The following is a 72,089-nucleotide window of genomic DNA, read 5'->3' as shown; positions in this document are numbered from 1 at the left end:
AACACCGAAATGAAGAAACATAACAAAAAACCATATTGAAGCTTAAAAAGTGATATATTGAAAAAGAAAAAAAAAAAAAAGATGTACAAACGATAGAGTATCACTTCCTACTGATTTCTTCCCAATAACCTCAGCCCACGTACTCTTAGTTTCTGATGGTTTCTCTACCTTCTCTTGCCTTCCAGCAGTTGTGTCATGAGTTTCAGCAATTGGCGTCACTTGTTGCTCACTCTGTTATGTATCAGATTCTATTGTTGCGCTGCCTCTTTCCTCGCGTGGGTAACTCGGCCCCTCTTTCCCCGAGAAGCTTTTGAGGGCCTCATCCAGTGCCATATCCATGTTTTTCACTCTGCATAATCACTGGCCTGTTGGGCAATTTGGTGTTTTGAGGGATCTGAACTAAATAATCACATGACCTTTTTCTGTTGAAAATTCCAAACGGCCCAGTCATGTAGTTTGGTTGTGACTACCACGACCGAACCTTGCCGTTTTATGTTGTTTCAAACGGCATTATCGTATCAAATGAAAACTTTTCTTTTCGAACGGCTACCGTGAGCAGAAATAACACATACCAAACGGCCTACATGCAGAAATCGCTTGAAGCATATACATACTGGAATTGAGTTTGCATGAAACTTTTGGCACGTTGGTCTTTTCTGTTATATATATGGGCTGTTCCCATGATTCCTTGAAAAATGAGAGAACAAGCAAGGGAAGAAGAGAAAGTTACTCCACCCATTCCAGTCTTTCTGAAAGAGTACTACATTAATTGGATATCTTACCCTTTGTGTCCTCTCTTTACATTCTACTATTCGTTCAGTCTGCCCAACACAAAATAGAAGGTGACCGTAGCGGATACCATAATAAAAGAGACTTCGCTTTGTCATCTGTGAAACATCACCGGAAATCACAATGGAAGAAAACACGTTCCTGCTTCCAAAATTCAGCAACACAAGGAGGAAGAAAGTGAAGACTGATGCAGCAACAACAACAGATGAAATTACAAACAATTCTTGTATCAAAAAGATGGAGGTACCTATGGAAATTTGTCCAAGTTTTGAACTTTGACTATATTCTCTGGAATTTACTGCCGCCGTACTGGAAGAGAAAAAGGCAAAAGAATAACTGCCTTTGCATAAAGAAAACCTATGTTAATGATGAATCCATGGACTTTGTTGATCGCTTTCTGCTTTTTCGTCTTCTGGTATTCACAAACTTCATCTGGGTTTCAACTATTGCTTTGCTTCAGGTTGACTTGATACATTGGTTGCGTCTTGCATTTAAGTGGATGTGTTTGTTTACTCACTCACTTGAGAAAAGGAAAGAAAAACCTACGAGTGGTCCACTATGGATAAAGAAAATAATGTAATGGATTTTTCTTTTTGATGCTTATATTTGGTTATTTTGGAAAAGGAAAAGAAAACCTAAAAATGGAATCTATAATATTTGTGAAGCCAAAACTTAAGAAATGAAAGTAATAGAAAACTATATATTTTTTATTAAATTTTATTTCCCTTTTCTTTTTCCATGACAGTTTGTTATGCAAATGTTAAGAAAAAGAAAAGAAACTAGTCCTTTTCCATTCCTCTCAAATCCGAGGGTTGAGCCACATACTCGAAAACTCCTTCCTTGCCGTAGTTTAGTTTTCACAAGGGAAAAGCAATTTTCTTTTCCATAGCAAACAAACACACTAAATTTATGGAAAATGTGGACCACACTAGACTTTTCCTTTCCTTTCTATCCTCAAGTGTATGTAAGCAAACACATTAAGGAGGTATTTTTTGATCTTCGTCATGGAAAAATGTCTTACAAGTTACCTAACTTTCTATTTACTTCAAAGATTGAAGTATTTAAGTTATATTCAATGGGAGATAATTGTTTCCAGCTTCCAGATGTGATTTGTTCAACTGGCCATCTTAAAACAATATAGGGTGTGTTTGATAAATTTTAGCTAATGGAAGGGAAATGAAATAAAATGGGTAGTCCATTATAGAATGGAATGGAGATAAAATAATTCTAAAATGGTGTGTGTTTGGTAAACTGGGGAAAAAAAAGTAAAAACTGGGAAAAAAAATAATAATGTTTGTTTGTAAAAGTTATGGAAATGAATAAGTGTATTGTTGGGCGTGCTATTAGGAAGCCCCTAGCTATTCATTTCCTTTATTTTCCTCAAAATTTACAGGGATTAACTAAGGATACAAAATCTTTTCTATTTCCATGATTTTGTTTCCCTATGGAAAAGCTCATTTTCTTTCCATGGTTAAACAAACACCTTAAAAACTATGGAAAAAGTATACCACTCTTATTTTCCTTTCCTTTCCATAGTGTTTTCATATTGTTTAAAGCTGAGCTTCCTAAAGGTGATTCTAACGGTGAACTTGTCTTGAACCATCCTGTTTTGGAAAATTTGATCTTAAAAAGATGTGGCTATCAAAATATCAAGATTCAATGTTATCCAACATGGATTCTTTACTATTGAGCGTTTTATCACTTTTAAGTTTTTTTTTTTGTTTTTCTGATCACCAAGTAGCTGTCCTATACTGCTTATGGCCAATTCTCGAAAGTTTTCCAAATTCCAATTATGCCAAAACAAGGTTGTGCTGAATTAATTGGCAATTCGAAACCTCGTAAAGTAAATAAATGCAAGTAGCATTTACCATACAAAGTATATATGTAGCCCATCCGACAAAACAAAGTTTTTGCTTGCCGGAAGAGGAAAATAGCAATGTTCACTGCATTTCCGACCCTTTTGTTTTCCACATTGAACATTTTATGAGTTGAATCTGATTGTCTTAATTAGTGCTCAACTGTTTTTATTTACAGGCTTCACCAGACTCTAAGCTTATGTGGGATCAGCTGCTCAATCCATTTTCAAAATTGAGATGTTTCAAACTACGAAGTGTTCCCTGTATTGGATCCCTTGCAATTTTGAAGGGTGCTCCTTGTGTAGAAATTCTCGACTTGGAAGTAATTCAGGTATCAAACACTTTATTCAAACTGTCTTATCATATGTTCATCAATATTTAAAGAGTTTTTCATAAATGTATCTGTTGCTATGTCTTAGACTAGTTTAAGTTCTAATTTTTTTCGTTTTCACGTGATTAGGGAAGTAACACAGATGAGAAGGAAAAGGACTGGGAAGAAGCGTTGTCACTGCAACACAGTTTCAATCGCCTCAGATGTATTAATGCCCACTATGACAGCAGCCATGACGAGAATGTCCTAAAATTTTATGCGCGCGTTTTTGTTAAGGAATACGGTAGTTTTGGAGAACATTATAGTCACTTTGTTGTTATGAATATAACACTGCGGAAATAACGTTATCTATTACAATAGATTAATCCTATACAAGAATCGATCCTTATTACTAGACAAGACTTCAACACCTTCCAAAATAATCCCAACACTTTTCAATATCAAATAACAAGTATCTAAAGTAAAACAACTAATGTAAAAGAAGAACAAACCACAAGACGAGATATATCGTGGTTCGGCAATTTACCTACGTCCACACTGCGAGTTCTAAACTTTACTAAATATCCGGAGTAACAGATTACAAGTCTCTCAATTCACTCACAAAGAATGAACACTCAACTCAAAAAGAATTGCTCTCTTATAATCTCTCTCTTTCTTGGTTTTGGAAAAAGTTAGGTTTCTACAGGAAAAACCTATATTTAAACTATTTCAGAAAACTTTTGAAAAAGGACAAATTCGTGCTGAAATAAAGTTGAGCGCGGGTCGCGCCCTCGACCAGGCAAAGTTGAGCGTGAGTCGCACTGAAGAGCCTATAAGTCACCAAAGTCATGAGTGCGGGTCGCGCCTTGCCCAAGTGTAAATGAAGTGCAGGCCGCGCCCTTCACACCAGAATGAGAAAACATTTTTTTTCTCTACAATTCTCCACCTCGGTGAGATTTTAACACATAAAATCGAGCCGAACACATCCAGCAAGAACACATCCATCCAGAAACTCGCAGTCGATCTACCCCTAAGGGCCATGCCCACAAAGGGCTCTATCAAGCATGTAGGATTTGGAGCAAGTCCAAACAGTGTTGGAACTTAACTCTGGTGACAACCTTAGTCAGCATATCAGCATGATTGTCATGAGTGTTCATTTTCTCAAGTGCTACATCACCATCCTCAATGACATCCCGTATAAAGTGATAATGGACATCAATATGCTTGGTCCGAGCATGATGAACCTGGTTTTTTGCCAAATGAATATCACTCTGACTAGCACAATGCAAAACAACATTGTTCTGCTCAATACCCATATCATCCAGAAGACCTCGAAGTCATAATGCCTTTTTCACTGCCTTTGCCTCTGCCACTGCCATATACTCTGCCCCAATAGTAGATAGAACAACTGTAGCCTATAACATAGACCTCCAACTAACCCGTGCACCATGCATCATAAACACATAACCAGTAGTCGGTCGTCAGTCGTCGTCTATCTAGATCACCTACATAATCTGAATCCACATATCCACTGACATAACAAGTGCCTCCACCATAAACTAATCCCACATCCAAAGTACCCTTCAAGTACCTTAATACCTATTTTACTGCCTCCCAATACTGCTTCCCAGGATTAGCCATATACCGCTACAACAACTAATCGCCTGAAATGTCCGGCGCAGTGCACTATAGCATAGATCAAACTGTCCACTACATTAGCATAAGAAACATGTGTCATATGCTTTTGTTCCTCCGCCGAACTAAGAGAGAATTTAGCTGAAAGCCTAAAATGCCCAGCCAAAGGCGTAGAAACCGACTTTGCATTCTCCATACCAAAACGCGAAAGTACTTTCTGAATGTATTATTTCTTCTGAGATACAACTATCCGTCGATTCTGCCTATCTCTGTCAATCTCCATGCCCAGTATCTTCTTGGCTCCACCTAAGTCTTTCATCTCAAATTAACTCAGAGCTAAGTTGAGATTTCAACTTGTATATCTCCACTATGCTTTTGGAAGCAATAAGCATGTCATCCACATAAAGCAGGAGATAGATGAAGTCATTACCACGAAGCCTACGAAAGTAAACACAATAATCATACTTACTTCGGGTATATTCATGTTGCATCATGAACGTGTTAAAACGCTTGTACCATTGCCTGGGCGATTGCTTTAACCCGTACAGTGACCGATTCAATTTGCATACATGATCTTCTTTCTCAGCAACGACAAACCCTTCAGGTTGTCTCATATAGATCTCTTCATCCAAGTCCCAATGCAAGAAAGCAATTTTCACATCAAGTTGCTCTAACTCCAAGTCGAAGTGAGCAACTAAACTCAATAACACACAAATTGACGTATGTTTGACCACCGGGGAAAATACCTCATTGTAGTCGACTCCTTCCTTCTGTGAAAAACCTTTTACTACCACTCTTGCCTTGTACCCAGTACTGTCGGACTCAGGAAGGACCTCTTTCTTTCTGAACACTCACTTACTGCCGATAGTCTTTTTGCCCTTTGACAATAAAACTAGGTCACATGTGTGATTTTTATCAAGAGATTCCATCTCTGACCAACCAATCTCTGTAATGAGCATCTCTAACAGCTTCTTTGAATCTATCTGGCTCATCATCTTCAATATTCAGTGTATATGCCACTAAATCCACCTAACCATAGTGTTTCACCGGCTTTTCGTGCCCATACTTGTGCACTTCTTTAACTTGTCTCTTAGACCTAGGGTCAGCCACTACAAGTTGCGGATGCTCTTGTTTTTCTTCCTGTTGCTGTGTGGTTCCATGATTTGGTACATCATCATGATCTAACCGGTCATCTGCTGCATCAGACAACTCAAGCTCAGTAGCTTGAACTTCTATAGACTCACCATTCTGCCCAGCTACTTCCAGCTTACGAAAAGATAACACGAAAGTCTCATCAAAAGTAGCATCTCTGCTGACCAGGAACTTGTGGTATTCTAGACACCACAATCTATATCCCTTTACCCCATTTGCGAAGCCTAAGAATATGGTCTTCTTAGCTCTAGGATCTAGCTTGCTTTCCCTCACATGGTAGTAAGTTGTCGATCCAAACAATCGCAAAATACTATAATCAGCTGGGTTACCTGACCACACCTCATAAGGTGTCCTGCAATCTATAGCTGGTACTAGTGACCTATTATACAGGTAACACGCCATGGACACTGCATCTGCCCAATACTCTTTGCCTAGACCGGCATTAGATAACAAACATCTCACTCTTTCAAGCAAGGTTCTATTTATCCTCTCTGCCATTCCATTCTGCTATGGCATGCCCCTGACTGTCCAGTGTCTGGAAATTCCCTGTTGCACACAAAACTCTTGGAAAGGTCCATAGGTATACTCAATATCATTGTCAGACCGTAATGTCTTTACCTTCCTATCTGTGCGATTTTCAACCCTTGTCTTCCACTTCTTAAATGTCTCAAACACTTCATCTTTCGATTTCATCATATACACCCACACATAGCGAGTATGATCATCAATGAATGAGACATAATAACGGTTACCTCCCTTTGAAGCCACCCTGGAGGGTCCCTAAACATCCGTATGCACATAGTCAAGGATGTTTGTTGTCGTGTGCTTGCTTGACTTGAACTTGACTCTGCACTGCTTCCCATAGACGCAATGCTCACAGAACCCCATACTTGGCTTCTTCAAATTCTTCAAAAACCCTCGCTTGCACAACTCAAACAAACCCTTTTCACTCATATGCCCTAAACGCATATGTCATATCTTAGTGCACTCAGAATTATTACTACATGCACCCACTGCTACATCGTCTATCACCGTACTACCTATCAGAGTATACAAGGTTCCATGTGTAGGAACCGTTATTTCAGAATGAATATTTCTACAACCCATGAAAACCATGCGCAGCGGAATTAATGGTCTCGCGATTTTGGATTGGAAAACATACCTGTAAATCCAGTATGATAACTCTGAGAATCCAATAGCTATGAATCTGAATCAACCTCTTGATCTTCTGTTGTATTCCTATCTTTAGATTGGACGTTGTGTGGGCAACGATCTACCAACCTCTCCTTTCTCACTTGGCCTCTATCACTCACAAAATTGGATCCGATTTCTAGATCTATTTTTCTTGAGTAAAACCTTGAATTTTCTTGTGTAGAAGTCGGCCAGAAAAAGAGGTTTCCTTTATATATGCTACAATAGGGACCATGAGGAGAAATTAGGGTTGGGCCTCCTAACGGGCTTGGGATTCCCATGTTCGCCCAGAACACACGGCCCAAGTCCGTCAACAAATGACTTATTCCACTAAAGACCATTGTTGCACTACCGCCCTAATCCCAAATTACGTGTCAGCGTTTATGGGCTTCATATTATATGCTCGTTGATCTCCCCGTGTTTAAGATATCGAATGTCCGTTGATTAAGTCAAGTTACTGACAACTACATTAATCAACTTCTTATGTCCTTGAGTAGTACCACTCAAGGCCCAAAATATCGATATCGATCAATATATCGGTGTACCCAAAAACCGATATATATCGGATATATCAGATATATCCATTATTTTGGTGACTATTCCAAACTATTTAAAATATCGGATATATCGGACATATAATATCGGAAATATCGGAAATATATCGGAAATATATTGGAAATATCGGATTTATATTAAAAAATAGTCAAAAAGTCAACCGATATATATCGTAAATATCGGATATATCGATTATATCGGCGATATAAAGTTTTATATCGAAAATTCCGATATATATCGGAAAAAAAAGAATTCTATATTCGGTGGATATATGTCGGAAATATCGATATCGGTGTACCAATATACCGATATATCGGATATATCGGCGATATTTTGGTCCATGGTACCACTCAACCTCATTGTCATGTCGGAATAAATCCACCTGTAGGGTTTACATGACAATCTTTTTGAACTCCTCAAGGGGACATCATCAACCCGACTTCCTGCGGGTCACAGATTCCTTCTATAATCAACAGCACACCTTACATACAATATCATTACCTAATCCATCGAGTTTGTTGATTCACAAATAAATCTCACTCATTGATTATTTAAAGCAATGTACAATGCACATAAGTGTCTGTTATTATATCCGGATTAAGAAGACAAGCATCCATAATAACAGAGACGTTTGTTCTCTTATATAGTCAGTATAAATTAAAGAGAAACAACCTCACTTGGTCTTGTTCAATACACACAAAATGTACTAGTGTAATCATATAGTCAAGACAGACTAATACCAGATTATACTACAACCGTACCAATAGTTTGTCCAAATTCATGTAGGTTGTGAACGATTACTTATATTTTATAAGGTACAGATGATATAATCTTCTATTTGTCCACACCATATCATCTATAACATAAAATATTAGACATATGCATATAACTAATAACATATATAATATGCATAACATTTGCCCATATGATTCTCATTCAAAATATAAAGAATTAGAGTTATTACAAAAGTAATATTTTAAGTATATAACTCTATCACCATGTTTTTTACCCTTCATAACAACTAAAGAGTCATTAACAATATTTAGGACTCCACCTTCGCCCACAAACTTGTGGCCTTTGGAATCCAAGGTACTAAGAGAAATAAGACTTTTCTTTAACTCAGGAACATGTCTCACATCGGTTAAAGTCCTCAGTACACCATCATACATCTTGACCCGTATAGTTCCAATTCCTACCGTCTTATAAGCAACGTCATTACCCATCAAAACGAAACCACCATCAATGCTCTCATAAGAAGTAAACCACTTTCTATTCAGACACATATGATAGGAACATCCGGAATCAAAAATCCACATTTCGGTTATATAGTCTCTTGTGGGCACACAGAGACTGAACTCATCCCCCCTTTCAGAACTTGAAGCATAACTTGCCTTAATTTTTGCCTTACCTTTCTTCTGACCATCTCTCTTGTTCTCTTTCTTCGGGTGAGGACAATTACTTGCGTAATGTCCCTTTTCATTGTAATTGTAGCAATGTACATGTTTTAAAGACTTCTTTGACTTGGACCTAGAATTCTCATTGCTTGTAGAATTTTGTTCATACGAATTTTCTCTTGCCGCTAGCCCCTGTCCTGCATCAATGCTATTCTCAACTCGTGTCTTCTTCATCAACTCATAAGAAAGAAACGCAGTTTGAACTTCGTCGAGATCTACATCTTCTCTGTTCATAAAGTTAGTCATTAGATGCTCATAACTTTCTGGCAAAGAGAATATTAAACATGCTACTTGATCTTCATCATCCATCTTCATGCCAACATTCAAATAATCTGCTAGGCGCTGACGGAACTCACTAACGTGCTCTTGCATCGTTGAACCATCCACCATCATGTACCGATAAAGACGCTTCTTAAGGTACATCTTGTTAGTCATGCTCTTGGTCATATATATAGACTCTAACTTGAGCCAAATACCGACAACGGTATCTTCTCCCATCACACTATACATAACCTCATTAGCAAGACACAACCGGATTGATGAACAAGCCTGTAGATCGAAATCTTCCCAATCATCATCACTCATACTCGCCGCCTTAGATTTAATTCCATTTAAAGCCTTGTGCAAACCTTGTTAGATAAGGATGTTCCCTACTTGGATTCTCCAAATCCCAAAATTATTCTTCCCATTAAACTTCTCTACTTCAAACTTAGCAGTTGACATCTTGGGAGCCATTTTTTCAACTTACACACAATAACCAAAAAAAAACTTTAACTCAGGAATTTAATCGAACACTTTGTCTACACAAATTTCTAGGTCTTAAATCTACGCTCTGATACCAATTGATGTGAATATAACACTGCGAAAATAACATTACCCACTACAATAGATCAATCCTACACAAAGATCGATCTTTATTACTAGAGAAGACTTCATCACCCTCCAAAGTAATCTCAACACTTCTCAATATCAAATAACAAGTATCTAAAGTAAAACAATTAATGTAAAAAAAGGATAAACCACAAGACGAGATATATATCGGTGGTTCTAAGAATTTGCCTACATTCATATTTGAGTTTCCAAGCTTTACTAGATGTCTGGAGTAACAGATTACAAGTCTCTCAATTCACTCACAAAGAATGAACACTCAACTTACAAAAAATTGCTCACTTATAATCTCTATCTTTTTTTGTTTTTGGAAAAATTAGATTTCTACAGAAAAAACATATATTTCTACTATTTCAGAAAACTTCCGAAAAAAGGCAAATTCGTGCTGAAAAAATGTGGAGCACGAGTCGCGCCCTCGACCAGGCAAAGTTGAGCGCTGAAGAGCCTGTAAGTCACCAAAGTCATGAGCGCAGATCGCGCCTTTCACACCAGAATGAGAAAACATCTTTTTTCTCTACACCTATAAATGGACAAGAAAGTATAGGAGGAACGATTTGTAAGAATTTTGTAAGAAGATAGATTCTCTAGCTAAAACCTCTTCAAGCGCCAAAATACATTTCCTTCCAATTTCGGTGACGACTTCAACACTTTTCTACTCATCCGGGGGTCTTCATTTCTTTATTTTTAGTCTCGTTACATTTTTTTATGTGTCGGAATGGCCCTGCAGTGTTCCTCTGATTCTGATAGAACTGAATTTTCGTTCAGGAACTGTTTAATGTTTTTTTTTTCCTTTTAAATAAGTTAATCCCAACCACTTTCATTAGCAAAATCAAAGCTCCCTGAGATTGTCATCTTTAAAGGGAGAGAACAAATTACACAAAGTTCATACAAATATACCCAAAAGAGAGTACTGAAATTCTACAAGCAAGCTAGCCCCGATGGGAGACCGAAAGGAATAACAAAGGGCCACCTCCCAACTCCTACAGTCCTACATGCCTACATCAGCAAACCAACGAGTAACCATACTGATTTCAAGCCCAAAAGCTAATAACTGTAAACTCACACTTTAAATTCCCTAGTTGATTGAACAAAGAAGTCTAGATTGAAAGGGCTCATATCCCATCTTCACTCTTTATTTCATTTCATAAAGAGTGCCAAAGTAGATTTCCCTTTGGTGAACTTGGTATTCAAAACCCGTGTGACAATAAGTCCAATAACCCCAGTTTCCCATCACTTGAACGATTTTACGCAATGAACTAAGAAATACCTGAATTTCTCAAAATTGTGGCCGAAGCGTTTGAGAGCCGAAAAAGATCAGTTGTTCAGTTGGAAACTTGGAATCGACACTTGGATGGGCTTAAATCTTCATGTCATGGGTTGGACTCTTATTGGAAAGTGAAACCCAACCGGTCAAAGGTTTTCCCATCGAGGGAAAATGGGACGACATCGGATGCCCGCTTCTTGCAGGGTATTCCTTCTCTTTTTATCCGATTGTCCCTTTTTGTCAGGTACCCTGAGCTGGAGTCAGATTAGCGAAATATTTTGGTTCTGATTTGAAGTGTGAAATTCCATTGTGGTTGATGGCTGCTCTTCCTGCATGTGGTACTCTTGTCCAAGTACCAATGAAGATATTTTATGTTGTCGATGAACCTTATGGTTTTCTCTTGGAATTGTTATGCATATGTCGAAAGTGTAATTGTTTTAACACCAATAAGATGACGCACATACATGCATAATAATCTTCTTGAAATTGATGAAATGTTTGTAATATCCATCATGTACAGAGTGGCCTTTCAAGTAACATCAAACTTCATCGATAACAAATTTCTCATGTATGTGCTATAGATTTGTAGTGGCCAGACTCTCTGCTTTTTGAACAGCAATTTTTAGTTCTTGTTGTATGTTTGCCCTTGTTGGTGACAATACAATGTCTTTCCAAACTGAACCGATGTCGCATGAAGGTTCTTCATTCTTATAAACTTCGTATATGGAGTCTGCATCTTCATTCAACATTCTTACTGTTGTTAAACAGTTGAACTCTTCTGGATCAACGAGAATATTATTTGCCCCATCTTTCCATCCTATCAACTTCACCCAAACTAATCATGTCAGTCCTTAATGTACATTGATAAAATATGTTTTATTGTTATATAAAAATTCAATTAAAAAGATGTCAATTGTGACTTAGAAATTTACCTTTGGGGGACCAGCCGTGGCATTGGTGCAATATAATCTGGCATTATCAACTAGTTGACAGTATTTAGGAAATGCATTTGCAAATCTCTTGTGAGATGTCAATTGTGACTTCACCCTCACAGCTCTACCCATCAATATTGCTCTCCTATAATTTCCAAAACCATTTTTGTACATTAAAGTTATATTGCAAAGGTATGGCGTATAGGGTTCAAATTAATCAATACTAACTTGTCAACCTTACCTGATGCCTCTAACTACTGCTAGATAAGGGTCGCATACTACTCCCACCAACTCTATTCTGTATGGTTTTCTCTTTGTTTGCTCTTCATCTTGTTTGTCTTCCTCTTCTTCTTCTTCTACTTGTTCCCAATAATTCTCAATTATGTTCCCATCATCGGCAACCTTATAGCCAACACCCATGCGATAGCGATGGCGGTGGACATTCCTGGCCATGGCAATGGTTTGTTGAACAAATGGCTCCCATGACAATGTGCCATCCATGATCACATCTCGTCCTTCATTGAGTGCTGTTACTAGGAGGGAAGAAGCTGCGTCAGTAGATGACTGGTGAACCTGTTATTAAGTAAAAATTTTATAATATTGTTAGCCATTTTGATCGAAAAACGACTAGCTATTACTTAGAGAGTTGAGACAAACAAGTTCATATAGTGCTTAGGGTTTTCATTAGATTTAGGTTTTTGTTTTGTTTTGTTTTGTTTTTTTTTGTTAGGATTTTACTTAGTAGTTTGGCTTAGGTAGGTAGAGATGCTTTGGTGACACTGTATATATCCTCTTCTTTACTCTGAGTGTTTGATTAGCTTTTCATTTTCTCATTGGCGTCTCCGACAGGACAAGTGATGATTACCTTCCCCTTCAACAACCTTGTACGTACTGGGTTTCATATCCTCTTTTGCACTATGCGAATCTTATACAATAGGCTAGACGACGCATTGATTAAGTTCATGCCTTTCTGTTAGTTTGCGGGATGGATCAAGGTTGAGCACTAAGCAGAAATTGAGCCAGCACGGCATGAGCAAGAAGCTGAAGTTTGAAGATAAGTGGAGCGGTCCTGCGGAACAATCGCTCAATACCAGGAGGATAGAAAACTCAACACCTTGCATTATTGTAGTTATTCATGACCAGGCCAGTTCTAGGTACACATTTTGTACTAATTTGGAAATATTATCATGGACCATTTCCATTTCAGTTTTTGCTTATTCATCACTTTCATGTCTTTTCCTTTTAAAAGTAGGTAAGAAAGAGACCGAGAAGACTGACCAATTCAGCAGTGTGGAGCATGTCATGATGACCACGAGAACTAAGAGCTCTATAAATGACATCCGTCTCTTTGAATGCATCAGCCTCTACTACAACCGCGTTGGCTGCTGCTTCTGACCAAAATGATCTGCATCCATGTATTTATATCAAATATGATTAGTCAAAGTAATTGAAACTACCTTAATTTTGTTTTCGTTTATGTCATGCAAGTTTTTCTATTGTCACAAACCCTCGAGATAATAAAAGATCTAATGTCTATTTTCCTGTTCGTTCATGTCATATCCTTGTCATCCGGAAGCCACAAGTTTTTATGTTGGCCTGCCTTGATCGACCAAGTACACCGTGTCTAATGTCTATCTATGACGAGCGGACTAATGCCTCTCTATGACTAGGAGCGGACTATACGTATTGCTCCTACTATGGTCTACAATTATGCGAACCGTACATCGGTTTTATTCAAAATTTTAAACCGGCTCTCTCTAATATTTTTAAAAAATAATATAAAAACATTAAGAAGAGTTAATTATAATTTTTTAAATTATTTTAAATAATATAAAAGTTAATTCTAATTTTAATGAGGTGAGAGAGTTTTTTAGTAAATTACTTAAAACGGAAGGAATTGATTATAATAATTGAGGGAGGTGTTTCTAAATTATAAAATATGAGAGATTAGAAATAGCCTATTCGATTGAAAAGTATAGTTCCTAATAACCCAACTATGATATAGTGTAGAGATGAGACTATGAGGCACACAGTGTGTTCTGCCAAAGAGGACTACTACATTGTATTATTATTATTATTATTGTTTGTGGTTAAGGCTCTAATGGCAACAGCACTTATATTATCCAAAGTTTGTATCTCCAAGCTATTTTATAATTGCTAAAATCAGATAGAATCCATCAAAACATTTTTCATCCATTAAGTTGTTTCAATTCCACTATTGTTACCTATCTCTAAACAGTATAAAAAAATCTGGGTGGGTGCGAACAACACTAGATTCTGTTTCTGTCATGGTGGCAGAAGTGTAATTTTATATATATATATATATATATATATATATATATATATATATTTTTTTTTTTTTTTTTTTTTTTTTTTTTTTTTTTTTTGAGTTTTTAAAGACAGAAATGTAATTTTGCAAATCTAAAATTTGTTTTTATTTGTCAAACGTGTCACGTCAATGACCCCTATATTGGTAGAAAACTACATTTTGTATAAAACTACAGTGCCATGGTAGAAAACTACAATGGCACCCTATGTTGGTGGTCTGGTATCAAGAAAATCAGTTTTAACTTTTAAGTGTAGCCAGGGCTGCCAGGCACAGTTGAATTTCTGATGAAGATTCTTAAGAACTGTATATACTTTGAATTTAATCAACTGTTTCGTTTTCCAACTTGATTAGGTATCTATAAACTTGTCAAACTACATTTTGTATTCATGCTAAAATCCAAATAAAGATATTGCAAGTTAATAATCATACTAGATCCAATCCGTTTGGTCATACTAGATCCAATCCGTTTGGTCTTCTAGAAGTTGTGAATCTTTAACTTTACCGAGAAGGTGACCACAAAATTTTATATCATTTGTAGGCTTCCTAACATCGTTAAGCACTACTTTATATAGACATGATGGCCCAGTGACTAGATTCATGATGGCCTCAATTATTAGTTTCTTCACAGTATAGTTTTCCAATGAAATCTTAAGCTCACCCTTCACTTTAAAACGTTTTAGAGCAAGTTACTGGCCTAGAGATTCACTCTCAAGCATTTAGTAACATATTCTTTTACGAGCCTCGAACCCTACTTGGAATTATTATTACTATTGTTGATGATCAGAACTAAAAATAATACGAGTAAAATTGCCAAATTGGGTAGTGTTAAACTGTTAATCAACATGCGACCTTACGCGTTAAAGACAGTTTGAACTTTGAAGGGCATGGAAAAAGGAGAAATGGAGTCAATGGGGAAACATAGATGGAAAATAGATGAGGAGTTAATGATCTTACTCTTTCAGTAAATCTTTAAGTACGGTACTTTTTCCAGCGCCCATTCCACCACCCATAAGGAGGAGGACAGGACTTCTTTCGCTATGTGCTGCAGGCACCATCACATTTGTGCATTCATCATTCGATAGATTCTTGATAGCTTTCATCTCCTCTACTAGTGTCGAAAATACTCTAGTCACCTTCAAGTTCTTTGTTATCCTATCAAACCTTTGTTTCCTAAAAACATGAAGCAAAACCACAAATCTTCTCAGTGAATGAACCGAAAAACCTACAACCTCAAATACATATATGTATGTAACAATATATATATACACAGGTCATTACTCTTTAAGTGGGGTTTACTAATTATTGTAAGTCATGAACATCATGATAAGTTAGCTCAATCAAATTTCCAAAGTCAAATATTAAAAACCCACCAAGCAACAATCCAAATTGTTAACGTGATCTCATCCCGTAATTTAACAAATCCATTGAATGTCATTTCCAGTAACAACTAAAAAATCTCAAAAGTTAATTGAATATTATATTGTTTATCAATAAGATGTAAAATTGCCCCAGAAATTTCAACAAACTCTGTATCTGAAAATAAATTCTCGACTAGATTTTTCATGTCGAGTGATGGGTGCATCGATTCCATCGAAGATGGTTGTTAGTTTCTCGAGATATGTAAGCATCCTACGGTCCCTATGAGGATAGCCCTAGTTTTGTTTTAAAGTGGGGATGGCTGTCTCTATTCTCATTATTCATGTACTACACATCAAGTGGGAATAAATGATAAGAAAGGAAAAATAAAATAAAGTCGCCCACCTAGTTGCTGCCATCACTATGTCTTTAAGCTTTCTCTTTGGCTCCGAATCAACGCTACTTAAAACCTGAAATAATTAAATACATGGAATCATTCATATATGTGCTCATGACTCACTATCATCTTTCCATTATTCTCTATCTTTACTACTAGCCTTAGCACGTTGGTAAGGTTTAAGGTCTCTCTCTTTTTTTTCTCTGATGACCCAACAAAAAGTTTATGCAGAACCGATGCACATTTCAAATGGCTGACTCAACCACGCCACTTATAACAAAAAAAACAAAAACATAACACAAAAATAGACTCATATGGACACAAAATTATGCAAATGTTAGAACCGCTATACAGTTTAAATGGTAACTCAACCACGCCACTTATAAGTAGTAGAGATGGTTGCCACCAAACTTAAATTAATAATAATAGGTGGTTATCTCAATTCTTGTGGTGTGGAGAAGGAGAAGGGTGAGGAGAGGAGAGGAAGTGAAGTTTGATACGCTTTTAGAACTTCATTACCTGACTGATCATGGGACTGGCATGGCTCCAATGGAATGCAAAATAACCAAGTATACATCTATCAAACTCCTCTACAAGCTTAACATATAGGGAATCCACATCTGGAACATTGGACAAGAGCTCATAAATGTTATCTTCATACCCTTTTGATTTCCTTAGATAGTCTTCAGCTAATTTGCATATTTGAGAACCACTTTCACCATTCTCCCCAAGACCTATTTGCCTACCTAAAAGAATCCAAAACTGTTAGTGCACATATCACCATATGTCCATATGGACATGTTAATATGAATAACAAGTTCTAACTTTGGATAACAATTATTGCAAACTTGGATTCAAAGTGTAAAGAAAAGCCAAATCATGAGATGAATGAGAATTATATTGGATCATATATAACACTTACCTACATAATGGGAGAACCTTTCAAACTTATCCATGCTCCCCGAGGAACTCCTGTGTAACACAGGAACAATCTTTTTGTCTTTAACCGGATGTCGTCGATGGAGATAATGCATGGTAGCAATAGAAATGAATCCGGTTGACAATAAAAATATGGAGATCTGTAGGAAAATTGGTAATAAGGTAGTGTCATTTGAGGAGAGTATAGAGGGGGAGAGTGAATTCTTAAGTAGGATTAATGAAGGTGAGAAGAAGAATGTCAAAGCCAAAGGTGAGGTCAATAAAAGGAGGGAGACCATTCTTGTTGATGTTGTGAACTTGACTTTGTTCATGTCTGAGAGAAATGAGTGGGAAACTAACAGAAAGATAGGAGAATAAATAGACAGAATAAGGTTTGGAATAGGGGAGACTTGCGTTTCTTCCTTGAATTTGTCATGGCTCGTGTATTTTATACCAAATGTCTATCTGCCAAAATAATATTGCTTTATCTATTCTGGGCCAACTTCTACACACACATTTTTTTTTGTTTGCAAAAGCAGGGTTTTTGAGAGGTCCCTTACCCCTATATTATTGATAATAAAATTAAAATAAAGTGTGATCTAGTTCCAGTTACATTCTCTCACATATTCCTTTCCTGCAGCATCTTCAAATATTATTTTTTTAACATCCTCTGCAAAGGAACTAGGAATCAACTCAATACAACTGACTGCAGGTATATTAGCAGCTAGTGCATCTGCTAGTCTATTGGTCTCTCTAAATACATGTACAATGGAAAAAACTTCGAAATCAGCTTCCAATCTTCTAATGTTAGCCATCAAAAAATGCGCTTCCCATGGATAGACTTTTTTCTGAACAAAAGCTACCACACATTTAGAATCTGTTTGGGCCCTTATTCGCCAGATGTTGTGGGCCTTGGCTAGTCTGAGCCCTTGTTCCAAGCCTTGCAATTCTATGAGGTCGATACTGTCATAGTCCGACTTCCCTTGCGCAGCAGCTACAACTAAACCATCTTCATTTCTAATAGCAGCAGCCCACCCCGCCTCATTATTTTGCTTCGTCCCATCAGTATTCAAGTTTTGAATACCAATTGGCGCTCTCTGCCATTTACACTTAACATTCTTTCTTCTGTTTTCTTCCACTCCCATGTTCCACAGCTCCATAAATCTCTGCATCTCAGGCCCTCTGTCCATCTTCAAATGTAGCGATATTAACTTGGTTCGCACATCTTTTGCAACCATCTTAACTACAGTAGCAGCTATCTAATATTTGTTATTGAAGATTCTCCCATTCCTCTCCTTCCAGAGCCAATAATAAAACCCAATGAAGAGGAGTCGCAGTGCATCTTGGTATCCTCCCTTACCTCTGCTCTCTGTAGCAACCCATGTAACCTCCTCTTGCGCCTTGGCGCCCTTTGTTCGATGCATAGCCACCATGCCTCAGCAACTCTGCCCACACATACTGGCCATAACAACACTCATAGAAGAGATGGCTCTCTGTTTCAGATTCTCGCCAGCACAGAACGCACAAATCATCTCGCACCACTTTCCTTTCCTTCATTTTCGTGAGTGTTTTCATCCCTTCCTTCAGCGCCATCCACGCAATAAATGAATGTCTCGGAATACGGTTAGTAAACCAAATGATATTATGCCAATTCACTGGGATTTTGATGTTGCGGACACTCTCATATGTCTCTCTCTGTGTGTACTCCCCTGTATGTGACGGTGCCCAAATCAACTTGTCTCTCCCCCGATATCCGCACCTCACACAACCTCGTCGATATAATGCCCGAGATGAGTCCCGATGTGATTTGGTACTCTCCATTGGCCATTTTCAATCGTAGACGAATCGCTGACTCCATGTTACAATCGGACCTATACCGCAGCGCTTGTGGGAACAAATCGGTTAGTCTTCCAAATTGGTGCCGGGGTCCAAATTTTAACCTAGTATCAGTTCCATTGCCTATCAGGTGCAATGCTAAGTTCCCCGCATCCTTTTGCAGCTTCAGTATGTTTCTCCAGCTCCAAGAACAGTCATGTGGTATCTTGATTTGCCAGAAGTTCCTTCCCCTTATAAGATTCCTCTGCACCCATTTAACCCACAAGTTGTCTTTGCCGTTCACAATGTTCCAAATGTGCTTCATGTTCGCAGCCTGATTTGCTTTGGCCATATCGCGTATCGCCAACCCTCCTTCATCATATGGATAGCATATCTCCTCCCATCCTATCAGGGCATGTGACAATGAGCAATCAGTTCCATTCCATAGGAAGTTCCGGCAAATTCTGTTTAGCTCCTCAATTGTTTTCTGCGGAATGATAAAGGATGAGAACCAGTACACACTCAAGCTGTTCAGAACTGACTTAATGAGTTGAACTCTTCCGACATACGAGAGAAAGCATCCTTTCCAGCTTTGTACCCTATCTGTCAACCTGCTAATCAACGGAGCACAGTCTCTGGAATATAGTCTTGTTGTAATAAGTGGTAGTCCTAGATATTTGACAGGCAGAATGCCTTCTTGAACCTGTAGTCTTTCTTGTACTTCTGCAACAACACTAGATTCCATTCCAGTACAGAATAGCTGGCTTTTGTTCATGTTAACCTCCAACCCTGTACACTTCTTGAATATTAATAAATTCTCTTTCAAGCATATTGCAGTACCAATATCTCCATACATAAATGCAATTAAATCATCCATAAAAGCTAAATGAGTTATAATAGGGTCCTTGCATTTATAATGGAGTTTGAAGTTACCATTTCTCACCTAATCCATCATAATCTCTCGAAAATAAATCCATCACAAGCACGAACAGATATGGCGACATGGGGTCTCCTTGCCTAATCCCTCTTCTCCCGTTAAAGTATCCATATGGCGCCCCATTGATCATAATAGAATAAGCCGGTGTCTGAACACATGATTTCACCCAATCAATAAATTTTCCCCTTACTCCTATTCTTTGCGGTTGCAAACACTACTGACCTCCCATCTCACTAAATCATAAGCCTTTCTCAAATCTATCTTTACAGCACATCTAGCCGGGGGGTTATCTCTTTGGTAGTTATGCAGGAGTTCATGTGACAGCAGAATATTGTCTTGTATACTTCTCCCCGGAATAAAAGCCGACTGATTAGGTGCTACCATCATAGATATAAAACTCTTCATCCTAGCAGTTATTACTTTAGTAATGCATTTATACATGACACTACAACATGCTATAGGTCTATAGTCCCCCAAAGACGTGGGATTAGTTATCTTTGGGATTAAAGTAATACAGGTAGCATTGACTTCACCAAGCATCATACCTGACCTGAAGAAGTTTTGTAATTTGCTTTTGTAAAATCATCTCCAATTATTCTCCATGTACTCTTGAAAAACAATGATGAGAACCCATCCTTTCCCCGCCTTTGTTGTCACTCTATTTTTAGATAATGCTTCCACTATCTCATCCCTAGTCACCTCCACCTCTAACGCTTCTTTCTTTCTCGGCCGAAATGTGTTTTTTGGTGGCAGCCCATCAAACACCGCAAAAATCGATCTCCTCCATCCATCGTGGACTATAGAGTTCTTTGTAAAACTCTACACATTTCTCTCCGATCACATTCACATCCTCTATAATGGCCCCATCTGAATTAATTAGACATGTTATCTTATTAACACTCCTTCTTGCCTGTACCGATTTAAAGAAGTATGTAGTGTTGCTATCCCCTAACGAGATAGATTGATCTCGATTTACGCCTGTAACACTCCTCCTCCTCCGCCTTTAGCCGCTTGGACATGGCTAGTTATGGCACTTCTCTCCTTCCTTATCGGTTCTCTCGTTGGCGGTGCTCTCTCAGTTAGTTCGTACCCACTCCACTCGACTTCTTTCTTTGTTTCCTCAACTCTCTCTCACACATCCCCTATTTTGGCCTTATTCCACTCAATTAGTGCCGCCGTAGTAAGTTTCAGCCGCTTCATGAATCTAAACATCGGTTTCCAACCACCGATTTGCCCACGCCTTTGAACTATCTCCATAAACTTCGTCTTCCTTCGTCCAAAAATTAAAGAATTTGAATGCCCTCTTCTTGAAGTTTTTCCGACGATGGAATAGACTATCATCGAGCCGTGATCGGGCGTAGCCCCCGTTCTTAAACTCGTCTCCATGTCACTACACTCCCCAATCCAATCTGAAGTTACACAAAGACTTCTATCCAAATTTTGGCTAATCCGATTTTCTTGCCGATTATTCCATGTAAACAGGTTCCCTTTAAACCTCATATCCACTAATGTAGCTGACATTACACAATTCAGAAACTCCGTAAAGTTTGGCGGTCTACTCCCTCCAACTTTCTCGAGCGGTCCTAAAACTGAATTAAAATCCCCCAAAACTACCCACGGTTTATGGATAGTGATGGATTGATCCACTATGCTCCTCCACAGCTCTCTTCTCGCCACCATATCAGTACTAGCATATACAAATGTAACAACAAATTTTTTATTTGTTACAATATTCACCTCTAAAGTGATACTCTGTTCTTCCCTGTTTAAAACTGTCGCATTGCACACTTTCGGATTCCAGCACACCCAGATCCTCCCTAGTTCATTATGCTCATAGTTGTGTTCCATATTCCACCCTTGACAACAATTCCTCATGACATAGTCCTTTTTCTTCTCTTTTACCCTTGTTTCAATCAGCCCCATCATGCCAATATCATGTTTCCGTATCAGTTCTCTAACCTCCACTTGTTTGAACTTCTTGTTGAACCCTCGCATGTTCCAACACCCTAAGTGTACCATCATTGAGAGGAGTTGAGCGTGAGTAGGGAATTAAAGCGATTCCCTTCTTTTGATGTTCCTGGTTTCCCTTTATCTGGTATTGCATCCTCTATTCCTCGAGCCTTACTCTTCCCAGTATCCTTTGATTCTGTTGTATTCTTCCCATTTCCTTCATTCCCACTAATGTTAGTTCCTATCAGTGTATCTCTTTTGTCTGACTCATTGTCTGACTCCATTCCTTTGTGGTCAGAGGCTTCAGTCCTCTCATTTTGGCCTTTGCATCTGTGATTTTTTTTCGGCACTTGCCACTCCCCTTTCTCTTCCACATTGTGCACCTCTTGCACTTCCAGTTCTTGCCCCGAATTTTGTAGTTCTTGTTTTCCTCTCTCTACTTCCTCAACTTTCTCTTTTTTTATCCAAACTTCAGTTTTGACTTGAGTTTTCCCTTTTCTTTGTTCTGCCTTCATACAAGTACTCAGTGTATGACCAAAAATCTTACATTGGGTGCAACAAGGAGGTTTCCAGTTATACTCAAACTCTATCCTTATTGCTCTCCTTCTATCAATCACTATAGGTAATTCCTTCGGGTAATCACAATCTGCCTTGATCTCAATACAAACCCTCGCAAAACTTGTTCTGTTTCGTTCCTCAATTGGCTTGTCAGTAAACAGTGGAATCCCGATAGTACTTCCTACCTGACTGAATCCCTCTTCATCCCATAACTCCATTGGGTATTTTTTTCATCACCACCCAAATAGGCATTGTCTTCAGTGCTGCATCGTCATCCTCCATAAACAACTTCCATGGCCTGATGATCACTAGCTTGCTAGCTATGTGAAAGGACCAATGTCCAAAACCTTCAGTCTATCCTCTTCACTTTCAAATTTAAAAGTAAACATAGTTTCACCATACGGCAGCATTGTGAATCCATTCTTTAGCCTCCAAGTTCTCTTGACAATCTCCCTGACATAAGCAAAGTTTGGTCTCTTCCCTACAAAACTGCCCACCACTAGCATCTCATATTTCTTGTGCAAGTGGGTGAAGTTTCTCAACTCTACGTGCAGAATGGGTTTTCCATTAACAATGGTCGGTGATACAAACTTGAGGTTCTTCTTTCCCACATTTGATCTCCCTAGTACATCAGCCCATGGGATTTTCTTGTAGGTGTTTTTGCCCCTCTTTAGTTGTATCCACCACTCTGATCCTTCATCACAAGCGACTTTTGGTTCCTAGCTTTTCAACCCCAACCCCTTTGGCTGCAGATCTCAACCCTCTTAGCTTTGAGACCACCATTGTTCTTGTTTTACGTTTTCATTCTCGATGAGCGTGCCTCCTCGATTGGATTATTTGTATCGGACTCACCTTGCTTGGGTTCAAAGCTTCCTCCTTTCTCTACCTCTGTTTCACATTCTACCACTTTTGTCTCTTTGTCATCCTGTCCTTTGCTTGAACTCCCATTGTCTTTGTCATCTGATGGCTTCTGTAACGCCCGTATTTTTTTAAATACGTATTTTTCTATTTATTAATTAATTATTTATTTATTTATTTTCAAAATTCGTCGGATTGGACTCGGGATACGTGGGCCTGGTTTTGGGCCCGAGTCTGTGTTGGGCTTGGGTTTCGGACCCAAGTATATAAACATTTTTTCTAGAGAATAGGGTTCATAAAGAATAAAATATATTAAAAATGGAGGCAGAGCTTAAAGCTGGATTTCTGGAGGGTGGAGCGCGACGGCTCGGACTCGGAGAAATTCGTGGAGCTGTTAGGACCTGTGAGTAGATTTTATCTTTCACTGAGTACTAAAACTATAATTTTTGTCTGTTTAGAATTTACAATTTCATAAACTATGGTTTTCTTCGGTTTAGTATTTACTTAATTCTATCGTAAGAGTTTCGCTCTCTCGTTCGGTTTCGTTTTCCTATGTCGGGTTTTTGTTCTCATTCTTACGCTCGGGACCGGTTAGGCGTTAGAATAGTATTCACTTATCATTGAAATACTTGCGGATATCTTTGGGGTGTCGGTACATTTGATAGAACTGCCATGTAGATATGTTGAGGTCGTTAATGGCGCCAAGGTTATGACCAAGAAGATATGGCGATTACCATTTTCTATTTTATTTAACCGTTAAATGTTGTTGTTTGTATTGGTTGATGGACGCCGGGATATAGGATGGGAGCCGCCGAAGCTCTCATAATGGCGTCGACCCAGAGAGTCGTCTTTGCCCTTGAATGGGTTGTTTTGTTGTGTTGGGTTAGGATGTTTGGAGTAGTGGGATTATGATGGATGAGTGGGGGTAAAGGAGTGAGAAGTCTTTGTTGGGGCGGTTTGAAGCTTCGGAAAATCCGTCAATGGCGTTACTGCCATTACTGCGTTTCTGGAGGATTTGGTTTGATGTGTTTTTAAAATTGTTTAAACTGTGTTTTTGTATGGTGGGTTGATGGGATGATGTTTGGTGGTAGTGGGGATGGTTGGGGCTGTCGATTTGAGCTTGGAGCAAGCTCTAATGGTGGCTGAAATTTCAGATCTAGGTTTAGAAAGAGTTTGGATTGTATGAGTTTCGGATTTTGGGCTTTTGTTAAAGTTTAAAGGGTTTTCATGAGGAGGGAAACCGACTTGATGAAATGGGTGGCCGATTAGAGCTTGGTGGTGGTCGATTTTAGCTGCTGGAGGAGGAGAATTTGGGAGAGATGATGAACAGTAAAGTTCGGTTGGGCCTTGGGCCAAAGTCTTTGGTTTTGGTCGGGCCGACCACGCTTTTGTTTTGTTTTGGGCCTAGTTTGTTTTTTTAGTGGTTGGGCCATTTCATTTTAAGTTGTTGGGCGAAATGTTTTATTGGCTTGGCGAAATTTCATGTGTAGTTGGGCGAAATTTCGGTTTAATTTTCGGACCACATTAGTTATGTTGGGCTAGTTCTCTTTGTTTTATTTTTGACCGAACCACTTAACCGTTTGGCCGCCAAAGATAAGTTTTGGGCCCGCTTTCTAATATTATGCGAGGCCGGGCCATCCATAGACTTAAAATAGATCCAATTGGGGTCGTAGAATAAATAAGTGGACTTTTAGACTTTCGGGTTCTAAGGTTTGGGCTTGGCCAGTTGGGTCCGAACCAGAACCGTGGTCATGAGCCCATGAGCCATGCACCTTTGACCTTAGCCATGAACCATGGCTATGCCCATGAACCTGTCGAACATGGAAATAGCGATTTGACTTTGACGCTTAATCTGACGGCTATGACCATGAACCTGTCGAACACGAAAACGATAGTTTGAGTTTGACTTTGACTTGGACAGTTTGACTTTTGACTAGGACAGTTTGACTTTGACCATCGACCGTTGACTTTGACGGTTGACTTTGACCTTTGACCATGGACGGTTGACTTTCACCTTTGACTTTGACCAGGACAGTTTGACTTTGACCATGACATGTTGAGTTTGACCTTGACCATGAGGTGTTGACCTTTGACCGTTGACCGTTGACTGTGAATGTTGACTTTTCCAGTTTTTCATATGTTTGTTTATATGGATATATATAGTAATAAAATCTTGTCCGGATATTGTATAACTTGGTTGGTAAATTATCTAATTTAGATTTGGCGTGAGTAGTGTGTAAAAGCATATTGGGCTTTGATTGTGGATTTGTGGATCGCTTAATTGTACTACGTTTTATGTGTATATTATATGGACACATATAGTAATAAAATGCTGTGGAAGCTAGTATATATTTGGTGGTCATTATCTAAGAAAGATTTGACCTTGATGTTGTGTATTTTTGACACGTGATGATATTGAGATGTTAGGAGACATTATATTCCTAATACGTTATAATAAAAATGTATGTGATATGTTGAAGCATTATGACATGATATCATATGTTGGGATATTTATATTAATGCAATATCTTGGAGAAATGTATATACACTCCATTATTTTATATGTGAGATGCTAATATAGCATTGGTGAATATTTGCCCACGGGAGTGTGGTGTAGTCTGATAAGATATTGGCACGTGAAAGTATGAAATATGGTTATGAGATATATTGAGATATTTCTAGAGATTGTGGCTTAGTGCAATAAGGTAATTGACCTGCACGTGATATAGTAGAAATGTTTATGAGTCATAGATGTATGACACCTGAATAAATTACGTAACGAAAATCCTAGAACCTGACTACCACAACTCATGTGATTGGCCCTTTCCGGCGTTTCGATTAAAATTTGAATGGCCTTCGGCGCCCTTCCGGCGTTTCGCTTAAAGGAATGGCCTGGCCTTCCGTAACGAAAATAAATAGTGGCTTGATTATTCCGTTCGCAAAATAGAACGATGATGCATAATATTTTATGCCGAATAGTGGCGGTGCTTACATAGATTTGGCTTCCGTGTGAGGATTTACGGTGTCGCGGCATCCCGCTTTCGGGTGGTTACGCACGAGTGGCTCATTATGTAAGGGGAGGCATGTGGATGTACATGTTCGGCGTTGGGTTTGCGATTGTGGTAGCCAGGGAAACTAGGTAAAACATAGATACGACGTGATTTTAGGGACACGCAAAGAAAGCCTTAAATAATCTAATTATGGTAATATGCTTGGTTGATTATTTGTTTAGTTGAACCTAAGGCGCCTCGATGGAGGAACTACATGCCTTATTTATTATGCGTATAGTTTGTTGTGTGGTTAGTGGGAAGTTAAAAGGCCTCGGAGGAGGAAACTACACCTTTACTTATTGTAGTTAAGAATGTCATATTAGTTGTTGGAAGTTAAGGCGCCTCAGTGGAGGAACTTCTTGCCTTAATTATTATTCTTAAGGATGTTATAATAGTCGTTGAAAGTTAAGGCGCCTCAGTGGAGGAACTAACTGCCTTATGGATTGTGTATATATATGTATATTATATGTTGTATTTTTAGGGCTACTCACACCAAAGCATTGTTTATAATCTTGACCGATTTTGCATGTTTGCTTATCGGGTGTGTTCATTCAATGAACCTAGTTGATAAGTTTTGACAGGTTTAGTGTTGAAGAAGGTTGGTTGCTGCTTGTGGTTTGCGTGAGCGTTGCATTTCAAGATAGGCCTTGTTTTCCTTTGAGGTGATATAGATTTTCAGTTGAGATAAGGTTATTTGCATTTTCATTTGTAAATTGTTTTATAATGAAGATAACTGTTGTTTAAGTTAAAAAATTTATTGGTTTTTAATTATCCGCATATTTTAAAACTGTTTATGGGTTTTTGGAAGTGGAGAGTGCGTTACACCTCGGAGATCGAAGAGTCGGGGACAAATAATGTTTTTCCGAATTCTGTCGAAATTCGGGGTGTGACAGCTTCTTTGCAATCTCAGATCGTGATTGCGATTTTTTAGGATCTGCAACTCCATCTTCCAAAGCATTCCGCTTTGTTCCAGTAGTTCTCGATCCCTTCAGCTCAACAAATTTAGTTATATCTTCACACACCTCAGTTTCTACTCGCTTATAATTAAAGTCTCCATCTTCCCCGACTCCCTCAGACCTTGTTTCCATTCGTGTTTCTTCTTCATGTCTAACTGGTGAAGTCTCATCACTTGAGTCCTCAAATGCTTTAACCGCATCCACTAACCCCTGAGCCTCTCTGAGTAAAGACTCTTTTGTTGGCTTATAACTCTTAAGTTCCAGCAACTCTTCCTGGTCTCTTTGGGTTTTCATAGACTCAAACTCCACCATCAATTTTCTCCTATACTTTTCAACAAATCCCTCACCATATTTGGCTCTCATATCACTCTCAAAGTTATCCACTTCAATATCAGATTCATCAGAAGAGATATTCCCAGCACTTCCAGATGGTGTGCTAGGACTTACGGCTACTACAACCCTAGTTTTTTTTGGTTTTTTGCATGTTTTTCCTATTTTTTTTGGTTAAATTACTCTACTACCCCTAAGGTTTAAAAATCACCCTATTTTTGCCACCATTAAAGCAAAATTACTCAAGAGCTTTTTCATTCTACATACACACATGAAGAACTTATTTACACACAAAAAAAACAAAACAGAGGAGATCAGGCACACAGCCTCAATATTATCTGGTATTGCATCATATATATTCATATAAGCTAATAAGCATATGTCATGAATAGTTTATTTATTTATTTATTTCTGATATAATGGATAGTCACTTGCACAAAAAGGCCAATAAAAATAACTCGAAAAGCCACCAACTGCTTTATTTTTACTTAAGAGACCGGTTAATGTTCATACTGGAGTCTGCCATTATGACTTTGGTAAAAGTAGGACATCCGCATTGACCATTATGTTATTGCCATTTTTTGTGGGTAGGTAATACAAAAGATGGAGAAGAAGAAGTTGTTGAACTAGCAAAGGTCTTGATGCTACACAAGAATTTTTGTACAAGAAGATATTCTGCTTCAGTATTTTATGTTCATATTTTTCATCCTGTAACCACAATACAACTTTTTTGTGGACTTAAGGAGCTTGTTACCCAGGGCACAAAATTAAGCCCAAACATAGAAGTTGATTGGTAATTACGGCTCCAGTCGTGTTGGGTGAACAATAATTATTGTTTGAGGACAAAAACTGGCTGACATCAGCATTAATAATTAATAATTTTGCTATAAAAATATTTTTAGGTCAACAAGTTCATTTTTATTAATATCAATTATGACTTTCTTCTCTATCTTGCAAAAAAAATTTAACTAGTAAAATTTGAGATCTAATTATTTTCATCTTTGAGCTAGATGATTTATGTGTTGAGATTAGTGATTTAAGATATAATAAAACATTTTATTCGCTCATGACAAATACTTTTCTCACTTTGTAATCAATTTTTTCATTTTCCAATTATTTTAGGTTATTGTTAATTAAAGAATAATTGTGTCAATTTTGACACCGATTCGACAAACAAGCAATTTAACAACAATTTAATTTCCTCTTCAAATTCTTGAATCTTGTGTTAATTAATTATGTAATTTATCTCGATTTTGATATTGTTGTCGTCGATGATATTTTTAAGTTGGGATATACATGCAAACACCACTATGCATGTATGATATGCACTGTATGTGTACACCAACTTTTTTTTTTTTTTTGCTAGGTAAGTTAGAATTTAATTAAAAAAGAAAAAATTACAGGGGTTTCGGAAATGATCAAAGATGCCTTCCCTAAGATTCAACACTCATATGCTCACTACAAACTCTCAAGTAAATCTATAGAAAGTACCATAAGGGACTTCCCACCGTTTTACATAATCTGGTTTACTTTCCCATAAACGAGGATGTTGGTCTTGAAGTCCTGCACCTTCTTTAGAAAGGGCGTCGGCCGAGATGTTTCCTTCTCTCCATATATGTGTTATCTTGATGAAAAGGAGTTTCTTGAGGCATCTTGTCCATTTAGGTACAATGTCCCATGGGAGTTGATGAGATTCAAAGGCTTGTACTGCTGCCATAGAGTCAGATTCGATCCATATATGCAGCCAATTCTTTACAATTGCTAGTTCAGTCCCTTCAAAGATTGCCAAACATTCAACAATATAGTTGGTGTTGATTCCAATTGATCTCCACAAAGAAAGCTTAAATGTGCCAAAATGATCTCTGAAGCAAACTCCTATGCCCCCAGGGCCAGGATTTCCTCTTGCAGCCCCATCAATATTAAGCTTTATGATTTGTGGATCAGGTGGAATCCATACACCTTGTTTTATGTTTGGAGCTGGTGACAGCCGAAGAGAGAGACATTCCAAGCAGATGCTACATGGATATCTCTGGCATCATTAAAGGATGGAGCTAATGACAAGTGTGAAGTGGTCCAAATCTGGTAAGTGATATAGTACCTACACTTGTTAATGTCCAGCTGTTTGTTATAAAAAAAGATACTATTTCTTAGTCGCCAAAGAGACACCATGGTACTCGCAACAGCAGTAGTCCATAAATTCTTGACTCTCGGGCTCCACCACTTAGCAATTTGCATTGCCTGATTGAAAGAGTTGAAATTCATTTGGGTTTGAAATCTGCTTGAGGTCCATACCATGCATAATCCTTTTGAGAAGGGGCACTCCCAAAGAATGTGTTGTAGAGATTCGATATTAGATTTGCAAAACCTACAAGAAGAGACCATGTGGATGCCCTTTTTTTGAACCATGACATCTGTAGCTGCACATTTTTTGAGAAGCTTCCAGGTGTTAGCTGCAAGTTTATGATGCACATAAGGATTCCAAATATATTTTGCCCAAGCAATAAGGTTAGCTGGTCTCCTGATGGAATTGTGAGCCGACTTGCATGAGAAAACACCTTTTAGGTTAGGGGACCAAATCAGGTAATCATCTTGTTCTGGGTCAGTTCTGTGCACTTTGGAAATGTCCAAGCCCGATGCATCAAACATATCTTGGAGAATAGTCGGAATGGTCCAAGAATTATTGACTAAAATAGAACTTACTTTGGCATTAAACCCTCTAAGCTGAGAAGTGGAAAGGTTCAGAGCTGCTTGAAGGGAGGTAGTGCCAAGCCAATTACCTCTAATCAAGTCCGCTTTATTACCATTTCCAATCACCCACAGACTTCTATCCTTTACTTCTTGAAGAGCTGCTCGAATACCCGGCCATATAGATGAAGCTTTGTAGTATTGGATAATATCACCATCTCTATTGAAATATTTCAGTTTCAGAAAAGTGGAGAAGTCATCCTCTTCAGTCAGTATCCGCCAAGCCATCTTCATAATCATTGAGGAATTGATGTCCTTCAATCTTCTGATGCCCAGACTACCCTCTCTCAGTGGTTTGCAAACCCTATCCCAACTCACTGTTGTAGCTCTTGATTGAGATGGATCTCCTGTCCATAAGAAGTTTCTTATAGTTTTCTCAGCTTCTTTGATGATAGATGATGACCATTTGTAAATGGACACATTGTAAACAGGGATACTGTTAAGGACTAAGTTAATAAAGATAATTTTTCCTTGGAAAGACATCATAGAACCTGTCCAACTGGTGAGTTTCCTCTTTACTCTATCCAAAACAAGAGCAACAAGGGCTCTCATGACTTTCTTCTGATTCAGTGGAACTCCCAAGTACTTTTCAGGTAAAGTACCTTCTTTAATGCCTAGTTCATACACCACTCTATTCTTTCTTCTTTGAGAAAAACCACCCATAAATTTTTTGCATTTAGCTTTGTTCATAGCTTGGCCTGAAGCTTTCTCATAGGATTCCAGCAGGGTAATAATATTTCTCAAATATCTGATGTTACCATTTGAGAAAATAATAATATCGTCTGCAAATAACAGGTGAGTGGGAGCAGCAAAGCCTCGAATAGAAGTAATAGGTCTTAAATGATTATTTTGTGATAAATAATGCATACCTCTACTAAGAGCATCCTTGGCAATAGCAAAAAGAAGAGGAAATATGGGATCTCCTTGTTTAAGCCCCCTTTCCATAGCAAAGAAACCAATCAGACCACCATTGAAAAGAATAGAGATCCTTGCGCGCTGATTCCATAATTGCTTTGAGCCAGTTCATCCAAATATTAGAGAAACCCAGTTTAGAGAGAACACCAAATAGAAATTCTCAACTCATGGTGTCATAGGCTTGGGAAATATCTATTTTAATGGCCACATTCCCTCCATGCCTTTTGATTTGCAGCTCATTAAAGAGTTCAGAAGCCAACCCAATAGTTGCTTGAGAGCATCTTGAAGGGACAAAACCCACTTGCTCTTTAGAAATGATTTTCGGAGCAATCACATTCAATCTAAGTTGCATGATTTTAGTAATGGCTTTCATAAGGAAATTGCCCATGCATATGGGCCTAAAGTGGGTCAGCTTCTTTGCACCCTTTTCCTTGGGAATGAGAGTGATAAAATTTGCATTGAGTCCTCCCGGAACCGAGACTTGAGTGAAGAAGAATTGTATGGCAGCACAAGTGTCTTGTTTAATGATATCCCAGCAGCTATGGAAGAAATGTCCTTGAAAACCATCAGGTCCCGGGGAACTATTTGCCTTCATGCTGAAAATAGCTTGCTGAATTTCAAGATAATCGGGGATTTTACACAGGCTGTAATTTTCTTTTGCAGAAATCAGGTTTGGAATCAAGCTTAGAAGGTGGAAGTCTTGTTGTGTAGGAACTTGCTTAAACTTCTCTTCATAGAACTGCAGAATGTGACTTTTGATTTGATCTTGATCAGTAAGAATGTTTCCTTCATCATTGTGGAGCTCAGTGATAAACGAAGCACCTTGTCTGATTTTGTATATATTGTGAAAATAAGCTGAGTTTATGTCACCTTCTATATCACTCTTTATTCTCGACTTCTGTTTCCATAGACTTGCTCTATTAATGACCGCATCCAGCTCTCCTTCCTTTTGTACTGCAGTAGCAATAAGGTCATCATCTTCTACATTTTGCTCCACCACTCCTAAAAGTCATGAAAAAACTCCAGTGTCTGAAAGCTCACATCAAGAAGATCATGTTGAGCTTTTCTGATAGTCACATCTATTTGTCCAAAAACATTTGTATTCCAAGCCTTGATGTGAGCTTTCAGACACTGGAGTTTTTTCATGACTTTTAGGAGTGGTGGAGCATATAAGTCTTGAGACCAGCTATCTTTGACCAGATCCATAAAAGTTGGGTGAGACAACTAAACTTTTTGAAATCGACACGGTGCATTTGCTGGTTTAGGTATGTAAGCATGGGGTCCCAAAAGAGGAGAATAGTCTGAGGCCTGTCTTGCCCCTGCTTTATATTTCCAACCAGCGTATTTTCGATTCCAAAGGTCATTATAGAAAATTCTATCCAGCTTTGCTGCTATTCTATTATTACACCAAGTGAAAGTGATTCTTTCTTGGTTGCTTTCAATCAAGTTGCAGCTGTTCACAAAATCTTGGAATTCTGCCAGATCTTCTGTTAGGATTTCCTCCTCATTTTTTATCTTCATATCTCAAAATTGCATTGAAATCGTCAACAATCAGCCAAGGACCTAGCTGATTGAGAAGCTTGAGCTCATCTCATAATCTTCTTCTTTGAATCAAAGAGCAATTAGCATGGACAAAAGATATATAGCAATTATCTGAAAACACTGTAATATGTTGATCAGATGAGCAAAAATAAAAGAGACATTTATTCCTTTCCTCCACATGACCCAGATGTTGCCAGTACGGTTAGCCAGACGGTTGTGGTTGTGGTTGTGGAGAATAGTATTTTCATAATAGTTGATACCACATCTAGATAAATAATCATGTTGTGGTTCAATCATCGGTTCATCAATGCATAATAAATCAGGGCAATGGGACCTGGTAAGATCCTTCATTCTATCTACAGAATTTAATTTTCTAAAATCTCTAACATTCCAATAAATAATCTTCATTAGGAACGAGATGAGTTAGGGTGCATCTGCTGTTGATGCTTAGATTGATTGGGATGAATAGGAGGTTTAACTCTTCCCTGTAGTCTTCTTCTTTTTGCTAGCTGAAGAGTCGACTTGCTTTTGAGGGCTCTTTGTAAGATCTTGCCATGCTTCATTGATGAACTCTTGGGAAGTGACTTCATCCATTAAAGCAAAAGCTGCAAAGTTATTGCTGGTCAGAAGTTCTTCTCTAGCTGGAGTGGTCGTGGCATAGTGAATAAAGGACACAATCTAATTCTCAGCTTCCACGGGTACCACCTGCTTATCCACAGCAGTGGCATCCTCCATCAGTTGGTGAAATATCCACACCAACATATACACATTGACATACAATTATGTATGTGTATAACAAATGTGTAAAAATTATTACTACGCATGCACACACCAGCATGTATGTGTCCAACAAATATGCATACACCATTATACATATGTACAACATGAAATAAATTAAATTTCTCATGTTAGTTCTAATATAAAATGTAAATGTGTTGGGATTGTCAAAAACAAAATTGAAAAGTCACATAAGAGTTTTCCCCACTAGCTTTAGCAATTTTGATTTATTTTCCGACCCAAACTAAAAGCTAAATTAAAAGTTGATTCTGTCCTATGGGCGGTCGCTCTAGTCTGCATGAGTCATGAGTCATGAGCAGGAAGCTGTTTCTCCTTATGATCATATGTGTTCAGTACTTCAGTAACAATACTTGCTTAAAGTTAAGAGTGCAGAAGCCAGAACAGCAGGCGTTCCACATTTGAAGGCGCATCAGAATGACCATAAAGGACTGTGATTGGGTGGAAGTGTATACTCTAAATTCTAAAAGGCTTGGATTCAACTATATAGTGCGCAAGAATAAACACCATCTCAACACCATAGTTCACTAGTAAAAACAACAACAAATCGTCCGTCATTCCACATGCCTATCCTGTCAGAATATAACTTCGACAGCATAATTGTTTCAAAATTCTATGTACAACAGCTAAAACGTATTTACTCAAAAGTCTTCTATATTGCATTTTGAATAAAATTCAAACTGCAGCTACAATAAACAATTGCTACTACTCAATAATGTCTATGAGAAACGTTTTGTACAACGACAACAGAAAAACGAGTTCTCCCAAATGGCTGCTTCCTTCATTCAGTTTTCCGAGAAGCTTATAGCCTTCAGTTTTGAGAGACCCTTTGTGCCTAAAATCCAATTTTTTTCCTCTGTTCGAGTTTCAATTCTAGATCTTTTTCGGATGGCAGGTTTCCACCACTTTTTAAAGTTGCACACCACCATGCTAGAAGTTCATCCTGTTAAAAATAATAGAAGAGAATAGTTTAGAATGGTATGGAGAAATGGATGTCGACGGCATAGCAATTAGTACTAAGCAAAAGTGTACAACTGCTTCAGCACTAGTTCACTAGCATTTCCTGGTCGTACGTTGGGATACTTGCATGAGTTTATGAAAGCCTATTTCTCAGTTTGACCCATTTGGAATTTTCAGGTGAGAGACTCCCTACGTCTATGTAAAACTGTATGATGGAAACTGTTCTTGTATTTATTCATATATTTGTTCTTGTATAGAAACAATAAAAAGCATAAACACAACTCTTTTACTTGCCGCTGGCTGTTAGCCTGTTACATAACAAAATACATGGAAGAAATTGTTTTTTTGATAGGTGGAAGATATAATGTGCAAAAGAGAGGGTAAATTCATTATTTTTACGGCAAAGGAGTTGAGCTTGAAAACTTTCCACACATAAATGAAGCTACATGGCCATATGACTATAGGAGTCAGTGACATGGATTCAGAAAGGTTGGGCACCAACTTAATGCTGAAAGAATAGAAATATAAATATGAAGCTAGGGCATATATTTACTTATTTATTAGTCTTAGAAATCCAGGTATTTTAAGTAAATAAAGAGCACTGTTCTACTCATTTATATGTATAAAATGGTAAATCATTAATTAATAATTTCACAAAAAATAAATAAAGAGCTGAGTTGGACATGATCCCGTTCAGAAATTTACCTCAAGAAAATCATGGTTAGATACAAATCGACTTTCAACTAGACATTTAAATCCTCCTATCTTCACGGAAAGAGGAACTTTGGAACATCCAAATGGCTTTTCTCTCAAAACACCTATAGAGTAAAGTACATAAGAAAACTCACTAATAAAAAAACACGCAAAGGAAAAGAGAGGAAGGGAGGAAAAAATGAAAGAAAAAAAGCAAGCACTTGGGATCTGCAAAGGGCTACTTACACAGGTACACAAGGCTCCTATTTCAGCATATATCATCGTATAGTTAACATGAAACATATAAAAAATTACACTAGAATGACAATCAATATTAACCTAATGGTTAAATATTTACCGTTAATACGAGCCACATAGTAACCGGTGCTTCCTACTTCTTTTTCCCACTTCCGAAGCCGCAGGCGTGTAAAATAGCCCTCAAGAGGAGAAAGGGACACTGGGGATCTCATCCATCTGATCCAAAATAACATTATAATTGAGGAATTTCATTTACAGGTACAAAAAGACTGAATAGTTTTGTCTACAATTTTATCTACATCCATATATTTAGTCATAGCCTCTAATTTTAAACTCTATCAATCCATAAGAGTACAAGAATCTTTCTCAGTCACTACTTCCTCTCCACTCACCTCTACACTAGTGCTCTAAACAGTACTTAGACCTATTTGTTTTTCTTTTGATAATGACTTAAGACTTGACTCCATATTAAAAAAGTGGTAAACCTGCAAAATTGTTCACATCTTCACATTTCACCAGATGGAGGATTAAAAATGATTTTGAAATTGGAAAGGGCGTGTCAAACAAAATGAATTGGAATAAAAATAAAGGGGATTGTGGTGCCATCAACACCAAAGTTTTGAGATGCATATTTGTTCCTTAACATTCTTGGATGCAAATCCAAGAAGTGAACTCAAATATGAGATTTAAGTATATAAAAGTGTCGAGCTAAATCAAACTTGTAAACCTCCACCAAAACTCGTAAACCACCAAAACAAATCATTTATTTAAAGACTTCACAATAGTGGTGAAATATATTTACTTGAAAATGTCTGTGCGGGATAAGCGTAATTTCATTATGGCTGCAAAGGTTCCTCTTGGTATAGCTGGGATCTGCCTACTGACAAAATTGCAAAATGCTGTGATTTGATATTCTCTTGACACATTCTCTGTGGAACTTGAAGTCCTGGTTGGCTTCCCATTAAGTATGAACGCTCTTGACGTATTTTTCAATGAGTTTCCCTCAGAAAATTTACTCCTTGGAAGATCCTTTTTGGCCAGGTTTGAATCCGGAAAACTCCCGTCTAGGATCATCACATCCTTCACTTTTTCATGCAAGTCTGCGCTAGCTCTAAATTCAGTGTCCACCCTGGGTTTCTTGCTATCAGAAACAGTAACTGCAACTGTGCATTCACAGACCATAACTTTATCACTCTTTGATGTGTGTAATAGTTTACCAAAATTACTAAAATCAAGCAAAGAATAACTACCATCTGAACGACGTCGTTTTTTCAAGGAATTGGGACATGCAATGGCCCAATGATCCAGCTGAAAACAGCGAATGCAAAAGCAAGATGATTCCTCTCCACCATCATCATTTTTTTCCAGAAGAACTTCAAGCTCTGATTTAGTTATGTCCGAGCATTCTTGTAACTTGTGACCTTTGATGCCACAAAAATTACAGGTTTCTGTTGGATGACTTGCACTGCCTTCAACTTCTGATGGTATGATATGTCTGATGGCGTCCAATCTCCTTGCGAAAACAGAAGCCATTGCCTCTGAATCTTTGAATCTTTGAGAAGGCTGGAGAGCACTGATCATAGACTTGAACTTCTGATCCGTATGGTCTTTAACTTTTATTGAACCAGATGATCTGGGAGTGCTAACTACATAATTCTGCAGTTCTTTGTTTGCAACTTCCCAATGGTTTTCACTGGAAGGCTCATGACGATCTTCACAACTGTCCTGGTCCTTGACAGAAATTACGCAATCCCGAGAAGGAGAGAGATTCCTAATGCAATCAGTTGGACCATCAATAGCTGGACCTACATTCTGCTCACCTTGAGATGAATTCAGTATGAGGCCGAAGAGTTTAGGGGAAAAACGAGTAATCCATAAGCTGCCAAGAGGATGACTTCTGTTCATCACAGCATTAGACTTATTTGGATCAGAAAAACCAAGTTTAAGAGTTTCTCTATCTTTAACCGGAGATTCCAAATCATTACGGGAAATGGAAGTGGATGAGACTTGTCCTTGATTTCCAGTATCACAAGGTAAGCTTGTTAGATTCTTATTTTCAACAGTGCTGATCTTATGGTCTTCTCGAATGATATAAATATTTTCTGATGGGAGAGATGAAGGACCTTCTGTATCTCCACAAATTATCTGATTCTCAGTTGATGTAGCAGTTTCCTTACATAATCTGTCCGTTTCCTCACCACAGTTAATGGGTATGCCACTATTGTCACATGTCTTATTAGCCACCTCATGCTCTTTTGAGCCTTCTCCAACGTGATGATCAGAATTTGATATTTCCCTGTCCGGTAGACTAATGGTCGGACAATACAAAGCCTTAAAAAGAGTTCCAAAACCGGTACTCCCAGACTGTTGGTTTTTTTCCGGCAAAGTGACTAGATCATGTTCATGATGAGAAAGTCTTCTCGTAAGATCCAAAGAAGTTGTCCCCTCTATGTCAGACTTAGACGATCCCTTTACCATGTTTGATATCCAGTTCATAAAAGAGCTCCCATGTCTCTGGACTGATGCTGAATGAGGATTTTCATGGTTTTGTCTCTTCACCCTTTTATTCTCAATCAACAGGCGCTGATCAAAGCTCCATGGTCTTTTTCCAGCTAAAATCAAGCCGGTGCTGTTACAACTTTCAGCACTATCATTGCTGTCATCTTCATCCTTTAATATTCCTGCATGAACATTAACACTAGACAGAACCTTTTCTTTATCTCTTGTTTGATACAGAGGCATTCTACTCTTATTTGGAAAAGCTTCAATGAAAGCAACCTCGCCCTCAGGAAATATTCCTTCATTGTGACTTTTGTCATCACCTAGGTGTGACATGATACCAACCTCAAAACAAGCATATTTACCTTTCAGAGGCTTTATATCATTTTCAGAAGTGGAATCCCCTTTTTCTAGATGAAGGTTAGAAGATGCAGCTGTTATTTTCCTTGTACCTTCTTCTTGAACAACTAAAGCCAATTCCTCATGCTTGTACTCACTATTTATGCCTGTTGTATGACTATGTCCACTCTGAGAAGGACTAGAGCGTGCTCCTTTTCCCGATTCTGCATTTACTCGTTCTGAGATAACTTTCTCTTCATTAACTTTTGTTGATGAAAAATCATCAGTTCCCTCACTCTTGAGACCTGAAAGAAAACATGAGATAGCATGAAACCCCAAACATTATGAGGAACATGAAGAAATAACTGCAAACAAACTGGTACCTGGTATAGAATCTTTCTCGGGATTACAGGAAATCACTTTTGTCGTACTCCTGGAGATCTCAGTTGCCTGAATGTCAATGTTACGACAAATCCTCTTCCCTTTTTGGTCTGACTGATTATGCTCATTATTCATATTTAGAATAGAATGTTCATCTTTATTGGTTGAATCTTTCATTTCTCGACCTGATCCTGCCAAGATAAGAGTTATTAGGCATTTATACCTTCCATCCAAGACATAAAGTTTCAAGGGGCACTGAGAGGATAATAATATCTGAAGTGGACACTGATAGTTACTTGTATTTAAATGTAACTACATGCAAGAATTAAATCCTACAAAGATTGAGAACTCTTTCGACCCCATTGTTCTTTGTGGACCAGGTCTATGAAAAGCTACCTTGACTTTCTGCATTACTGCTACATCTGTAAACCCGTCCACAGGTACACTTGAACTAGAGGGGGTCTTTTGAACAAGATGGGGAATTTTTTCAAACAAGTTGGCAGGTGTTTCTACCCCCAAAATTCTTCCCAGAGAATGCAAATGCAGGTAAACTTTGCAATTTTGTAAAGTCAAGTTCTCACCGAATTAAGCATATTTTAAGTGGCGGTAACACCTGCCAACAACTTCAAACATCCCCCACTTCTAATGGGTAATACAATGGGCATACAAAGAACATTTATGTGGAGAAAGAATTATTGCACATGTCACAGGATTAAGACTCATCCATGGTGCAGAAAACTGTTTTTCGTATTAATAACATTACCTAGATCACGCACATGATTTGTTGTTTGGCATATTGGCATGAAGCTTTTCGTAATACTTGGAGACCCAATCATGGTAACTCTTCCAGAAACTTGCGAATCTAAATGGCATACTATTTGTGAAATATTTATATTTTCTTCAGCTACAGGGTAAGTATCCTTTGCTTCTCTAACTGTAATGCATCTTGGAGGAGAAAGAACCATACCCAAGGAAAAGGTCTTTTTATCAGATAGGCTGCAGTCCGCACATTTCAGACTCAAACCTTTATGTGGAGACCATACGAGTTCAGATACGGGAGTGGTTTTCAAAAACACCATTTCGTCCCTTGAATTTGCATTTGCACCTGCACCTGCACCTGTACCAGTTTGCCTTTCTGGTTGGGTGCACACATTGGCAGGATCCAAAGATAGTCCTAGTTCGGGTGACAGACCACCATTGTAGTCAATGTTACTCTTCTGCACAATCATTCGTTCAGCAGGGCATCCATTACCAGATCTGTCCCCAGACGTCTCGTTCATGCCTATGATTTTGAATGCTCAACTGCTCCAGTAAAAGATAGAAAATCAATAATTTTCATCATGAAAATATGAGACTATATTAGTGCAAGAAATTGACAAAAGTACCAAAACAGTAATACCCTTGCTTAATTCAAAGGAACTGAAAGCACATTATCAATATCAAAGCAACTGCAACAAATATAAGGTTTTTTTTTTCCGGATAACACTGCAACAGAGATAAATTCAAAATTTTCACTAGCTATTAAACAAAAAATGGTTGTGAAATAGTAGAGAAAGAAAATACACATACAAACTACAGATAACTTTTTCTCTCTTTTTCTTCGTTAGTTGTTATTTTCTTCCCTTCAAACTCTAAATAACGTGTTTGAGGCAAATACCTCAATGTCGCGTCTAGAAGCTTCTTTTAAATTTCAACCACATCAGAAATTGTTATACAGCCAAACACCCGCTACAAACATTGGGATCTGAGAGTAGTTTGAAGCTGTTGAATGTAATTTTTTAACTTTTTTAATTTCTAACTGATGTTCTTTCATTATTTATCTATTTTAAGAAATTTCTATGTGTTCATAACTTCATATCACTTTCTTACATCATTTACATCTCATACCCAAAAGTGGTTAGCAGAGTGTGAATAAATAGGTATTAGCCTATTAGGCAATGTAAATGATTTCACTAAAGAAGAAGGAAGCATAATTATGAAGATTCCATCATTTTACAATAATTCCATAATTTTTCCATCATTTCCGTAGAAATGTGACCATCCCTTAGTGTCCGAATATAACTACAAATGCTAAAGAAATAAACAAATATGTCCAGTAACTAATGTGCGGCATCTGATTTAGCTCTCAATATATAATTATATATATTTATATAATATAAATATACATATACATTAAGGTAAAAACTGCCCATTGGAGGAGCATCGGAGTGTAAATTAACAATCTATACATTAAGGTGGAACGGAGGGTGTAACATTCTAATGTCACCTACGTGGAGCTGATGTGGAGGTGTAAATTCACACTCCCCATTGGAGATGCCCTTAGAAGCTAATTTGGTGGAGATGTACTCCATACAATAGAGATCACCCTCACAAAGAATCAATTCATTTGAAGATGTACAACCACATAAAAAATCGTTTATAATGTTATGAAATTATCCAACGGTCCATATTCTTTTAATTTCGGTACAACTTTTGACAATGTTAAACATATTAAACTGAACTGATTTTTTGTGGGTGTGCTCTCCATCATGTGATATATATCTCTACAAAAAATTAGTTCTCAATTTATCTTGTAAGTCCACTATTAGGAGTGGAGTAACTTTAGAGTCACTATAAAGTGGGGTTCATATAATCATCCCCTATACAATGGCCTCCATCTCACTCTACAAATTTACTTATGAGTTATTTTTTGTGGATGTTATCTTCTAACTATAGAGAACATCCCTGCAAAAAAAGATCTCATTTGGAAATTTTTAAAAATGCAAAAAGTGGGTTGCAAAATTTTAAATCCAGACTATTAAAATAAATCATAGTTTCAAATCATGGTTGGAAAGGGTTAGAGATTTTGGATTGATATGAAATTTTGTAGATACCATCTCCATAGTGGTAACTGGTAAGATCATACCCACAAAATATTAGCCCTTAGTTCAACTTATAAAAAAGTGTTGTATAAACTATTATATAAAAAGTATTGTTCAACTCACATATATATATATATATATATATATATATATATATATATGAGAGAGAGAGAGAGAGACTTACAAATTGAATTAAGTCTTGAATTTTTGTGAATATGATATTTTCACAATGGATAGCATGCCTACAAAATTTCATCCTATTTGGATGTGTCTAACCTTGTGAAAATTAGTATTCAATTTTGAACGTTTATTTAACGATCCAAAATTTTCCAATTTCATAATAACATTTGATTAGGTTACACATATTTGAATGAGTCAAAATTTGAAATTGTGGGGAGATCGTACCTGCAAGATATATATATACCTGGCTCCTAAAAAGACCTTAAAATAAGTACCAAACTAAGTACTAAATCTAAAACAACCCACATCACCTACAAAATGATTTAAAACCTAATTTTTTATAGATATGATCTACTAACCATAAATATCATCTCTACAAAAATTCAACTTGTTTAACAATTTTTAACATTGGCAAAAGATGATTGCAAAAACTTGACATTTCTGGACCGTTAGATATTTTTTCAAAAGTGGACAACAATTTTTATATAAGTTAGAAGATATCAAACTGAGTTAAATTTTTGTAGAGATGTGTTTTTATGGTTAGTAAATCATATCCACAAAAAATTAGGTTTTAAATCATTTTGTAGGTGAAGTTGTGAATTGTTTTAGATTTGGTACTTGTCTTAAAGTCTTTTTAGGAGTCGGGCTATACATATACAACAATTTATACAATGACTTCCATCTCACTCTACAAATTAGCTTACAACTTGATTTTTTGTAGATGTCATCTTCTCACCATGGATAGCAACCCCACAAAAAATGGGCTCATTCGAAAAAATTTAAAAATGCCAAAAAAGGGTGCAAAATTTTAAATATTGGTCGTTAGAATAAACTCTATTTTCAAATAAACTTTTCAAAGGGATAGAGATTTCGAAATGATCTAAAATTTTGTGAATATGATTTATATAGTGGTAAGATCATACACACAAAGTATCAACCACTAGTTCAACTTGTAAATGGGCGTTGTATAAAAAGTGTTGATATGAAAATGTTCTACCTTGTAACAAAACACGTTGTTCGTGCCCTCAACACATCTCCTTTATTGTGAGGTCCTAAAAAGCAAAAAGAGCAAAAAATTATTGTATACTAAAGAGATTAACTGACTGGCGACATATTTTGAAAGAATATGTATCCATAATGTAGACTACAAGAGAAAAAAAAAAGAAGGAAGTACGATTTTAAGACTTTGGAGTGTGCAACTCAAAACCATTTGGGAATGAGTGTAGCGACCCCAGGAACTTACATCCCATTATGCATGGCGTTAATATCTCAACAAGGATGGATCTTATTATAGAATCATTAGTAAGATTAATATTTACGCATGGGACTGAAATCTGGAAAAAGTAGATGAATTCAAACATCATAAAATCTGAATTAAATGCATAACAGAAATGAGGTCATCTACTTTCTTGTTGACATCACAAATCATAACTTGCTGTTTCAAGAAAATATAACTACTGATCAGTAAAAATGGACCGCCAAGAGAAACACGGATCCCAAGGCCAGCCAACCTACCTTATCAAAAATCAATAATAAAGAGATATACATCTATATATTGCGAGAACACAGGTCAGCTAATCTGGGGTTCATCTAAGTTTGAAGAGCCTTCTTTGTAACACACAGCAGACCAGCTAACATTTTTGCATATTTATATTTCCAAGAGAGGTTCTACACGGACTGTCCACATTTTAGACGAAGACAAGACAAACTGATATGTATTCACAGTACTATGAATTGATGGAGGTCTATCAAATTCTCAGAAACATCAAAAAATTCAAATCTCACAAGACTCCTTTTAGCAAACCCTAGCACTCTAGTAATACAATTGACTATGGAGTATGAACTTCCATTAAAATGAACAAACATCAGACGTGAAGGCTAAGCCTCATATCCACTCAGCAATGGTAGAAAATAAATGAATATTCAAGGAACCAAGGACAGCATATCACTTAAGTTCTTACCCAGATGGCGGTAAATCACCATAGCATAAACATGTCAAAACTGCCAATGTCTAGTAAAGCGCAAGGTAGGCACAGGCCTAACACCCACACGTCCGAAACAAGAACCACTTGTCACCGAGCAAAAAAAACCCACAAGAACCAGTTGTCAGATAATGCACAAAATTCTAGCAAGTCTTTATAAAGAACCCATCGATTACACACGTTAAAAGTTAATTACTTAATTCCTATCAAGTTCAGTGAATCAAGCTTTCTTCATCCAAAATGAAACAATCTAAAATACTTTTTTCTAGATTCGCTCTATCACTTCACACACAATTCGCAAATTCACACCAAATCATAACCACAATTTCCATTAGATGGTTTACAAATCACATCTCTTAGTATATTAACAATAAACACACGTATAAAATGGAGATTAAAAAGAAGAAACAAAAAATGACTCGTTCACACACATAAAACATCATTAGAGTGAATATAAAGTAACTTTTAAATACTCATGCTACTTATGTAAACTACTCAAAAGTTTCAGTGTGTGTGCTTAGTTATGAAGAGAAGTATAGTACCCATTCAGAAACAGAACTTCGAGAGAGTGAGTGGTTTAACTTGGACACAGAAAACACCTACTTTGAATCTTCATAAAACTTTTTATAGCTTTTGAGAGGTTCAGAATATGATACGTGGGTCTATTTTAGGCCACAAGTACAGCTCTATATGCAGATTCATTTCTTTTTTTATTGCTATTTTTTAGGTTTTACTACTTTTTTTTATTCTTCTTATCCGCTTTGAGAAATTATTAACTAAACTGGCCCAATGTTTTAGCTGGATCAGATCCCTGTGGCCTAGCTTGTCCTTGGCCTAGGCCTACCTCTTTAGATAGTTTTATAGGATAGTTCAACGACTCAAATTAAATTCCCAAACACTTATTCGGCACCGGTATTTACACCCTACTTAATACTTAATGGATCGTCACCCTTTTCGCAAAAAGGTAGAAAAATAATAGTTATTCTAAATATATCCCAGCTTAAACACTCCCATGTAAAAAGAATTATGGCAACCAAGTGCGGCGAGAATCAAATTTTCACAATAACTTTCTGCCGAGAGAAATTTTGAGATTTTTTTTTATTGTTTTGCCTACCCACAGTAGCCATACTCCCTTGCGACCAACATGCGCCATTATTTTATTATTATTTTTTTTTATGCAAATACCAAGAAATTTAAGTATTTGCAATAGCCACACTTCCAAATGGGATGGGTGTGTATAAATAAAAGAGGAGTGTCAATCCAATTAAGTAGGGTATAAATATCGTTGCCTTTCTGAAATACCAAAATTTACATGAAATATTGTAAATTGACACTTCAAAACATTTGGAATAATGTTCATTTTTTTTTCACATACTGCCAAAGAAGGGGGTTTGTGGGCATAGATGAGACAGGGCAGAAGGGGTCGTCGCCCCCTCAAAGGTTTTAAAGAACTATTATGTTTTATATATTATCAGTATGAAAATACATAGAGGTTCGGCCCCCCTCGCCTCCCCTCAAAGGTTTTAAAGAACTATTATGTTTTATATATTATCAGTATGAAAAAACATAGAGGTTCCCCCCTCTTTCAAAATAAGTTTAAATATTTTACTATTGCCCCTTCAAATTTTTTGACTATGTTTTTTAAACTTGAAGCCACAACATAGTTTTTTATAATAGGTGTAGGAGCATCATATCAAACCCAAGTGTTTTATCATTAATCTACTATTAGAGAATATAAAAGAACGGTACCGAGAATAGAAGTCAAGTAGCACACAATTAAGTCGAGGCAGAAAATCCTTGCAAAGTCACGACTTACTTGCTCTCTCCAAATATAAAAAAGTAAAGCTTTATTATACTATTTATTCATACCTTTTCTTTAATAAGGTCTCATTCTATCTTCACTATTCACTTTAATTATCTTTCTGAATTTTGAAAAAAAAAAAGAGGAAAAATCGCTCATTTTTATCCTTCCATAACTTCTTAAACCAATTTATTTCAATTCACAACAAGGATTTGCTAATTCTTATAGAAAGAAGTCAAGAAATGATGTTAGAAGAAGATGTAAGCATTTTAAAATCTTAATATTAAACTATTTTTTTTCAATTCAAACAATCTATATTTTTTAGAGACGAAAGAGCTCAAAGTGCACATAATATATGGAACATACCTCTTAAAACAGTCTATATAAGTGACTGTGGGGATCTTAAAGTGGCAAAGCTTTTGCTTTCCCCTAGTCTACTTTGATTGGGCCTTTTCGAGATCAATGGGGTATGTTTATAATTTGAATGTTTTACTTCATCTATTAATATGTTTTGCTATCTCTAAATACGCTTTATGTTATTTCATTTTCTGAAATAGTCTAAGCACTCCCCTAGCTCAGAATTCCGGCTCCGTCCGACCGACCCTATATTTTGATTATGCATATAAACTCAGCCCCTCCTAGGTCAGATTTCTAGCTCCGTCCCTGTTTGTGGGTGGTTGGTACCAATCTTAGCCTAGAGGCCACCACCCAGGTCCGTCGTGAATGAATCCAGAATAATTCCCACTCACAAGAATAGAACCCGAGAACCTCATTGGTGGGTAAGTACACAGTACACACCAACGCCCTCCTGGACCAGTTGGGCTGTCATGTTGGGTGTGGAATAATGTTCCTTGTACTCCTTGTAATGTTGCGACTGAGGTAACGGTCGTGCCAGTCTGTGTGTTGATGGTCGATGCAAACGTTAGTATGCTACTGACGTTGAGGCTCTTTCTAGAGCAAATGGAGTCATAGTTGTTGACTGGACAGTATATTCACGCTAACAGTATATACTGCGATGTTTTCGCCTCACTCGGATTGTAACAAGTTGAGACCAAACAGACTCTGGTCAAGCTCAAAAGTATAAAAAATCTCACAAAAGATCTATCGTTTTTCAGTTTTTGTTCTATCAAAACTTTGATTAGTACTTCTTTGGAGCTTGTCATACATAAATCGGTTCATAAACAGTTCCACACATTTTGTTGGTTCTGGAGTGTAACTGGCACTAAAGACGGTCCCAATCTGGTCTGTTCTTGCTTGATTGATGTACGTGTATTATTTGTGTTTGCTGCCTTTACATACATGTCTTTCATTGTGTGTTCAGTACTTCCGTGTCACTAATTAAGCTATGTGACATACTGACTTGTACTTCTAGCTATGTGACCTACTCACTTGGGAGATATTTTGTTGATTATTGTTGGGAAAATGTTTTTAAGAAATAAAAAACACCGTAGAAGAGGGGCTCACTTCAAGTAACAGAGATGTGCAATTTGCAAACAGAATAAATGTGATGATCCTTAGAAATTGTTCATGGTGGAGCCGTGCAGCCAAAGGCTTACATCTGCATGTGAACATCCCTTTCGTTTAGGCCTTAGCCCTTAGAGTGTTGGCACACCTCACGCATTCCAAATAAATACATAGGGGTATGCCAAAAATAAGAGCCTCAGTGGAGTACTAGTGACATAAAATGGAAACCCCACTTGCTCTAAACTCTGAATATAATTCAGATGTGTGATTCCGAACGAAACTCTGGAATTCTGTTCGGAATTTCGGTTTTTCAAAAAATTGGAATTCTGAATATAGTGTCGAAATAATTGAAATTCTGAAAAATTTGAAATTCCGAATGTAATATGGTCGAAATTTATTAAATTTCGGTTTTTGAATTTATCGGAATTCCAAAAATTCCGAAATCCCAAACTATACTCAACTGTCAATCAAGAAACTTACTGATCCCTACTTCGCCTGTTATCTACATTCTGTCTGATCTAATCTATCATATTAAAGGCCATATCCTACCGTTTTATTTTCTTCCGACTCTATCTAGCTAGGACATTCACAATTTTGTTTTTGTTATAGACTCACTCTTCATAGACAGGAATCACTGAAGTGTTTATGGATTATGCATACGCAGCATCATAGTACAAAATATCCCAATATATCGCGATATTTGGAGATATCTATCCAGATTTTATAGAAAGATATATAAATATCACGATATGTTCAGAGATATATACGACTGTAAATATCAGTGATATTTCGATGATATTTGGGATATTTGTGATATTTGGAGATATTTTGTGTATATAACAATTTTATTTAATATTTACCATTATATTTTAAATAAATATAAATAATGTATCATGATATATCAAAAAATATCCACAATATCCATGATATTTATCGATATTTTGAATATATTTACGATATTTGCATGTGAAACAATATCAAATATTTGCAAAGAGGGGGATATATCCACGATACATATCCAGAAATTGAATATCGATAAATACCCATATTATAATATTTTGTACTATGCGCAGTATAGCTGTTCTGTATACTTCTATGCAGTGCCGGCTCATCCATAAGGCGACTTAGGCAGCCGCCTAAGGCCTCAAATTTAGAAGGCCTCCAAATTTCCTTATTTCTCCTTACATAAATTTGATATTACCATCTTTTATAAAGAAAAAAATAAACAAAAAAGGATAGTAGGAGTCTATTTGTTTTCCCCCGCACTAAATCTCAGGAGTGAATTAGTTTGAAGAAAGTTTAATCCAATAGACCACTACACAATTTACATCTCGGAGTTATAGGATGAATCTAATGGTTGCTAGTGCGTAGTTGTCTTAATTTTTGTGGGAGTGTCCTCATTTAGTTAGATATCTTAATTAGAAAAAATCAAAGAAAATATAAAATTCCACAATATATGCAAGAATCTCCACTTTCTATGGCGCCTTTTCCACTCTTTATCAACTTAACTAATTAAAGACATATTAACCAACGTCTCTCCTTCTCAACATCTCTCTCATACACACTATTTTCAATTTTTCAATAAATTTTTAAAATAAAAAAGGCCTCGCTTGGATTGGTCGCCTAAGGCCACATCTAGGCTTGAGCCGGCCCTGCTTCTATGGTAAATACATTAACTGCATCGACATCGACATTCACATATCTGTTATCATTTGACGACTACAATACTTAAACTAAGCGAATAAAAATCTTATTCGAGTTAGCAAGTTGCTAATCCCTGGAGAGTGGAGGCATAACAGAACCACAACCTTTCAAGAGAAGGTCTCATTCGTCATTAAGGTTTTGACAATACATGTCTTTATCAAATTTGCACTTGAGAGGAGCTGGACGATGAACTTGTGGAGCCAATTTTTCAACATAAAGCTAAGTCTCAGATCTTGACAGCTACTCATGGAGAAAAATTGGCAGCCACTCTACCACTAGGTGTTATGAGTGATGATTCATGACTGGTAGCAAAATTGGTGAACGAATTGGATGTAAAGCTAATTTATCCAACGAACAAAATATTCAAAAGTGGTATCTAGGCAATCGATCAGCCAATATACACGTTATGCGAATTTGAAATGATGAAAATTTGGATTTTGGTTAATACTTCATAGTTCCTAGTTCTGAATGATGTCAAAGGACCTTCAGTTTTTGGAAAATATCCTAAACCTGATTGCCTGATTGGATGCAGACTACCCCACTCGCCAGGGCTTATTCTTGGGGACCAATAGCCTACAGGGACATTTTCTCAAGTTAGAAGCAGCACTACAGCCAGCGGCAGGCAACTTCAGCAATCAGCAGCTGTTCAGAAAATGGTTAAGATTTCTACAAATTTAAGAATTCAGAACACACAGAAAGTCCTTCCGGTTAACAGATTCTCTCTGCTGTTGGATTCTTTTGGTTTGATATTTAAGGTTGCTTCTATGTCAATCCCGGTCTCCGGGCCATCTTAGAGAAAAAAGTGGTTTGCACCTAGACCTCTGTAAACAAGTGTAGAACACTCTTGTAATCGCCAAAATTGTTTTATTTTGTTCCGACTTAAAGGCCGGTGGCTATATCTAGGTAGGACATTCTCAATTTTGTTATAGACTCACTCTAACAGGAATCACTGACTTGTTTATGGATTATTCATATGCAGCATAGCTGTTATGTTGTTGTATACTTCTGTTCTAAATAGTGTCTGATGATCTGAGGAATATGTTATAAAGTTATGCAACAGAATACATTAACGGGTTAACTAGGAATCCTAATTGGCTCATCTAGTGTGGGGATTACTAGTTAGCATAGCATCTACATCCACACATGACACATCTGAATATCATTTGAATACTGCAATACTTCAACTAAGCGAATTAAAGTTTTATTCGAGTTGGCAAGTTGTCAATCCCTGGAGTGTAACAGAACCACAACCTTCTAAGAGGTCTCATTCGTCATAAAGGTTTTGACAATACATGTCTTTATCAAATTTCCACTAGAGAGGAGCTGGAAGATGAACTTGTGGAGCCAATTTTTTAACATAAAGCTCAGTCTCAGGTCTTGACAGCTACTCGTGGAGAAAAATTAGCAACCCATGTACCACTAGGTGTCATGAGTGATGAGTGATGAGCAAAATTGGTGAAACGAATTAGATGTAAAGCTAATTGATCCAACCAACAAAATGTTCAAAAGTGGTATACAGGTAATCGATCAGCCAGTTTACGCGTTTATTTGAACCTTGAGAATTGAGATACATTATTACCCATGCGAATTTGAAGTGTTGAAAACTTGGGTTTTGGTTCTCCACTTCTCCTTGGTTAATACTACATAGTTCATAGTTCTGAAGGATGTCAGAGGTCAGAGGACCTTCAGTTTTTGGTAAATATCCTAAACCTGATTGGATGCAGACTTCGAGTGTTGGACCCCACTCACCAGGGGGTGGTATTCTTGGGCGCTAATAGCCTACAGGGACATTTTCTGAATTCAGAAGCAGCACTGCAGCGGCAGGCATCTCCAGCAATCAGCTGTTGTTCAGAAAATGGTTCAGACTTGTAGTAGTTCAAGAATTCATAACACACCAACAATTTCCTGTTAACGTTTTATCTCTTCTGTTAGCTTCTTTTTGTTTGATATTTAAGATTGCTTCTATGTCAATCCCAGGGTCTCCGGGCCATCTTAGAGAAAAAATTGGTTTGCACCTAGATAGAGTAAACAGGTGTAGAGCACTATTGTTGGATCTTTCAAATTAGGGTTAACTAGTATTAAACACACACACACACCCAACTGGATGAGCCAATTAGGATTTCCCCCTTACTAAATGGGAAAATTAGGGTCTCCCCTCTAAACAAAAAAAGTCAACTTGAGTTGACCATGTTTTTTTTGCGTGTATTTGAGGGAAGAGGGAAGACCCTAATTTCCCATCTAGTGGGGGGGAAATCCTAGTTGGCTCATCTAGTGGGGGTAATGTTAGTTGACCCTTCAAATTAACCAAGTCTGGCATTGATCTTGCATTGCAAGCCAAATTCATACAAACGGAGCATTCCTATTGACAGCCGGTGTAAAAATAGTGTCAAACTCTCCAATCCATTAACAGAGATTCCTTCAACAATGTATGTATTACTCATATGTCTGTAACTCAAATACGGATTTACTAACTAGCAGAACGAGCTCACTTCCGCGCAAGTCTTCGTGCTGCTCCAAATAGCAATGTTTTACCAATCACACCAGTATGAAGTCCACAGACCAGAGCTACTGTTCCACCAACAACTACCCATCTCCAATCAACACCATTATCTACCCTCCGTGGCAAGTCCACAATCCAACATCGATCTTCTGCCTCGGTTTGTGCCTGTAATGAATCAGTACTACCTTGAATGGGTATTTTTGTGGTGATCTGTGCCATCTGAGCACTTCTCGACAGTGTTGCCTCACACTTCCTCGCAAGCTGGTATGCTTTCATGCCTGAGTGTATTTTCTTGACTGTTCCCCACATTCCATGACGGACTCCCAGCTTTGCCACATCCTTTGGGATCCCCATGTCTTCATAATGGACAAGAGTCACTTCACAAGCAGAAAGCTGTCCATCTCCCTTACAAGATTCCACTGCATTTAACATTCAAATCTAAACAATTTAAAACTCAAGCAACTATCTTTTCTTTATCAGTAAATTGGCTTATAAAACTCAGGCAATTATTGAGACCAAAAAATTAAAAAATCCAAATCACATATGACGTAATTTGGATCATAACCGAACAATGCCCTGAAAATTGTTGCAAAATATTGTCATTAGAAGTGACTTATACCAGCTTTGATGATCCAGCTAGAGAAATAAAGTTCCACACGTCTTGGTTTGTCACGCTTAGGTAGACCTGGATATGGCACACCCTGCAAGTATGAACACATATTAACATGCATGAAATGGACATAATTAATGGTTCAAATTAGTACCAAGGGTGTTTCTTTATATTCACTAGAAAGAGACTTCAAAATGAATGACTAGATAATTTCAACAGAAAGAGTACATATTCTCAATCTCAAGGACCAAAATATCGTCGATATTTCCAAAATATCACCGATATATATTGGTTTTTGAGGTACCAATATGGATATATTGCTATATATCGGATGGATATATTGACACATTTTGTATCCTATATATATCGGATTTTCCGATATATTGATATATATCAACTAATATATACAATATATCCGATATAGATCGTTGACTTTGACCAATTTTTATTAATATATCCACGATATTTCCAATATTTTCTGATATATTGACATACAAAACAGAATTTTGGCCGGTCAACAAAAGGATATATATCCACCGATATATCGATATATCCGATATATATTAGTTTTGGGGTCCGATATATCGCCCGACATTGAAATATTTGGCCTTGTATATTCTTATCTTGAAGTAATGCTGATATTTTTCCTAGCATACATGTGAGGACTATCAAATTACACATATACTGTAATGAGCAAAACAACATGAAGTAAGGGCTGACTTGCAATGTGCTCTTTTTTATTATGGATGCACAAATTCAAAAGTCAAGACCAGGGATACTTGATTTCTCTTGCCTTTTCTTTTCTATAACTTTTTTACTGAATCAAAGAAATCATATAGATTAGTACTATACATGCTACTGAACACACATGGCATACACCAATGAGCAACGGTAAAAAACGAAAGGAAAAGAGACCACCTCAAATCCTCAATGAACAAACACCCAAAGAGATGTGAGACTCAATTCATACCTTGGTCACACAGTAATATGTCTTTCCAGATTCCCATATTCGTCGACCAATAATATATTCTCTATCACTGCAGAAAAAAGGGAACTGCAATCACAAGGCCAGATCAAGTTACATTCCAAAATAAGAGTTGATTAAAAAGAAATAAATGAAGACAACAGAATCTTTCTCCAACCTTTTTTATCCAATGCACAATCATCGTTCCTGTATGAGGGGATTCTTCCAATATGTTGAAGTATGCAAGCATAGGGTCCCATTTTGGTCGAAATTCATCATCCCAGAAAAAATCTCTAACCAGCTCAGGAGTTACATCCTCATATACAGTTCTGCTACGGTAAACAGTGGGGCCTGACTGGTAAACAATATGTGGCATTTAGTATATTTATGGTTCCCATAGCTAACAAAAAATAAATTGATAAAATAAAGGAATGGCTCATAATTTTCTGATGTTTATCACGTCCTGAAGTATTCTAATTTCAGACAAAATAATATCCAAAATAACACAGAAAAATAGGGATCCACTCACAAAGTAGTTGGCTGAAACTAAACTCCTAAAGGCTACAAATTAATAGGTCCCTTCGGAATTACTATAAAAACACTATGATTTAGCCATGATGTGCTTAGGAATATTGAATGCATGCACCCAATACAGCACCTTCAACGGTTCTTCCAAGTAAAACACCTCCAATGTCCGAACAGCCAAGAGATTAGATTAGCTCCCTAAAGCAACATAGTTCAGCTATCAGACCACACCATGAGTCACGCCCCATTCTTTTTCACAAACTCACCAGATTGTCTGACTTTGGGGCCATAAGAATTGGCATGGTCTTTCATCACAACACAAGACCATAAAACGTCGAGTCATCATCTTTTAAGTTAAAAGAACCATGTCAACCTTTTTGCTGATTTTTTGTGTCTGAGGGTGCTGAGCCTGTTACATTTTAATATTTTATTTAGTCCTGGAAGAGCAAATACAATATTTTCCTTGATCAAGCACGCATTAGACATCCTAGACTTATTGTTCTAACTTCTAAGCCAAAACCCACACCCTGAATCCAATATGTGTATTCCCAATTTTTCTAAGCTCAGTGTATTTTCATATTTCTTCCAAGCATATAACTTCTTCAGCTACCTAATAATTAGTTTCGATAGTGCATCTACTTCGACAAATATAATATGGATATAAATAGGTAAAGCGTTCAAAGCCCAATACTATACAACAAATTTTCTGATTTTATATCCATTGTCCCTTTGTTTCACGATAGGATATGTCATCAAAGATGCATCATTCCAGTTCGGGAGTCTCTTCTTGGAGTACTCAGCTTTTTCCTTAAGAGGCCAAAGCTTCTCTAGCCTCTTTTTAGTCCTAACATGAGGCGTTTCATTGCAAAAGAATAAGAATCAACTTGGGATTTTCAATACATATCAATGATGTTAAAGACAACTCGCTCCATCAATCTAAATAATTTTTCTACAAATTTTTTGAAGTATGGCTCAACGTTTTTAAGGGTGCTCAATGCTTGATTAAATTGTAGGTCCCATTAACCTACACCGATTGTACTATGTTTTCCTTGCTCAAAATATCATCTCTTACCAGCAACAAAACAACCATGTTGGCATACAGTAATCATTTATAATTAATATAGCAGTGAACTGCAATGTAATTAAATTGATTTCCGTGTGTGCGCGTGTGTGTGTGTGTGTGTTTGGGGGAGGGGGGGGATTAGCATAACAGGTCGATGCAAAAACATCTTTTTCACTGTCTGATGAGCAATTTTGAAAGGACATCCATTTACATATGCTCCCTATCACATAAACGATAATCATTACATTTCCAAACTAGAATACACCAGGACATTGTCAATTCTACAGTTTTAGTGCTTTGGTCATAAACCATAAAGATTTAAGGGGAGAGAACACGAACAGGGGTTTAGATTTCATATATGTTATTGCACCATGTAGGATTGCCTTGAACAGAGAATAATCTCAAGCAATGCTCTAAAGAGCGCCAAGCGGTAGTCGGGCAGTGGGAGAGCACCTAGACGAGCTCGGTGGGGATTATTTTTTCTTCTAATATATCCCTATATCCCCGCCACTTACCAAACTTTACATATTTACAATAATTCAACTTTCAAGCATTTTAACAATTTAAATATTAAACACAAACAAAAGTACTTTTTACAAAAAGGCATAAGAGTTGAAGAAAATGGCAAGTTAACTGCTCGAGTTGAACGGAAAGAAGATTAAAGAATATGATCTATTTTGAGAGGGGTGTAGTAAAACATACTCTCTTTAGATTTTTTAACCCCTTGTACAGGATTTTTTTTTATTGGGCTTTAGTCTTTTGAACCCATATTCAAATCTTAAGCCTTCTTGTTCCTTTTCTTGTAGACAGGCCATTTCAAAAAATATCAATTAGCCCGACTAGACCGCTTAAAGGCTGATTATTCCGCCTAGCTCGACTAATCTGCTCGCATAGACCTGCCTAATAAGCTCACCGATTTTAGGCCTAGGCAAGTTGTATGGGCACTGTCTTGTGGCCACTTAGGACATTTTTTAGAACATTGGTCTTAAGATATAAGGTTGTGATCTATAATCAAGATAGCAATATGTAAATCTAAATAACACCAAAGAAGTTTTATTATATTTAGTTTCCCAACTCCACCACAAGTTTCTCCAGTGTTGCCAAAGGCAGCACCGAGGTGCAAAGACAATTTTTTTAGTGAGAATAGTTGCAAGTGATTGGAAAACCATAAAATAAGACTAAAGAGACTAAGAGCATCTCTAGGTGGTAGCATCAACTGTCCATTTGCTACCACCATTCGGAATTTCGTGAGAATCCATCTCTAGGTGTTGTGCTATAAAATCGCCGAGTACTCGCTGAGTACACTCCCTACTCGGTGCCTAGCCGACCCATTCAGCCTATTACTCCCCATGAGTGATTGGACGAGAAATCGGCCGATATTTCAATTTATAAGTAATCGGGCCTGGGCGAGTTAATAGTGAGAAATCGGGCCTTTTTTTTAAGCCCGCGAAACAGAAAAAAAAAGGTCCAAAACAAAAACTTTAGGGCTCGCGAAATCAAAAGCTTTAGTTCGTCACTTCGTCTTCTTCAGCAGTTCGTCACTTCGTCTTCTCCAGCACAGTTCGTCTTCTCCAGGTACGCTAGCACAGTTCTTCTTCATTTTTTTTTCTTCTTCTTCTCTCACTTCTCACTTCTCCTCCTCCTCACTTCTCAAGTTCTCATCAGTCATCACGTCCCTTTTCTTCTCCTCACTTCTCAAGTTCTCTCTTCACTTCTCAAATTCTCATCACGTCCCTTTTTTTGTAATAAGAAATTGTTGATGCACTTGTAATAATAAAAAAAAAATCATGGAGAGAGATATAGAGCTGTTGGACTGTTGATGCCAAGTTTAGTTATGAATTATGAAAATGGGTTGGGCTGTGTTTAGATATAGAGCTGGATTGTTTATAATTGCAGCTGTGGTCATAATTTGGGTCACTCAGATTAATTAAAAACGAAATCAGAGAGCTTCGAACAAAAAGAGAGCTTCGAGTGTTTGACCACACCAAACACTATTTGGTATCTACTGTGAATCTGTGATATGTTAATTGATTTATTCCTTCATCCCATATTGGCTGCACAAGTTCACAAAATTTTATATAAATTCTAGTGGTCAATTACCAGTTACCATATTGGTATTTCAATGTTAATTTATATGTAACATGTATTTGTAAAGAAATATAGTGTTTTAAAAAATCACCCGAGTAATCCCGATTAATCCCCGACCGAGTAGACCTACTCGCTACTTGCTCCTCCACCGAGTAGTGACCGAGTAGCAGTTTAAAAAATCACCCGAGTAATCCTGATTAATCCCCGACCGAGTAGACCTACTCACTACTCGCACCTCCACCGAGCAGCGACCGAGTAGCGATTTAACTGCCCAGTCTAGGTGGACTCAAACATGGTAGCATCAACTGTCTATTCGCATTCACATTCGCAAATTTGCAATTTTGTATGTGGATGCGGCGCGATAGTCCCAGTGTCGTGTGTGTGTGTTTTTTTATTTTTATTTTTTGGGTTTTCACTTAACAACCCATCACCACTGTTTTAAGCCAAGAGAAACTTTAAATAATTAAAAATTAACTTGGGAGTTAGGACCCACATTTAACAAAAAATAAATTTAAAATAAACTGGGTCCCACTATTAATTAGATTTGCTTGCTACCACCTAGAGTTGCGGCCGGTTTGTGAAGAAACATTCACATACTTGTTCACAAAACCAACAGTTAATACTACCACCACCTAGAGATGCTCTAAACCAGTTTTAGTGCACTTCAAACTTAAATAAACAAATAAATTAAAAAATGCCAAAATCTACCTCAGGTTCATGACGCCAAGCTTGGTATGCCATGCTAGGGGTGGAGCGTTCCATCATACCTTGCCACGCCCCATCTCCAAGATTACCCTCAAGAAGATACAATAGGTGATCTAAATCCTTCTCTGTAACAATATCAGACTGCTCGTTTGGAGCTTCTATATTGAGACTGCACGAAACATAACGATGACATAAGCTTCACTTTGAACAAATCACGCTGCAAAAGCTATCCTGATATGGACAATCAAACAAATATATCTTGAAAAAGCTCATGTGTTCTAAACAACTTGGTAATATAGGGAACAGATGAAGATATCCAGTAACACATTCCCTAACATTTGAAAGAGTAGAGAATCCTCAAAACCACAATAAGAAAAAAGAAAACCAAGTTAAATGCCAATGCGAAAGGAGAAAGCTCTATTATCGAAAGTAGGAAACAATTGAGTTTGCTACTAAAACTGATATAGCGATCCAGTATTCCGTTTGGCAGAACTGATCTTTGAAACAAAAGCAAATAAGACAGGATCACAAATTCACAATGTCAAAACAAATAACAACTCCTTACATTAAAATCATAAAAGATCGAAATTTAAACTAATTATCCAATTTATGTAAAATGTGTCCAAAAGTTTCATACATTGTCCACTTTTTATACGACAATTGGCTCATACAATTACTATCCCAACTTTTTAAGTCAATTCCCAAAGCTCAATTGGCAACAAATTATCAAATCAAACCAATATTTCATCAATTAATAAAAATAAAAAAATAAATAAACAACTCACTTAACACCGCCAATCGATTCATTAGACTCGCTTCTCCTCACCCCGGACCGATCAGATTGATCAGCACTATCTTTCCCATTAAAATTAGCCCAAAGTCTCCTCCCAACAGAAAATGCAGAAACAGCAGTAAAAGCAAACCACAATCTCCTGGCCCCGAAACCAGGTGGAGCAGTCCATAGAAATCGAAACTTACTACGAAGACCTAAAAAAACAAGACCAGTCCATCTAGGTCTCCATGACCAACCAATTACTAATCCAATCATTATAGCTAACCATATTGGTACTGAACATAATATTATGTCGACAAATGTTTCCACTATTGCTGGTTTTTTCATGAATTCCATGAAATTATATCTTATTTCATCCATAATATAAAAAAACCTAGAATTTTAGGATTGAAAAAGAGGGTTTGAGCTTTATGCATGGAAGGTGTTTGAAGAAATGATTATGAGAGAGAGAATGAAATAGACAGTTGGTGGGGTTTTCTTTTTTATCCTGCGTCTATTTGTTTGGTCAGATTGCTGTATGGGGATGTGACGTGTACGTGGGATTTTTACAATTGGTAACAGTTGGATTATTTAGGAGCTAAAAACGGATTTAATCGATTAAGCATAGTTTTTAGTGGTTTAGATTTATGGTCTTATCCTTTTCAATCTATTGCTTGCGTAATGTTAAAAGTCCTGCAACTAATCTGATTTATAATATACGTTTAAAATGTAGACAACACCAACTATCGTAGAAGAAAAATTTATGTGTTTGGCTTCAATATCTAGAGTTTCAAGTTAGATTCCATGTGAATTGGTGGAATGTATCTTCTGTGTGTTTTTGATCGTCTGAGTCGGAGGTCTAAAAACTGATCTAAAACTCTGAGGCTGTGTTTGGTTCACCACTTCACCGAATATGGTTTCATTAAGAAATCAAATTGGTTGAAAATGAACGGCCATTTGTGGAAAACTATTTCTAGACTGAATCAAGCCCATACACCCAGAGCACTGGATCGAGCCCTAATCAGCCAATATTCCAATAATACCCCATAAGCCCATCTCTCTCGTAAACAACTTGTTCCGCTTCACAAAATCATTCGGCTCTCTCAATGGAGTCAATGACATCATCAGGGAACAGTAAGGAAAACAACTTCCGATTATTTTAAAAAGAAGTTGAATTCACTGATTTTGAATGTGTTTTCCAACCAAACAACTATGAATTTTTCCTTTCCAAGAAAATACTTTCTTTTCCCTCACTTTCTTTGAACCAAACACAGCCTAAATGTTGAACTTGTGCAATTCTAAAGGCGTAAAATTAGTGACCCTATAAATGGACAGATAACTGATATGTCAAAAATCTCGAACCGGATTTAAATCCTCTCAAACGAATGAAACTATGCAATTAACTTAATGAGAGTATGCATCTGGCATTCTGGCATAGCAAGACCATATAGTTATCTAGTCGCGTTCCTTGGTCACTCAACTGCAAGCGACAAAGAGTTGTACCCAATAACATCTTCTAAATCAGTTCTCAGTCTTTCACCTGGCACTGGCTCGCAGCGTCCATCTGAAAACAACGGATATAGGATTGAAAGAAGTGCTTATCTGCCCTTGCCGCTTCCCAGTATTTACTTGACTTCTTCGCCCTTCCATTGGTTGGTCGGGGCAACTAAGAGAGTCAGATAGTTAAGAATCTAATAGCAGTCTCATCATTGGCCCCAATAGAAAACCCCTTGTAGATCTATTTCATCAAGGGATATAATTTGGGAGCTGATGTTATGTTTTACCACCAGAACACACACACACAACACACAAAACCACCTACGGCAAAAAAAAAAAAAAAAAAACAGCGGAATACGGAATATACTTTTCTGATAAAAGTAAAACATCAAGAAGTTTCCATATCCTGTAATCCAAAAAAAAAATGTTTTTACATACCACATAAAGAGCTAGTTGCTTTGCACACACAAATAGCAACATGTAATCAGTACAGGAAGAGTCATTACAATAAGATTAATACAAATACAAGAACTAAGAATCTAAAACTCCAACATCGAGTGCCTTGAGTAGTACGGTGAGCTTGGAATTGGGAAACTGCAAAGTGCAGAAACTAATGTCATTATTTGCTGATAGCAAGAAATTACTTACGTGTATAGAAAAAAGGACCAAGCAGATTGCTGCTCTTGGTCACAAACTACAGATGAAAACATTAAACTCTAGATAATTTAACTGTAAAGAGTAGAAGTAATGATGACCTCATTAGCTTGTAATAATAAAAAAAACTTCCGAGCTTGCACCTGATATTCAAATAAGAAACTGTAAGTAAAACAAAATTCAATTATCTAACCACTGCGAAAATCCAATCATGTAGCGACTAATGATCCAAGAGCCTAAACCTTTTTCATCTCCAATGCAGATGTGGCTTCAAACAAATCCTGGTTCAGAGATGGGAAATTGAGAGCAAACCCCCATGTCACCTCAAAAATGGACATCAATATTTGTGCTGGCGCACCTAAAACAAGTAAAGGAACTGCTTGAGAAGAAAACACGACATAAACAAATATATATGGTTATCACAGCAACATAAAAATGTTTCACAGAAGGGCAGAGAATGAGAACTCACGAAGTATAACTGCTCCAGTGACTATATCAAACTTTACATTCCTGGGCATCGGTTACTTGTTCTACAGATTCCAACCCTGGGAACTGTCCAATATCATATCCATTAAGTGGTTGAAACTCATTGTTCAAACCAATAGCAAATTCATCTGGACGGGTTCCACCACTTTGCAAATAATCTGCAATCTGCATGGTAGAAACGAGTGGAGCAGGATATTAACAAATCAGACTCTCACGTATTAGAGAAAATGATAATTAGAATGACAGTATAAATCTAACACAGAATAAATTAGATATAAATGTTGATATTTCTACATCAAATAAATAACGGAACGTACATGATTGGCAAGATCTATGCCACTTAAAGCTGAAGCCTCTAAGCTTGAACCCAGCAGCCAATCACCACATATTCCAGCTCTTCCCTGAGGATCAAAGATGCACGGAATGCCTGGAGTATTAGTTGGGAGAGCTGCACCCCTGTGCATGTTATGTCAAGAAAAATTACGATCGTCATTTGTAAAGTTGGTTAAATATAACTAACAGAATGACTCAGAGTGCATGCAGTCCCTACCATAACTGAACTCGCGTATAAATGGGTTTTGGAAGTGATCCCGCCGGTAATCCTAGTGCAATTTCAGCACCCTCAAGCATGCCTGCCGTCACCTTCTCTGCAGTAACATTTGGCACACTTTCCTGATAAGATATGAATAAATATGGATAAGGCATCAAATAGACTTCATACACATATGAGGTCGTATGTGCCAAGTTAATGCACCAGCTTTAAGTGTAATTATATTTCATTAGACTAAAAATAGTAGAATAGTGTAATTTCTTTTGAGAGTGATGGCGATGGTGATAAATACTTAGTAAGAGCACGGAGGGACTATCCCAGGTAAGTAATCAGCCTTGTATTACTGTGGTGACTGCTGTCTGCTATGAAGAAAGGACCAGCAAAGTAAAAAGAAATATCACAGAAGGAAAAAACAAGAAAAATATCTCGAATGCCCTGACTAGTTTATTTTTCTGTGGTAGGAGCACTTTTATCAATAGATACTTAAATGCTCTGAACAGTTTGCATTTTTATTGTTCTAGGAGCACTTCGATTAGAAGCCCCTCTTGAAACAATACCAAGCATATTTACATGCCCTGTGCACAAACCAAGTATGCACACACACAAACACACATTGTAGGATAAAAGCATTTCTTCGTACTACATATCCAGTAAGTTAGTCAGTCACATATTGAAAGTAATGAACTTCAATATATGATGAAAGAAAACCTTAACAGTAAGATAAAGACTAGTGTGTCTGTGATGTTTTTTGACACGACAAAAGGTACTTTGGAGCAAATTCTACACTAAACGTGAAACTCCCACATGTGATTAAAGGATCAGAATGAACACAAAAGAGAGTTTAAAAAGAAAGCTTGATAGCCAAACCTGAGGAACTTTGTTTCTTTTTCCGTAAGCAGCAGTGCTGAAGAAGGTCCAACAGTGAGGGCCTCCAGTCTGGGAAGGAAACAATTTCTTTGTGTTGTTAGCCATCCACGAGAGAGCATCAACACCTTTTACAAAAGCTCCCTCAAAAGGATTCATAGCCACATTATCCGGGATAGGAAGAGGATCTTCAAAAGCCACAAGAAGAGCCCAGACAGAACTCAATTCTAGCCTCTGCAAAAGCATATAAAAAATATGATGACAAGTAACGTCTCAAGGTGCATCAGCATAAGTGGCAATTACATTCCACTGTAATCATAAAAGGAAAAAAGTTGAACCTTCATTTGTTTAGCTATAAGTGGCAAACCGGATGTAGAAAGCAAACGATTTGCGCATTTTCCTGTTAGTGATCAAAGAAAACTAAAAATAATCAATTCTCATCTTTCCATCACTAAAATTATGATTCAATTAAATAAAAACTTAAATTTTAAATGCATAAGCAACTTACCATTATGTGCAATTACAATTGCATCGAACTGACCACATGGTTTTCCATTCTCAGATAAATGCCACATTCCATTAAACGCACCTAATTTACTTATCCAACAAGGTCTAACCACGTTAACCATTTGAGTCTGCACCAATAAACAAAGTAACTACCAACATGTAAAAAATATCGTTTAACACACTAAAACGAGGGGGAAAAAAAAACATTGACCTGGGACAAAATTGAATCTGCAAGTGGACGCATTCCATTCACACCAATATATCTCGGGGACGAAGAAGTAACAGGAACAAATGAACCACCAGCTTCAAGCTCTCCAATAACACCTTCCCACTCTCGAATAACTCCCTTCTCCAACCACCCATTAACCAACTCCCCAAACCGAGAATCACTAACGGTAAAAAACTGAGCAGCATGATCAAATACCAAATGCTGTGGATCAATTACTCTAGTCCCCAATCTTCCTCCCAATCCATGCATCCCCTACAAATTATTAACAATAAACAACATGCATAGACAAAAAAATAAAATGTAGTACTACTAACCGTGTCGAAGACGGTGGAGCGGACCCCTCTTTTTTCCAAATGAAGAGCACAGATTAAACCAGACATGCCACCACCAATAATTCCAACAACAGGGTCATTAGAAATAGGGCCAGTAAAAGAAACTTGTTCTTGACTAAATGATTTTTTAATAACTGACCTTCTAGAAGAATTATATTTTCTAGGTTTACGGTTGGGTTTATTATTGTTTGGATTTGCTGACTCAGCTTTACAGCTTAGGGGTTTATTATTAGTAAAATATTTCAAGGGTTTAATGGGTTTAATGGGTTGATAGAGAAATGAAGAATTGAGAATTGTAATCATTGTGGTGTGTTAGTGTTTTTTTTTTTTGGAGGGAAGGATAAGAAACAGTCTGTTTATATTTTCACCCGTTGGAATTGTGATAAAGAGTGGTGGAACAACTTGGTTCTGAAAATGACGTATTTCTGTTCTAAAAGATACTTTTGAAAAAGAATCAAAAGAAACAAAATCTATGTTCTACTAGTTAGTCTTTCTCCATACATGGTAACATGGGTATACTTAGCTTGTTTCAACCAAGTAGTGTGAAAAATGTGCAACATGGATAGCATTTTTCTCTTGCACATCTGACCCACATGGTGAAGAAAGCTTTATATAAAGAGCTTTTATGATGAGAGATTGAAGAGAAAGAAGAATTAATAGATCATAGCTTAACTTTAAAGTGAAAGCACACAATCTATCTGAATCTATCTATATTCTTTGTAGCTCTCTTCAAGCAAAGTTCAAAACACTGTTCATCTGCACAAGTTTCATCAAGTAAGACGAATAAATAAGTACAAAGAACACCAAAAGTTTCAAGATTTGGGACTAATCTTGTTGTATGGTTTTATGTTCACACTAATACATCTTTTCATGCATAGCACAGTTTGGTAAACAAAGAATAAGTAGATTGCAGAGTAGACTAATTAATTACCTGTTCTACATGAAAAGTCAAGTAACATAGCTTCACTTAGCCTCAGATCAAATTTCGCATGATATCAATAGATTTGGCAAGAGTTTATTGATGAGTAGTTGTGACTTACTTGAAAATAAATGAGCATACGTTTATGAATCACGACAACCTATGCTGCATCAAACTTGCAAACTAGCATGTGTATACTGTGTTAGTATCAGAAGGGAGTGATAGAAAATGACCTGCCATACATATGCAGTTGCCGTCGGAATCATATGCAATGGCATATGCAACAGAGAAACACAGGAGTCTAGCTCACGCATCATGTTTAGAAATGCCTAAAGAAACTGGCCAAACCAGAACCAAGTTGAAATGCATTGCCATAGAAGTATACAGGGAGAAATCTGGTCAGCCCTGGTATCAGTCTCAATGAATTGGGGGGAATGAAGCCTGGTCCGAGATCATTCATTTGATTTTATGCTTCAGATGAATGGTGTCGAACCAGACAACATCCCCCTCAACTGTTAATGAGAGAAAAGTTTAAGCCAGAGAGCTAGGAAGAGAGATGTAGTAATGTCCATGCAATTTGTTTGATCATATATATACGTCAGAATGAGGGGCAGATTCTTTCTTGGGTCAGATGTACAGTTCACATTTTACACTCGGGACTCCCATGGGCCATCTTAAAAGGTCCCTTTCTAACTCTCCTATGCTCAGTTGGAGACTATGTGCAAGAATTGAACTGCGAGAGGGGAAGTATTTTCTTTATCTTTTTTTCGTTTCTCATTTTTAGTAGATGATATGGGCTGTAAAGAAGGTCATCTGCGTGCTGTCGATGTGTTGATTTAGCCTTTAGAGAGCACAAAAGCTCCTTTGATGAACTCCTTAAGCTAACTTTTTTATTCACTGTCATCAATGTAATAGTTCATGATCCAACTAACTGGTCATAGATGATCTTGCATATATAAGATCCCTAGCTATTAGTAACTGGTCATTGATGATCTTGTATACCTTATAGGCTAATATAGAATTTGACAGAAGAAGATGGTCGTCAAGAAACAGAAGACCATTCTCTCAAGCGTGAGCTGAGTCTACTTCTTGAGTTAGCTATTTCCGAACTGATCATTCGATTCAATTACATCCCAAGCTATAGTGTCATGGAGCCAAGTATATGCGTAAGTGATTGAGTCGACTAGACGAGGCAATGAGCATGAGCTAAATTTTAGGGGGGGGGGGGAAAGGAAATTTTTTTAAAGAAAAAGTAAAGGTTTTACTGATTTTCTTGAGCAAAAGGTGTAATCTTAGTTCTAATTAAAGGCTTTTTTAGTTTTGAAGAGTCTTGACTTACTAAAAGATCCATTTCTTCCCAAGTGAAGTGAAGGATGTTTCTTTACTATGAGATTTCGTCCCAAGTAAAGGATATCCCCTTCTTTTGCTTCATTATGGAAGCATATGCAATAACTGGATTAACTGGTGTGATTCCAAGCTTACATAACAAGGAAAATAAAGAAGAAAAAGAAAGGGAAATGCCAAAACAAAAGTTAGACAAACAAGCTGATAACAGACCACCTGTTTGCATTGCTATTTCAGGTTGGAATCCCTGTAGATGTTGCATAGCCTTCCACAGATGAAGGGTCTCCTCCCCATCTTCCCTTTCTTTGCTATTTATGCTAGAAGATACATATGGTGGTTAGCTGGTTAGGTTAAAGTGATTGAGTGGTGTAGAAGAAGAAGAAGAAAGGATGGAGGCACAAGAAGAAGGTACGGTTTAGAGTATATTTTACTCTAACCTACAATTTATATATATATATACTGGGTACCAAAATAGCAACTACTTAACTAAGAAACGGTCTCACACATACAGAATGTGTGAGACCGACTCTACATACTTCAACACCCCCCTTCAAGTTGGAGCATAGATATCGCTCATGCCCAGATTCAAAACTGGACGAATCACTGGTTTGGTGAAGATATCAACTAACTGATCTCGAGACGCCACATAAGGAGTACTTATCTCCTTTGTTTCAACCTTATGTCTGACGTAATAACAATCTACCTCTATTTGCTTAGTTCCCTCATGAAATACTGGATTAGAAGCGATATGAATGGCTGCCTGATTGTCACAATGAAGAGGGATCGGTAGCTGTACCTCAAAACCTAACTCATGTAGAAGATTATGAATCTACATTAACTCACTAGTCCCTTGAGCCATAACTCTATACTCAGCCTCTACACTAGACTTTGACACAATTGTTTGCTTTTTACTCTTTCATGTCACCAAATTTCGACAAAGGAAGGTACAATACCTAGTGGTCGATCGTCTATCTGAAACTGATCCTGCATAATCAACATCTGAATATCCAACAACATCAAAATTTCCATTAGAACGATATACCAATCCACGACCAAGAGAACCTTTCAAATACCTCACAATACGAATAACTGCCTGGTAGTGAGGAATCTGTGGTGCATGCATATACTGAGATACCACACTGACTACAAATGAGATATTGGGGCGAGTGATAGTAGCATAGATCAGCTTTCCCACCAATCTACGGTATCCCTCAATATCGGCATACAACTCTCCAACATCTAACTGGAGTTTGTCGTTTGAATCTATAGGAGTCTCTACTGGGCGAGCTCCTAAATTACATGTCTCACTAAGCAGGTTTAATACATACTTTCTCTGTGAGAGATGAATTTCACCAGGGAACCTTGTAACTTCAATGCCTAAGAAATATTTCAGTTCTCCTAGATCTTTGGTCTGGAACTGTCTTGAAAGATTGACTTTAAGTCGATCAATACCCTGTTTGTCAGACCATGTGACAATGATATTATCAACATACACAACTAAGACAATGATCCCTTGCTGGGTCTTTCGGTAAAACACGGAATGATCATATTCACACCTAGTCATTCCATTAGCTATCAAAACCTGGCTAAACTTCACAAACCAAGCTTTAGCCCATAAAGACTTCTTTAATCGACAGACTTTCCCCCCTTGAGCAACAAAACCAGGAGGTTGAACCATATAGATTTCCTCCAGAAGATCTCCATGTAAAAAAGCATTCTTCACATCCAACTGAAACAGAGGCCAGTGATGATGAACAACAAAAGAAATCACACTACGCACAGAGGCTAGCTTTGCAACCGGAGAAAACGTCTCGGAGTAATCAATACCATAAGTTTGGGTAAAATCTTTTGCAACCAGGCGAGCCTTTAAACATGAAATAGTTCCATCCGAATTATGCTTAATAGTGAAAACCCACTTACAAGCAACCGCTTTCTTCCCAGAAGGAAGATCTGTAAGGACCCAAGTGTCATTAGAATACAAAGCACTCAACTCCTCATCCATTGCTTGCTTCCAGCCAGGATGGGATAGAGCGTCCCTGTAGTTAGAAGGGACAGAGACAGACAACAAGGACGTATCAAAAGACTTGATAGATGGTAGTAAATGATCTGTGGAAACATACTGAGAAATAGAATACTGGGCATACTTACTAGGAAGACGCATACTGGCAGGTGGACGTTCAAGTTTTCGTAGGGCAATAGGAACATCGAGGTTAGATGGAACGGCAAAATAGGATCCATAGACACAGTGGGAAGAGGTGAGGGCAGCAGAGCAGTTGAACTTTCGGCCTCAAACTCTCAAATTGTAGCTGAAGGTACTGGGCGCGCGCGCGCTCCTGTAAGGCCATCTGTGGGCACGACACGCGCTCCATCTACTGGAACTCGAACATCAAGGGGGCGCACGCGCGCTCCTATAAGGCCATCTGTGGGCGCGGCATGCGCTCCATCTACTAGAACTTGAACATCAAGGGGGCACACGCGCGCTTCTGTAAGGCCATATGTGGGCATGGCACGCGCTCCGTCTTCATGAGCTCCAACATCAGTTGCAGTAACCGGATTATTAGCTCCCTCATTTACACCAAGATCATATTCAACAATACTAGATGGCAGAACACAATCCTCAAATGGTTAAGAGGACATCTTCCTTTCTGAAGAGTAAAACGGGACATCTTCAAAAAAAGTAACATCAGCACGGACACATGATTTGTGCAGATGAGGACTATAACACTTGTACCCTTTCTATGTACGTGAATACCCAAGGAAAACACACTTAATAGCACAAGATTCTAGCTTATCATGACCCGGGTGAAGATTATGAACAAAGCAGACACAACCAAAAATCCGAGGGGGAAGATGGAAAGAAGGTTGACCAGGAAAAAGAACAGAGTGTGGTGTTTTTCCACCTAACACTGAAGAGGGCATACGATTAATTAAGTATGTGACAGTAAGGACTACCTCTGCCCAATAAAACTTTGGAAGATTTGTTTGAAACAGTAAGCATCGGGCGACTTCAAGAATGGGTATGTTCTTTCTCTCAACATTTTGTTGAGGTGTATCCACACAGGAGGTTTGATGTGTAATACCATGGTCATCTAAAAAACTCTTGAATATTGTAGAGGTATAGTCTTTGGCATTATCAGTTCGAAAGACATGCATGTGTGCAGAATACCGATTAGTAATCTCAGCATAAATTTTTTGAAAAACAGAGAATATTTGAGAACGATTTTCCATAATATATACCCAACAAACACGAGAGAAATCATCTATAAATGTAATAAAATACTTGGCTCTAAAAAGGCCAGTGGTTCTACAAGGACCCCAGACATCTAAATGGACTAACTGAAAGGGAGCACTAGAACACTTATTTAACTTATTTTTGTAAGTAGCACGATGATGTTTAGCTAACTCACAAACCTCACAACTTAAAGACTGAATACTAGAAGAAATACTGGGAACTAAACTTCACAAACTAGCCAGAGAAAGATGACCAAGACGTTTATGCCACTGAACAGGAGAGACTGAGACTGTGAGAGCCTGCTTCTGGTGAGAGTGCCCATAATCATCTTGAAAGTAATAGATGCCCCTGTGCTCATACCCCCCACCAACTAGTGTCTTTGTTTGTAGATCCTGAATTGAAACACAACATGAGTGGAAGAAAATATGACATTACAGTGAAGAGATTGGATGAGACAATGAACAGACAATAGATTAAAGGGGAAATTTTGAATAAGCAAGACAAACAAGTGATATATTACGAGTTAACTGAATAGTACCCCAACCAAGAATACTACCCTTAGCCCCTTTTGCTAATGTGACATATGATGGTGTGTAAGTATACTCAAGATTAGAAAACAACTGGGGATTACCTGTCATATGATCAGAGGCTCCTGAGTCAATAACCCAAGAGTTGTTACCACTTGTATGAAGACATGTTTTACTTGAGTCGGCTAGGGTCGCAGTGGGGTGGTCGGATGAACTTGATGAACTGACTGGAATAGCTTGTATCCGCTTCATCAGGGCTACAAAGTCTTCTTGAACTCGTTGAAAATCAGTCACTTTCTGATCAACTACTGTGGCATTGTTGGCTTTGTGCAAAGGTGGGCATCCTGTTATATCCCAACAAAAATCAGAACTATGATTTGTGCGCCTACAATGCTCACAAGGATCAAAACCGCCAATACCATGACCACGTCCACTCCCTTGGTTACGACCACCTCCACGTCCACGACCCCCTCTACCTCCATTACCACGACCAGAGGAGGGGTTGTTATTGCTGCTTGGAGGGATCAATAAAGCCGCACTCTACATACTTCAACATTCTTCAAGTGGGAACTGAAGCCAAAAGATCAGTTGAGCACATGAGTCTGAACACATGTTAGAGGTGGTGTTAAGAGTGGACTAGCCTAGAACAGCTGACGCAAGAAAGAATCTGTCTTCATTTAGACTCATTTATAAGGAGCTGCGAAACACATTGATCGAACTGCAGCCATACTCGTAGATAGATCTTTCTCCTTCTCTACTTGATCATTTTCTCATGAGCATTTGAGGGGAATGTTGTCTGGTTTGTGACACTGCCTCTTTTTGTGTGTGCAGATGTGTATGGATGATGTAGATGTATGATGGTCGTTGAACAAATAGAAGCGTATCAAAACCTAATTATCCCTCAATAAGTAAAGGATGAGTAGGGTATCGTTCCACTTTTAAGTGTATGTTATGTGAAGGACGTGGACCGAAAGGGGGTCGAGGGATTAAAAACTATGATTGTAGAGATTTTAAATACTAAACTAAGATAAACTAACTAAACTATTGAGAATTTATAAGAGAGGGAATTCAAGAGATTAGAATCCACCAATACTTTTGATCTATGACCTTCCTCGCTTCATGGTTGTTCTTACAAGTAGACTACAATTAGGCAATCGAAATGAAGTGCCGATGCCTCTCGACCGAAACATCGCTAACAATTAACTCTACTTAAGGTTGTTCCTATGTTTATGCTATTAATATCTTCTTTCCTTTTATGTAAGCTCGGGCAGCCATTCAATGTATTACCAATAGCAACATCAAGGAGTACTTCCTAATAGGGCGGCCATTCAATGAATCACCACTTAAGGCAAACACAAAGAATACTTCCCCTAGGCAGCCACTCCCTGAGCTACACCCCTTCTAAGGCAACACAAAGAATACTTCCCTAACTCTAAAAAACTATACTACTAGAAGAAAAGTAAAGAACACTAGCATGATATTAATATTGCAAAACATAAACCCTATTCTATACTTCCATCCCCTGGTATGGGCAATGGAACTAATAACTACAAACATAAAGAACTAACCTGATTGAAGAAAACCATGAATCAGAAGAATCATTAAACCTTAAGCACTGGCTTCATCTTTTTATTAAGATTAGCCTTCCATAAAGAAGGAAGAACACGAAGAACGAGAAGAAGAAGAGTCGAAGGACATAAGACTAGAAAGACTAATTTATTAAGACTCAGCTAGTTAAAACCGATCTTTTATTATTAATCTCTCTCGCCTTCAGTTCCGAGACAAGAATATAAAGTGAATTGGCAAATTACATGAGGCACTTAGGTCCTCTATTTATAGGGGTTACAATGAGCTCTAGAAGCATTCCAAACCGTCATTTGTTTCCTAATACAAATAGACTTCTTCCGTGAGTCCGACTTCGCCTTCAAAACCGAGAAGGAATTGGCTACGTTGTCGATTCATGCGTTTGGGCGCATTATTCATGCGTCCCAGACTTAATCAATGCGTCTCGACGCTGATCGATCGCGCCCCAGACGCAATCAATGCCTCGATCGCCGATACATCGCCCCGTGCACGATAAGCAAATTTTCTCTTCGCTTTCTATCCTTCTATCCTCTTTTATGGGGCTTTGGTCCAAGGAACGAATCCTTTGGCCTTGGGCTTCCAAATAGACTTTAAAATAGGTCCAAGTCGCATCTTTAACACCTCCAATTCCTTGGCCTTCCCCATGATTGTCCACGGGCCTCCCATGTGATCCTTAATGTTCAATTGCTTCGCTTTTACCCCATTTTCTCTAATATTCTACAAAACTCTTTTTCACTTGTAGAATCTTAAAACACAACTTATAAACACTATTAGTCCACTAAGATGGCTAAACAAGAGGCATAATCGAGGGTTAAATAACACTTTTTAGCACTTATCACAACTCCCAACTAGCCTTTTGCTAGTCTCTTAGCAAATAAGATAAAAAAATAGATAAGTGATCAAAATCACATCCTAATAACAAAAATAAAATCCTAACTCATTTTCGCAGGCATCGCGATTGCATTTACCATATGCAACAAGGCTTTAAACCTTTAAGTTCCCCAAAAAGGACGAAGTTATAGTCTCAAGTGAGGGTTTTCGTGTGATATACCCACAAAATCAATCAATAGCATGTTCAAGAATGATAGTATTTTTCAGAGAGAGAAATTCCTTACCCACTTAGTGCTTACTCCAATAGACAATCTCCATTGCTAACTACATTGCTGCAAAGACTCATAGATTATGATGAGAGATAGTAAAAATTGACAAAATTCTCAATCAAGGCTTATGTGTGTACTTAGTCAATCTCCTATACTCTCCTATCCAAGAAACGGAATCCCTAGTTTACTATAGGTAGATAATCTCGACTTTCAATCCTCACTAGTCATACTTTCAACAAAGAATCTCTCAGAAGATGGTCTACTATTTTACCTCATGTATGTGGGGAAAAGCATAACGCATACGAACATCCCACATAATACCTTGAAAAACAGACTTCTGAATAAAAGTAGTCTCATGGAAAGAATGTCAATCACATATGAAGTGTCGGGTCCTTCACTTTAGCATCCTCTCACCTATTCTAGACTTCGTACCATACT

The 72,089-nt window shown here is 37.6% G+C and overlaps 4 protein-coding genes and 2 long non-coding RNA genes across 18 annotated transcripts; 1 reads left to right on the top strand and 5 right to left on the bottom strand.

The window, feature by feature from the left end:
* Positions 1-35: 35 nt before the first annotated feature.
* On the bottom strand, positions 36-1,450 carry LOC147518611 (uncharacterized). Its single transcript, XR_015214089.1, has 2 exons — positions 1,037-1,450; positions 36-930 (listed from the first exon to the last, which is right to left on the bottom strand). It is a non-coding gene; the product is annotated as an uncharacterized LOC147518611 (long non-coding RNA).
* Positions 1,451-11,559: 10,109 nt separating this feature from the next.
* LOC147518609 (calmodulin calcium-dependent NAD kinase-like) lies at positions 11,560-17,476 on the bottom strand. Its single transcript, XM_086590422.1, has 8 exons — positions 17,031-17,476; positions 16,628-16,854; positions 16,117-16,181; positions 15,310-15,525; positions 13,305-13,431; positions 12,268-12,599; positions 12,027-12,171; positions 11,560-11,918 (listed from the first exon to the last, which is right to left on the bottom strand). The coding sequence occupies exons 1-8, from the start codon at positions 17,356-17,358 to the stop codon at positions 11,670-11,672; spliced, it is 1,689 nt and encodes a 562-aa protein (XP_086446548.1). The 5' UTR covers positions 17,359-17,476; the 3' UTR covers positions 11,560-11,669.
* On the top strand, positions 12,599-13,423 carry LOC147518610 (uncharacterized). Its single transcript, XR_015211845.1, has 2 exons — positions 12,599-13,180; positions 13,276-13,423. It is a non-coding gene; the product is annotated as an uncharacterized LOC147518610 (long non-coding RNA).
* A 16,524-nt stretch (positions 17,477-34,000) lies between the features above and the next one.
* Positions 34,001-44,260, bottom strand: TZP (zinc knuckle (CCHC-type) family protein). Of its 12 annotated transcripts, XM_086590411.1 has the most exons (11): positions 44,173-44,225; positions 43,610-43,716; positions 42,646-42,700; positions 40,007-40,092; positions 39,371-39,909; positions 38,610-38,798; positions 36,639-38,531; positions 36,191-36,551; positions 35,489-35,604; positions 35,143-35,255; positions 34,001-34,420 (listed from the first exon to the last, which is right to left on the bottom strand). In XM_086590411.1, exons 5-11 carry the CDS (start codon positions 39,885-39,887, stop codon positions 34,313-34,315), a joined length of 3,297 nt encoding a protein of 1,098 aa, XP_086446537.1. In that variant the 5' UTR covers positions 39,888-39,909; positions 40,007-40,092; positions 42,646-42,700; positions 43,610-43,716; positions 44,173-44,225; the 3' UTR covers positions 34,001-34,312. The 12 variants fall into 12 exon arrangements, with proteins under 12 accessions (XP_086446537.1, XP_086446536.1, XP_086446540.1 ...); XM_086590410.1 differs by lacking the exon at positions 40,007-40,092; XM_086590414.1 differs by lacking the exon at positions 43,610-43,716.
* A 6,678-nt stretch (positions 44,261-50,938) lies between these two features.
* On the bottom strand, positions 50,939-58,507 carry LOC147518607 (uncharacterized). The gene is made up of 6 exons (XM_086590408.1): positions 57,840-58,507; positions 57,058-57,223; positions 52,852-53,028; positions 52,680-52,763; positions 51,719-51,800; positions 50,939-51,518 (listed from the first exon to the last, which is right to left on the bottom strand). The coding sequence occupies exons 1-6, from the start codon at positions 58,205-58,207 to the stop codon at positions 51,085-51,087; spliced, it is 1,311 nt and encodes a 436-aa protein (XP_086446534.1). The 5' UTR covers positions 58,208-58,507; the 3' UTR covers positions 50,939-51,084.
* A 1,171-nt stretch (positions 58,508-59,678) lies between these two features.
* Positions 59,679-63,687, bottom strand: LOC147518606 (FAD/NAD(P)-binding oxidoreductase family protein). Of its 2 annotated transcripts, none has more exons than XM_086590406.1 (11): positions 62,928-63,687; positions 62,596-62,865; positions 62,386-62,512; positions 62,216-62,277; positions 61,881-62,111; positions 61,014-61,135; positions 60,781-60,919; positions 60,447-60,628; positions 60,220-60,335; positions 60,079-60,120; positions 59,679-59,917 (listed from the first exon to the last, which is right to left on the bottom strand). In XM_086590406.1, exons 1-8 carry the CDS (start codon positions 63,246-63,248, stop codon positions 60,473-60,475), a joined length of 1,428 nt encoding a protein of 475 aa, XP_086446532.1. In that variant the 5' UTR covers positions 63,249-63,687; the 3' UTR covers positions 59,679-59,917; positions 60,079-60,120; positions 60,220-60,335; positions 60,447-60,472. The 2 variants fall into 2 exon arrangements, with proteins under 2 accessions (XP_086446532.1, XP_086446533.1); XM_086590407.1 differs by having other exon boundaries at positions 60,443-60,628; positions 62,928-63,372.
* Positions 63,688-72,089: the final 8,402 nt, after the last annotated feature.

Source organism: Coptis chinensis, chromosome 2, assembly GCF_015680905.1.
Source record: "Coptis chinensis isolate HL-2020 chromosome 2, ASM1568090v1, whole genome shotgun sequence".
Lineage (NCBI taxonomy): Eukaryota > Viridiplantae > Streptophyta > Magnoliopsida > Ranunculales > Ranunculaceae > Coptis > Coptis chinensis.
This window is presented reverse-complemented; position numbering and strand designations above follow the sequence as displayed.

Coding starts and splice junctions, on each gene's coding strand:
- LOC147518609 (XM_086590422.1), bottom strand. CDS start 17,358: ATGAACAAAGTCAAGTTCACAACATCAACAAGAATGGTCTCCCTCCTT. Junction 13,432..15,309: donor CTTAAAGATTTACTGAAAGA/GTAAGATCATTA, acceptor ACATGGATGCAG/ATCATTTTGGTCAGAAGCAG. Junction 11,919..12,026: donor CCACGGCTGGTCCCCCAAAG/GTAAATTTCTAA, acceptor GTTTGGGTGAAG/TTGATAGGATGGAAAGATGG.
- TZP (XM_086590412.1), bottom strand. CDS start 39,887: ATGAACGAGACGTCTGGGGACAGATCTGGTAATGGATGCCCTGCTGAA. Junction 38,799..39,370: donor AAATCATGTGCGTGATCTAG/GTAATGTTATTA, acceptor TTATCTTGGCAG/GATCAGGTCGAGAAATGAAA. Junction 34,421..35,142: donor CTAACCATGATTTTCTTGAG/GTAAATTTCTGA, acceptor TATTTTTAACAG/GATGAACTTCTAGCATGGTG.
- LOC147518607 (XM_086590408.1), bottom strand. CDS start 58,207: ATGGATGAAATAAGATATAATTTCATGGAATTCATGAAAAAACCAGCA. Junction 57,224..57,839: donor GAATCGATTGGCGGTGTTAA/GTGAGTTGTTTA, acceptor TGTTTCGTGCAG/TCTCAATATAGAAGCTCCAA. Junction 53,029..57,057: donor CTTGGCGTCATGAACCTGAG/GTAGATTTTGGC, acceptor ATTGTTTACCAG/TCAGGCCCCACTGTTTACCG.
- LOC147518606 (XM_086590406.1), bottom strand. CDS start 63,248: ATGATTACAATTCTCAATTCTTCATTTCTCTATCAACCCATTAAACCC. Junction 61,136..61,880: donor AAAGAAACAAAGTTCCTCAG/GTTTGGCTATCA, acceptor ATATCTTATCAG/GAAAGTGTGCCAAATGTTAC. Junction 60,629..60,780: donor GCATAGATCTTGCCAATCAT/GTACGTTCCGTT, acceptor TCTACCATGCAG/ATTGCAGATTATTTGCAAAG.